The 72,089-nt window shown below is 40.8% G+C and overlaps 1 protein-coding gene across 1 annotated transcript; it reads left to right on the top strand.

Annotated features, from left to right (window-relative positions):
• The first annotated feature begins 40,764 nt into the window (after positions 1 to 40,764).
• LOC139315098 (opsin-5-like) lies at positions 40,765 to 63,621 on the top strand. The gene is made up of 5 exons (XM_070941120.1): positions 40,765 to 40,837; positions 44,695 to 44,857; positions 46,304 to 46,431; positions 58,583 to 58,911; positions 63,034 to 63,621. The coding sequence occupies exons 1-5, from the start codon at positions 40,765 to 40,767 to the stop codon at positions 63,619 to 63,621; spliced, it is 1,281 nt and encodes a 426-aa protein (XP_070797221.1).
• Positions 63,622 to 72,089: the final 8,468 nt, after the last annotated feature.

Genomic DNA, 72,089 nt, shown 5'->3' with positions numbered 1-72,089 from the left:
AAACACAGTGACAAACATCTCATCCCCACTCTAGTATGGAAGGTTGGGTTTTGTTTTGTTTTTTAAATGAAGATGTTGAGAAAACTTCTGTTCGGTTTTTTTCCTGCTCTAATGTGTAGTAATCCTTACTCCATTAAGTCACCATGGATGGAAAGGAACTAAGGGCCCATTATCAGCCACCATAAATATTGCTGGGCTGCTGAATGATGAAGAGGCAGGGGACTGTCAAAATTGGCTGGCTGTGACCCACATCACAGCTTATGAAGCATTTGCTGGTATTTTCTTTAGGCAAGCTTAATGAGAATCCTGGTTTAATACGTTTTGCAAACTGTTCCTAAAGCTGTGATTCTACAATTCCCGTTAAGCTATCGTTTGCTTAATGCTGCAACTGTAAATTGAAGATGTGGGGTGGGTTCGCACCGTGCATTAAACGTATTCTTTTTTTTTTATTTATTGGGGAAACCCTGCCTATAATTTCTCAAATTCCATTTCTTGGAAATAAAAACAGCTATAGGTAAATGTTTGTAGTCTGTAGTTTGTAGTCTGTAGTTTGTAGTAAATGGTACAACCACACAGGGAGAACAGCAATTAGAGTGCTCCAAAACCATCATGTCCAAAGTCTACAAAGTGAACATAACATCTAAAAAAGACTTCCCTTGATAAGGTGGTCACAAGTCCTACAGATCCCGACTTGAAAGATTGTAAAAGGCCTGTCCTTTATTCAACAGTACTCTGGGTTTGAATGGTTCCAAACCAAATATGCTGGGGGTTTTTAAAAATCTCCCCACTTTTATCTTTATTTTAAAGCAAGTTTTAGCTCAGAACCATTCTGCACTCCTGCAACTCCCAAGTAGCAAGAACACAGGAGATCACTGCATCATGGAGATCTCTATTGCATTTGCAATTAAATTATAGTAATCATTTTCTAAATAGGCACCTAACTGTATTAATTAGTATATGAAGATAAATTTATTTTTTAGTAACAAACATGGGGTTACCCCACATTTATGATAAGAAGGAACGGGCACCCTAAAACAGAAGCTAGATGTACTGCACATATCATGTGTTGGAAGAAGTATCCATCTGGTTCAGTTCCAAGCTAAGAGTAAAATGCTGGAAACAACATGGAGGCTGATTGGAAAGAAAGTTTAATGATGAACAGAACCAACAGCAGTCCTGGGTCAGCTGAGAAAATGGAGTTGAGAGTGGGTGGGTTTTATACCTTCTTTGGGCTTTGTATTGGGCTTCCTGTTCCTGTGCAAGAACATCTCCTTTAATATTCTATTACCTGTTGTCAGATTCCTATGGGGTCATGTAGGGGTTATATAAGGGTCATAGTTGGCTCTATAGGCAAAACAGGAAACACAAATTCTAGGTGTTTGTCTGAGCTAATTTTGTCAACCTTTGGCTTATTGTTTACCTGAGCTCCCAAGTTTCTGTGACTTTGAAGTTTGGACTGCTGTGGGTGTGGTACAATGAAGGGGCTTGTGTTCTGAACGGGTATTAGGGAATTCCTATTGTGGCTAATGGCTTTCGTCCTGTGTTGGATCTTGGGCAAGGAGCTGCTTTCTAATCCTACCGTTCTACCAAGGAGTTTCGAAATATCCTGTCTTGAATGAATTTCTGCCTACAGTATTTGCTTTGCTTATGAATAGAGCTATCTAGATACTAGTCTTCCTCTTTCAATAAGTTCTTTATCTCTTAACTGCTGGCATCTGCTGTGGGTTATTTAGAAAGACTTGGGGGCTGCTTCCTGCATCTAAAAAAACCCCCATTTCTCCATTTCTCATTTAGGGAAATATAATATTCTGTCCTTTTAAATATTTCCAAAAACATTTCATTCTTCTGGGGTGGGGGTGGGAGCTTCCCACACATGCAAAGCCGCAATTTTATTCTAACCATTGAAACAAGCTAGCAAGGTCTGATTCATATGAAACTGTAATGCAGAAATCATGATTTACAAAACCGAATGTCTGGGTTCATACCTGAAGCATAATTAAACTGTATTATCTAATTACAACCAGAAGCCAGTGAACTTTTCCAGTGCATCATGAAAACATATAATACTGCAGAATAACTTACAGGGGCACTCTGCCAAATAAAATCTGCAAAACTTGCCTGTAAATCTAATTACATTATTATTATATCTCATGAGAGTTCAGCACTCTCATCCTTGAGATTTTACATAATTGTCACACAGGAGTGGAAAATTTCTTCTGTAAAATCTTGTACGTTCTCTTGGGAGACTTTGCAAGCAAGTTCCGCATGAATCTGTCTCACGATCTGGTGATTCGTGAGGTTTCTGTCCTCCGTTATACTGTATGTTTGTTTTTAATTAGATTTGTTGCTTTCATTTTGATTGGAGGATCTTTTGATATTTCAAAAGTTTTCAAATGAGCGTCTTGGAAGGGGTGCGTTGTGAAGGGCATTGGTACAAACTTTGAAGTGTGGAAGGATCAGCATGACTGTTGGAAGGTTTATCTTTGTGTGCATATATGTGTACCAGGGGTGGGTTCTACTTACCTTTACTACCGGTTCACAACGGGACCACGCCCACACACTCTTCTGCACAAGCAGAAGGTTGATGATGTCAGGGTCAGTGGGCAGAGCCTCCCGCCAGTTTTACTACCGGTTCTATAGAACCGGTGTGAACCGGGGGCAACCCACCACTGATGTGTACCAATGGTGGGTTTCAAATTTTTTTTACTACCGGTTCTGTGGGTGTGGCTTGGTGGGCATGGCATGGCTTAGTGGGCGTTGGTTTGGTGGGCATGGCAGGGGAAGGATACTGTAAAATCTCCATTCCCACCCCACTCCAGGGGAAGGATACTGCAAAATCCCCATTTCATCCCGATCATCTGGGACTTGGGAAGCAGAGGATAGATGGGGGCGGGGCCAGTCAAAATTTCCACTACCGGTTCTCCAGAACTGGTCAGAATCTGCTGAAACCCACCTCTGATGTGTACAGACAACATATATAGTGGAACTACCAGCATAATGGATGTTCATGTATATATGTAGAGAAAGCCCTCAGAAGCATTTGCACCATGCTTGTTCTTCAGACAAGAAGCTGCATCGTATACAGTATTTGAGGAGCAATAGACTACTTGGTTCATAACAATATGTTTTGGCCCAGCATTTCTTAAAATGTTTTGCGTGGCCTTACAATTTCAGGAAGGAACTGAAAGAGCCATGATGCAAAACTTTGCTTTAGATGTCAGTGTTTCTTATTATTTGACTAAAGATCCCAAAAGTTAATTTTGCCAATGAACAGGTGGATACAGAATGAGGGGCATAATACTTTCTAGTTTCTCATAACCAGGAGTAGAAGATGTACTCTTGGTACATCTAGGTCAGGGGTGTCAAACTCAAGGCCCGGGGGCCAGATCTGGGCCACGGGGTGCTTAGATCTGGCCCGTGGGACTGCCCTGGAAACAGCAAATGATCGGCCTACAGTACTTCTGCACAGGGTTGCAGGAGGCTGTCACAGCCAAAAACAGACCCCAAGAGGCCATTTTCGCTGGCAGAGTGCTCAGGCCACCACAGGCGTCTCCGACACGAGTGACGGTGATCTGGCCATGCCCACCTTGGCCACCCCCCTGCCCCCTCCGAGGTCAAACACAACCCTGATGCGGCCCTCAATGAAATTGAGTTTGACACCCCTGGTCTAGGTAAAAGGCAGGAAGAGAATGCAAAAGCAGAGATGGAGGGCCACAGAGACAATTAGTTGCTGTAAACATGGTGCGGGTACTCTCCATAGAGCAGTCTATTTTAAAAACTGCCCATTACCATGAAAGAAAAAGAAGAAGAGACCAACATTTAAACACCAGGGCTGACACACAGAGTATAAACACCAGGGCTGACACACAGAGTATGTAGGGCTGGATTCCTTGATAGTAGCTGATCTCCAGTATAGGGATGATGATTTCCAATTTGCAATAAAGCTTCTATGTGCTGAGTTCATGATGTTCTGCTGTTTGTTAGCTACAGCATGCAGTGATGGGAGTTGAGTGTCTGAAGAATCATGAATCAAGCTGTACCTGCAGGAAGCCTGACAGAAAAGGTCTCCAGTACAAATGCATTACCTCAAGGAAAGTCACAGCTCCAGAAGGGAAGGAGTTATCAGATCTTCCTAGAGTAAAAATGAAACACTAGCACTAGCAAATAGCACTTAGACTTACGTATATACTGCTTCACAGTGCTTTACAGTCCTCTCTAAGCGGTTTACAGAGTCAACATATTGCCCCCCAACATTTTACCAACCTCGGAAGGATGGAAGGTTGAGTCAACCTTGAGCCAGTCAGGATCGAACGCTTGGTAGTGGGCAGAGTTAGCCTGCAATACTGCATTCTAACACTGTGCATCCTCACCCTTGTAGACCATTTGTTTCAGTAAAGTTTTGTAGGCAGCAGAGGCCTTTAACAAGGCTTTAAGGATTATTGGCTGCTTACTGCCTTTCATAGAGGAAGAAGGGTTAGCCCAGTAGTCTAGTTATCACACCTGATAAGCCAAAACAAAGCAAAGCACATTATGGCTTACATGTTGTGGAAATGCAACAGTTATGAATAAAAGAAGGCCATTTGTGCTGCCTTATACAGGTGTTTTTTAAACTTGGCAACTTTAAGATTTGTGAACATCTATTCTCAGAATTCCCCAGGCAATATCTTAAAATTGCTAAATTTGAAAAGCACCGCTTTATATAATGTCATGGACACCTGCCCATGAAATAGTTTTCAAAAATGGGATGATCATAAGTCTGCAGATAAATATAATTCATCACTGAACTGTGCCATTTGCAGAAATGTTCTGCCAGGAGAATTTAACAGAATTTTACAGAAAATGTTAAATAGATATTTTCTGCTTTTCTCCCTATAAGTTCTCACTGAATTTAAAGAAAGAGAATTTGCTCTTGGGATTTCTTTCAAAAGAGAAGAGTATTTTGATGAGGTTCTTATAAGCAGAAGATGCAGTTCTGGAACTTATTTACTTACCAGATTGGTTAAGAGGTTTGTATGTGTGTGTTCTATCTTTACACAAATGTATACCCTTCATATCAATCCCTTCAGGAGTACAGTGTTGTGCAGAAAAGTAATCAGAAATCAAAGAACCAGAAGGCATGAGATAAGATAAAAAGAAAAAAAGCTGTGGATAAACTTGAATTTCTTCATGTTTTCTGTCTTTGGAAAGTCTTTGTACTTCCACCACATTTATATAATACTTCACACATTGCCTATTGTTCTTAAAACCTATCTACTTTTCTCTTTTTGATGACCTCATCTATCCAATCCATCTGCAGATGTCTTAGTTTTCCCTCTTCCTTCATATATTTGTTTGCAATTCTATCTGTATCGGAAATCACCCCAATGTATTTCTATTGTTTGTCACTCATTCATTCTTAAACATAACTTCTTGTTTTACTATTTCTGCAATCCTCCTTATTCTTCTTAAATTACTCATATCCACTACAGTCAACTTAATTTTGTATTTGTCCCGTGATACCCATCTGCACTTCTAAATTATAAAGTAAGTAGGTACATGCTCATATACATGGCAATTTTTATTTATTTTATAAAAATCATTCTTTACAACAAACCAAATGTTACCCAGTGCCTTTTTACCAGCATATCTTCATGTTTCTCCATGCATGTTCCCAACTTTAATAAATATTCTATCAAGGCATACAAATTTCTCTAAGTTGCTCTAGATTTTTGTTATTTATACATAACTTGCAATCATTCACTTCATTTTCTCTGCCAAACACAACTACTTTTATCCTCAATATACCGAAAATAAGACCCTGTGCTATATTTTTTTTAACCCCAAAATAAGCGCTTGGCCTTATTTTCGGGGAGGTCTTATTATTTTGGGAGGTGTGGAGCAAGATGGGGCTTTTCTTGCCGTCTTATCTGATTTCCAGCTCTGCATTTAAGTATTTTTGGGGAGGGCTTATTCTCAGGGGGAGGCTTATTTTAGCGCATGCGCTCAAAAGCCCAATTGAACATATTATCAGGGGATGTCTTATTTTTGGGGAAACAGGATATTAATTTGCAGAACTCTGCATTGGAACATGTAGTCTATTTAATATTCATTGCAAATCATTTATGTTTTCAGTAAACAACAAGGTGTCATCTGCATACAAAACACACATATATTTCAATTTCCAACCTACACACTTCTAACTTAACTCCAATCATCCATAAATACATTAAATAAACATGGGGATATCACACATCCTTATCTCATTCCCTGCTCAAAGCTGAACCATTTCCTAAGTATTACATTTTATTCCCATGGATGTTTTACTTTCATCATACATATCTTTTATCAACCAACAGCAACCAACCTTCAACTGCATGTTTACACGAAACATTCCATATTTCAAGCCTATTTACCTGATTATGTTATCATATGCTCAAATGGTGATTAACAAATGCACAATCAACTTGCATTCTTATATTTCTCAATTATTTATAAAAACCTGGTTTCCAAAAAGTAGAGTGAAGATCTGTTCTGCCCAGCATAAAAAAACCACATGGCCAAACTTTGCTCATTGTTGTATCTTATAACTTTAAAGTCAAATTTCTGCTAATCACCTCCTCAAATGCATCTAATTCTCCTGTATTTTTTGCATTCATTCTTGCTACTGTTCTTTTTAAATAGTGGAAAAACAATAAATTCTTTCAGTCACTAGGATTAAATTATAGTAAATCTTTACACACACATCAATCCATATAACTATTCCATAAGAAAATAATATCCTTATAAAATTTAACCCTTATACCATCTACACCTGCAGTCTTAATATATTACAATTTCTTTTTATTCATATTAATTGGATAATGACATTTATAACATTTGTTTTGATTCTACTCTTCAACATATCACTACAACTCTCATACAATATTCCTTCCAGCATTCCTTCACTTTAGTTTCATCCCAATTAATTTTATCCCTTTTAATTAAACAGCATTCCCTCTTCTAGAAGCTCCATGTTTAGCCTGCTCCAGTTGCTTTGAAAATCATATCTATTCCCATCATAGTTCTGCATTTTCTCTGCTTCTTTTAATCTTGATCTTTCTTGTTTTCTTTGACTACATTCTTTGCAGCTGTCTTTTTTCTCCTATTAACTTTACATCAGGGGTGTCAAACTCGATTTCATTGAAGGCCACATCAGGGTTGTGTTTGACCTCAGGGGACAGAGTGGGCATGGCCAGGGCGCAGTGGTGAAATCCAATTTTTTTTACTATCGGTTCTGTGGGCGTGGCTTGGTGGTCGTGGCAGGGGGAGGATACTGCAAAATCCCCATTCCCTCCCCACTCCTGGGGGAAGGATATTGCAAAATCTCCATTCCCACCCCACTCTGGAGCCAATCAGAGATGGTATTTGCCAGTTCTCTGAACTACTCAAAATTTCCACTACCAGTTCTCCAGAACCTGTCAGAACCTGCTGGATTTCACCCCTGCCAGGGTGGGCATGGCCAGCTCAACATGTCAGGAGTGCCTGTGGTGGTCCGAGCGCTCTGCCAGAGAAAATGGGCTCCCTAGCTCCATTTTCAGCTGTGACGGCCTCCTGCAACTCTCTGCCAGCGAAAACAGAACTCGCAAGGGCTTCCCACAGCCCGCGCGAGCTCTATTTTCACTGGCAGAGACATCTCAGACCAGTCTTTTGCTGTTTCCAGGGCAGCCCTGTGGGCCAGATCTAAGCAACACGTAGGCTGGATCCGGCCCCCGAGCCTTAAGTTTGACACCCTTGCTGTACATAATTCTCTTGTCGTTCTATTGCAGGAATCAGCTTATACAGATTTTTCTCATCATAATAATTACTTATAGTAATAATCTTTTTCATCCTTCTCCATGTATTGCTGTGTCATTCTAATAACTGTTTTCCCTCTATTCAAATTTTTTTCTGTATAATAATTCCTTGTGTCTTTTTTCTATTCCATTCTGTTTTTTTTTTTTTTTTTAATTTGATTTATATGCCGCCCTTCTCCGGAGACTCAGGGCGGCTTACAATGCGTTAAGCATTGTTTTATCGTAAAATACAGGACTTGCTTTTTTATTTATTCCACTTCTTTTCTCTGTTACTTCTATGTTCATTTTTCCTCCAAATCCACTCTTGATAACACTCAAAAATCATTTCTTCTGAAAAACCTTTCATGTGTTTATTATATTCACATATCAATATTCTCATTCATTCTTGGACCTCCAAGAAGCCCAATCACATTTGGCTGTGCTCTATCATTTTGCCTCCCACCAATACATAGCACATGCTCAGAATACTTCCTTTTGTTGTGCAATCATTGAAACAAGAGAAACAGGTGGTATAATTAAAATCCAGAAGGAGTTTTCAAGCATTTTGAGAACAAAGTAGAAAACCAGAAGAAAAAATGAGAAATTGCATAGATTTTGGCATTGTAGTTAAAATAGAGGTTAATGCTTAGCGCATTGTAAGCTGCCCTGAGTCTCCGGAGAAGGGCGGCATATAAATCAATTTTTTTAAAAAAAATTTAAAAAAATTAGAATTAATTAGAATTATTTATTTACTGGCCAAGTGTGATTGGACACCAAAGAAATTTGTCTTTGGTGCATATGCTCGCAGTGTACATAAAAAGAAAAGATTCATTCATTAAGAATCATAAGGTACAACACTTAATGACAGTCATAGGGTACAAATAGGGACTTGTAATAGGGACTTGATGTCAGGCACAAGTAACTAGGAACAGCAATTGAATTCAAAGCACTAAAAGTTTATTACATGCTACCCATACACAAGAATCTGGTCTACTAACAGTCAAACCAAATTGGCACTAGACAAGGTTCAACAAAATTCACAGGGATGGACTTGGGTCTCTTCTGACTGTGCAGCAATTCTAAACTGATGATGCATTTAACCCCACCTTCAGGCTCAGCCTGCTCATCTTCTATACTTCAGGAATTACCAGAATCTTTGTGGTTGATATAAAATAGGTGCCACAAGTGGATGCTTTCTTAACCCTACCCCAACCTAATTCAATTTTTTTAAAAAATCCATACAACTGTGCTTGTGCTGGGCTCAGCAAATCTCCCAACCCAACACTTGGAGAAGAGACAAGTCAGCTTCCTGGGAAGCCAAGAGAGTTGAAGCGCCCAGATCTTGGGGAGGCTGTGAATTGCATAGCACCAGGATAGAAATGACACATTTCTTAGGTCCCATCAAATGACTTTCTTCTAACAGAAGATTCTGTAATGGCATTGATACAAACTACATGATTCCTGCTTCATTATCTAACAAACATTAGAAACCAGTGTCTAAATATGTGGCTTTGACATGAGATTTAATCTATTTGTTTTTAATTGGAAACAATTTTTGTCACACGGGAGATAATGTGTGAAGACAGTTTGCATCTTCTGCTATTTTCCAGACATTGTTATATTTAGAATTAAGGAGAAAAAGCTAGAAATTTTCTCTCTACTATCAAATGTCACTGAGTGGGTACAGATGACTTTTGTACAGTAAAGTAATCATATTATAAAAATCTGATATATGTTGGAAACAGTTTTGAGAAAATGGAAATGTTCTGTGATTTGGTGATTATTTTCGATTACATTACAGGCAATTACAGGTAGTCCTTGATTTACAACAACTCGTTTAGCAGTTGCTCAAAGTTACAGCATTGAAAAATATGACTCATATTTCCATCCATCATAGCATCCCCATAGTCATGTGATCAAAATTCAGGTGCTTGGCAATTGGCATGTATTTGCAATGGTTGCAGTGTCTTGGGTCATCTGACTGTCATTTGTAATCTCCTCAACTGACTTTCGACAAACAAAGTCAATGCAGGAAGCCGGAATCATTTAATGAACACATGATTCACTTAGTAACCATGGCAGAAAAAAAGGCCATTAAAAAAGGAGTGATTCAGTTAACAACCACCTTAGTTAGCACTGTAAATTCTGGTCCTAATTGTACTTGTAAGTTAAGGACTACTTGTAAAACCAGGAAGATGTATAGAGAGAGAAGTATCATAAAATGTTATGAATTAATGAATCACCTCCATGTTCTCACCAAATTTGGTAAAGATGGTATGAGTTATGCTATAAAAATATAAAAATATAATATAAAAAATATAAAAATATAAAATATTTTTAGATATAAAATATTTAAAAATCTGGCGTATCCCCAACAACATTTATCTGTGGGAACACACACCTGGTCCCAACGTTAAATTGGATTTTAGGCATCACAAATACAAGGAGATGAGGAAGGTGTGTTCTTTCTCACAAGGGGCTCAAGGGTTTGGCTCTTCATTAATTCTCTTCTCTTAGGAAATGATAGTATTAAAGAACTAGGGAAGGAGGATTATGTGGACCAGTTTGCTGGTACTGGGCCAGAATTTGATAGATGCTTGCAAATTAGAAATAAATAGATATAATATAAATTCTTAGTAAGACCACACCTGGAATACTGCATCCAGTTTTGGTCACCACATTACAAAAAAGATTTTGAGACTTTGGAAAAAGTGCAGAGAAGAGCAACTAAGATGATTAAAGACCTGGAGACCAAAACATATGAGGAACTGTTGTAGGAATTGGGTATGGCTAACCTAGACAAAAGAAGGACTAAAAGTGACATAATAGTAATTTTCCAGTATTTCAGGAGCTGCCACAAAGAAGAGGGGGTCAACTTATTTTCCAAAGCACCAAAAGGCAAGACAAGAAACAATGAATAGAAACTAATCAAGGAGAGAAGCAACCTAGAACTAAGAAGAGACTTCCTAACAGTGAGGACAATTAACCAGCCTTCAGAAGTTCTGGGTGCTCCATCACTGGAGGTTTTTAAGAAGAGACTGGACAGTCACTTGTCTGAAATGGTATAGGGCAGGGATGGCTAAACTTTTCAGCATTGAGTGCTGAAACTGGAGCGTGCGCGCCAGAGCGCCACAACCCAGAAGAAAACAGCTGTCCAGGGCGCATGCGCACTGGACCAGCTGTCCGGCACATATGCACACAATGGAACCCGGAAGAGCAGCTGGCAATGGCGCATGCGTGCCACCTCTGGCACTATTGTGGTCCACCAGCAGCCTGCGGAGCTGGCAGCGGAGTCGGACAGTGAGGAGGCTGGGAAGGACCATGGGCCAGTCCTAGAGTCTGGGGAAGGCCCAGACAAGGGCTCTGTGTCGAAGGCAGAGATGGGGCCAGGGCCATCTGGGAGTGATGCGCGGACTCCGGAGCCTCCAGGGTCGGACAGCAGAGAGGCAGAGGAACAGGAGGAGCCTGTTCCTAGTGCACACATTCGTAGAGCTGCCTGAAGGCAAGAGCAGCTAAAGCAAAAGGGACAACTCAGGAGTTAGGCCAGGAGATGATTGGCCCCTCCCATAAGGCTTAAAAGAGCAGCGAAGGCTCTTGGGCTCTTTGTAGGAAAGCAATGTTGCTAAATCTGTTTCCAGTCAGCATCTCTTCTTTCTGAACTTCGTGGGGTTTTGCCAAGAAAGGCCTTTGGCCGGGTGCCAAAGAAGATAAAGGTTTGTGATAAGCCCAAAGGACTTTTTCTGAAGGACTTGTTTTGGAATTAATTTGGACTAAGCTGGGAATGAAGTAATTCTCAGCTGTTATAATAAAATAGTTTTGTCTGGGACTAATTGTGTCTTGTAATGACTAAGTGAGTCAAGGTCACAACAGGCACGTGTGCCATAGATTCGCCATCACAGGCATAGGGTCTCCTGCTAAAGCAGGGGGTTGGAGTAGAAGACATCCAAGATCCCTTCCAGCTCTATTCTGATTGATTGATCTATATTAGCATCACCATTATTCTTTACCTGTGTCTCGGACAGACCTTGGCTTTCTATGTGAGATTCCTGCAGATAGTTGAAAAAAATCCTTCCTGTACTCCCCACTCCAACTCATCCTATACAGACTTCTCCTTTGTTCAGGTCTAAGCTCTTCCATCTCCTGTAGTCTTTCCTCATAAGACCTCATTTCTAGTCCCCGGTTCACCTAATTACCATTCTCAAATTGGGGTTTCAATTTCTTGAAATCTTTCTTAAAATAAAATGCCCAGAACTGGACACAATATTTGATGTACAGCTCATTCAGTATATAATATACAGGAACTGCTGTGAGCTGGAAAGTATACTTCCATAAATAAAATCTCCTTTGTATTTGACTCCTGGGAGTTGATGGATACTTCCATGTTATTTTCCTAGCAACAAGATAGTTTATTCTTAACTTATTCTTGGCTATTTTCTCATTTTCTAGTCTAGTTCCATTACTAACAATGTCTAAATCTGCTTAGGGATTTTTTAAAAGATCAGGCTAAGTTGACTAGATATGAACATAGACGCAGCCTGAATGTTTAGCCTGTGATCCACTTCAGTTCCAAAATCACAATTGCTTTTTTTTAAGCTAGGCATCCCCTATCCTATATTTGCTCCTTCTAATTATTGTTCAACTGAATATCTTCATATTCCCTCTATTCAATTTCATCCTCTTAATTTCAGTCTGCTTCAACCTAGCAAGCTCATTTTTAATTTTGTCTCCCTCTCCGAAAGCTTCAGCTATCCCGCTGGTTTTATATTAGTTGAAAATTTGGTAAACATTCCCTTCATCAAATCTATAATGAATACGTTGAAGGGTACTACTTCCAAAAAGTGAATCCTTGGGATAGTCCACTTCAGATTGTCCTCTAATTTGTCAAGGAGATATTGCTGACCATTGATTGAACAGTTTTTTCCTGAGTTAATTCTGCTTCATAATTTCTGATTCATGATTAAGTCTGATTAATGATTTCTCCTGAGTTTTCATAAAAGTATGGCTAGACCATAAGCAATTTCCTTCAGTATGATAGAAGGAAATTAATCTGGCCCTGGATATCTGAACTCATTTAAGTCACAAGAAATCCTTCACTGTATTTTTTTATCAAGCGCCAGCTAAAGTCCTTTCCCTTCAACTAGCAGTTCATAATTGGCTGGCATAACATACATCTTCTTCTCAGAGACGCCAGAGTCAGATAAGAAATGAGTAACTAACCTTTATTATTTGTGATATTACACCGAGCAGCTGGTATTCTGTTTCTTTTCCTTCCTTTCATTTTGAAGCCACAAGAAGACCTTTTTGTAGTTGTTACTTTTGGCTCATCTCAACTCGTTCTGAGTTTTAACTTTCCTGAAACTATATATAATCCTGACCTGTTTTCTTTTAATATCTGTCTTTTTTTAAAAGAAGAATTTCCATCTATTCTGAGCTTCTTCTCCTATCATGGAATTCTTCTTAACATTGCTCTGAGTTTATCAATATCTGCTTTCTGACCTTGATTGTATGTGTATAAAAATACCCCTATTTTAGGCATGTGCATTACAAGCTAAATGTCAAGGCCTCCTAACATTTGGGGAGTAAGATCATTGATTCAGGGGGAAAAAAGTATCATTATGGGTCAGGCAATCATTATCGCCATCTGGTTCTTCAGAGCCTTTATGTTTTTCCTTTCCTTTGGAAATCACTTTTTGAGTCTGAAGTATGACTTCAGACATCACAACCATCATAAATATGAGTAAGTTATCAAATGTCTGGATTTTGATCATGTGACCATGGGGGATGCTGCAATGGTTGTGAAAAACAATTATAACTCATTTTTTTCAAGTGCCTCTGTAACTTTGAATGGTCACTAAATGAACTTTGTACACGACTACCTGTATAATGTACAGCCTCTTTTCCCCCCAGGGAAAGTAGAGCTATTTCCAAGCAGTATGCATAAAAGGCAAGTTAAGAGGGAAGGATGGAAAGTGAGCCTGGCAGGTTTTAAAGGAGGCTGTTCAGATTCTGTGTGATCAACAGCAAAGGACCATGACTTCATTTAACATCTAATTCTCACTAGAATTGCTATCCACATTAAGCAACAGAAAGATTCGGTGGAGGCAGTAGATTTCTGCATTTTCTTAGCCTCGTCCAAGACTGGTGTTTTGGACTCTTAACACTGCCTGATTATTTTGCCTGCAGAGTAAAGTAAGACTGGAAGTGCCCAGTCTCTGGCCAAGATGCCACATGTGACATAGCCAGTGGGAGACTGATGATGCCGCTTAGGAAAAGGAAAGTCAGTAGGACTGTTATGAAGTCCTGGAGCCAGAGATTTAAGACAGCCATCTCTTGTTTACTTCTATCTTTGTGGAAAAAAGTCCTCCGAGTAAGTGGCAGAAAGGACAGAGAGCTGTGGGATAAGGTAAGGGGGGGCGAGTGACAAGACATGCAGTGTGATGCTATGACACAAACTCTGTACCTTACATTCTCGATTGTGGGTGGAGACAGTAGCCAGGATGGGGGTGTGCTTGTCTGCTAAGCTGATAGACTGAGCCTGTCAAAGTTGCCAACGTTGCCTTGTTACTGGGCAGACCCAGCTTTTGGCTCAGTCTGTCAGCCTAAACAGGTGTGTGGGACTGTTCCTCTTGCTGTTTTTCTCCCTTTATTGGCATTTATCTCTTCTGATAGTTACTTAGTGTGGATTTATTGGTTTGACTCGGACTGTGACTTGGACTGCATTGGATTTCGCTTTGTTTTTCCACAAATAGTAAGATCTTCTACCCCAGTGACTGGTTTAGCTAGTTATCTGGGGTGGATATCCCTTTCCCTCATCCTTCTTTCTAACGGTTGGGGGATTTTCGGGATTTTGTGGAGCTTCGCCCTCTTGTTGGTGATATTGCTGGCCATCAAAGACCTGAGTGCCTAAATCGTCTGTGGAGTTTCACGCTCCCCATTTCAACCTCCTGGCCGCCATTTTGGATTCCTGTCAGCCGTTACTAAGTTCTGCTGTTTGCTTGTCAGTTTAGTTGACTGTTTGCTTCTTTACCTTCTGAGCCGGCTAGTGGAGCCTCGCGCTTCCCTCTGGAGCACAAATTAATTTAATGTTGATATATCTGCCTTGAATATGTATATCTAAGTTCAAAATAAACATGACTTGTGCAAGTTACATAAAATCTACAAGTTATCTTTAGCAATATTCAGCAGTAGATTCCTTTCTTAACTCAAAAGCTTCCCTCATCCCCCAGATTTGTTCCTAATCATCTACAGGAAGTCAAAAAGACCCAAATGATAATTACCCCTTGGTTTGAAGGCCAACGTCCTGCCAATATAGCAATGTGCTGCCAAGTATTGTATGGGGTCCAGTTAAAATCCATTGGCAGGAGGCATTGGCAGTTTAACACCAATTAGTGTGTTAAAATACTCTTGCTCTCTAAGCCAATTTGCTTGCCACTTGAAGTAATTAGCTCCATCTGTCTAAGTAGAGGGCTGAATCTGAACTTGACTTTAAAAAGACAGAGTCACAATAACAATCTGTGGTTATTCCATTTATGAAAGAGAATCATCAGGCACTTTGTGAAAAGAAATACTTTAGGAAATGTTCTAGGAAGTCAAGCATCTTTTTAGAAGTTTCATCAAAATCTATAATTAGGAGCATGACCTAGAGAGGTAAGTATTGCAGTGGGAATCAGGTACATATCAGATGTAATCCCAACCTGACATCTGGATGTCTGAAGGAAGCTTTCTTGGTCCTTTAATATGTTTTTTTCTATTTGTTTTCTAACCTAAAATTAGAATCAGTTTTTTTAAAAAAAACAAAAAACAAAAGCTATTCAGAACTACAACAACAAATAAATATTCTTATAGAGTCCTAGCAAATCTAAATCTTTCTTCTCTCCAGAGACGTTATTAGAATGGATGATGAGACATTACTCTGGCTTCAATGTAGAAATGAAGCTATGAAGGGAGTGCTTTGCTTTGATCTTCTGTTCTGCTTTTAACCTCTTCCCCCACCCCAAAAAAGAAAAAGAAAGAAAGAAAGAAAGAAAGAAAGAAAGAAAGAAAGAAAGAAAGAAAGAAAGAAAGAAAGAAAGAAAGAAAGAAAGAAAGAAAGAAGAAAGAAACCGGGATACTATGTAGCCAGAGTGGATTGCTATTTGAATTGGAACAATGGTGCATGACAGATATGACTGTTTTAGCCAACCTTCTTTCACAACTGTCTTGGATTATAATACAGGTCAATCAATGGGAAATGTAGTACAATGTTTTTGAGGACTTCTAGTTGGGAACCCTAAGTATGTCTTTACTCCTATCATGAACTGCCAGATGGGCTGCTAATAAATTTGATGAATGAATGAATGAATGAATGAATGAATGAATGAATGAATGAATGAATACCATTTTCCCCTTAAAAACTGTCAATTTACACAATTAGTAATAACCCACTGTTCCTCTATGCTCCCTTCTCCATGAATTAATCCTATAGAAGAGCATGTTCTCCATCGCGCTGCTTGGAGAATCCAAAGTGTGGGATCATTCACAGTGTATTAGTCGATACTGAGTGTATGTTCCTTTAAATTTTGTCTTGGTACCGCCTCCTCTGCTCGGCTGATGTCAGTTTCATTGACTCAGTCGAGCTGAAGAGAATGCTTTTTGGCTTGCTCTGTCGGATAGAATAATTAACTTCCAATGCTTTGGATTCTGGATTCCTTGCAGTTGTATTTTGGACTGATTCATTGAGATAGTGACTTCTGGACTGCCTTAATCTTTATATAAAGGGGTGGTGAGTCATCCTGGGGCCTTGAGCCTGACTTCCTAACCCCAATTTGACAGGTCAGCCACCTGTTCGGAGCTCTGTCCCAGCTGGGCCATCTCTGTTTGTAATTGCTGCCGGTGGGTGGGTTGATTCCCCGGCTTGCTGGTACAACCACCACCACCATTGCTTCTACCTTCCATTGCTGACCGGATTGGCGGCCTCAGAGTCCCTGCTACCGGCTGGAGCATACTCTGACATAACATTTGATACCGCTTAGCTTGAAGCCCCAAGTGCCTTGCTAGCGAGATCGATCTGGACTGCTAAGACTCTGTGTTTGACATTTTTAGAACAAACTACAGCGGCGTTTCCCGACCCTTTGTTCGCTTCTCAACAATTAGCTTATTAGCGGCCACATCGGCACTGAGGGGATTTTTTCCCGCTCGCCGCCATTTTGGATTGACTGATCGGGAGTCGGGCGACGGAGGAGCGGTATCTTACTCTATTCTGAGACACTTAAGCAGTGACGGCTACAGCGCGGAGGGGACTTCCCCACCTGGCGAAGCACATTATTCGGACTCACAAGCCGGCAGCTGAACGGTTGAATCACGGATTGCTGCTTCACGCCGTTTTCTCCTTCTGTAGGGACGCGCAAGCGCAGTGGGAGTTCCCTACGCCTCGCGCCATTTTAAAAGTTGACAGGGGAGACATTCCAGGAGCTGTGTCATTGTCATATTGCCAGCGGCCGCGCAGGCGCACTTCAGATCGTTTTTGAGAAGATTGCCTTGCCAGCAGATCTGCATGTACTGACTGTCAGACGGCAAATTCAATAGCTCATAGTTAACGGGCAGAAGACCTGGATGCTAGTTGGTGTGGTCAGCCCTCAACAGCTCTCCCCGCTCCTACAATTTTTTCCTTATAAAAGAGCCTTCAGAGCAATCTCTTCTTCCCGCTCTTATACTGTGGCTCCCAGCATCATCGACCTCCCCTGAGGGTCATCGCCCAGTGCCTTTAACCGGGGGTTGATACTTCACATCCTATTTCAAAAAATATATATATATTGCGATCTCCTCCCCAATGGCGGATCTTGAATTATCTTCCGACCTTGAAGAGGCAGGGAGCCCGTCTGCCACAGAACTGCTTCCGCCCAAGAAAGCGGGCAATTCTAGGTCACGATCTGGGTGGGCAGCGTCAGCTCCGCCATCATCCGCCTCACGAACTGCCAAACGCTGTTCGTCAAACAGTAGGGACGAACAACGCAGGCATCGGGCCTTGGGACGTCAATTCGGTTTGGTGCAACAAAAGGCTCTAGCCTCAGGGTTGACTGTCCCCTTACCTGCAGTTTCCGGATCATCCTCTGAATCTCCTTCCCTTCAGGGGGCGAGTCATTGTTCTGATCCTGGTGCGAAGGTTGTTCTAACTGACTCGGACAAGTGTGCTCAGGTGGTTTCACCTGCTTTGCCTCCTCAACCGCTGGCGGGGTCTACCTCTCAGTTACCTGCTGTCCGGCCAGTACCAGAGGCAACCTTTACTTCCACTGCTGCGGGTCTCCGCCCAGTGGAGGGTTTACATTCTAATCTGACCCTCGATGTTCAATCTATTGTGGCAGCAACGATTTCCAGCCTCCTTGCAACTGGATCCCTGCCTCCTGCTCCTCCTCCGGTTTCGCAGCCCGGGCCGCAGTCACTTCTGGCCACTACCAGGACTATTATCAGGATTCAGCCCACAGTGAGGACTCTAATTGGGATGACGAAGATCATAGGGAGTCTGACTTTTCTGAGGATGAGGGTCTTTTACCGGACCGACCACCGCTTACCAGGCTTTTCCGTCCATCCCTATTTAAATCCCTACTGCATAAGGCCAAAGTTTCAACAAATGGGACATTTACAAAATGCTAGCCGCAGTGGTTGCCTCCCTCAAGCAGATTCCCGTAAGACTCAACTGTTACCTGGACGACATCCTCATTCTGTCGTCATCACCCAGCCAAGCAGTGCAAGATCTCGAAAAAGTGACCACCTGCCTGCAGATGCACGGGTTCACATTGAACCTCACCAAGAGTCACCTTCACCCGACCACCCGCATAGTACACCTGGGGGCGGTCTTAGACTCACAACGGGGCATGATGTTCCTCTCTGAGGACCATCGACTCAGCATCCACGAATTGGTGACTCAGGTGTTATCGCTTCCGCTGGTACCACTGATTCTTCTATCAACACTGCTGGGAAAAATGATATCATGTATTTCTATCATCCCATGGGCGAGGTTCCATTCCCGGCGACTGCAGTGGTTCCTTCTGCCCTTCCAAAAGATACATTGCAGCAACTCCAGATCATGAGTTTGGCTACCGTCGAAAGTGTGCCGTTCCCTTCACTGGTGGACCTCGTTGACCATGCTCAATGGTTGCCTGTTCCAGGACCCGCCATGAGTGACAGTCACCACAGATGTGAGCTTGCTGGAGTGGGGCACCCATCTTCAGTCCCACATTGCACAGGGCCGCTGGTCCCAAGCGGAATTAGCCAACGACATCAACTGGCTCAAGCTTCGCGCGGCCAGGCTCGCTCTGCTTTATTTCCAGCCCCTCATGGAGGGTCAACATGTCAGGATTCTCATGGACAACGTGACGGCGAAGGCGCATGTGAATCGCGAGGGAGGAACGCGATCTGCGCCCCTGATGGATGAGATGACCAGACTACTAGCCTGGGCGGAGCAGCACACGCTGTCCTTGACGGCGGAGCATATCTCCGGCACCAACAATCTTCAAGCGGACTGGCTCAGCAGGCAGCAACTCGATCACGTGGAATGGCGCCTTCACCCATCCCTCTTCCGCAAACTGTCGGACAAATTCGGTCGCCCAGTCCTCGAGCCCGAACAACGCCCAACTCCCAAGATTTTTCTCCCGGTTCCATTGTTCCATGGCAGAAGACATCAACACCCTTCACTGTCCCTGGCCTCAGGGCCTGCTTTATGCCTTCCCTCCCCTCCTGATCATACCGAGGGTGATTCGGAAGATCCTTCTGGAGAAGATAGACGTCCTACTTGTTGCTCCGCACTGGCCTCTCAGGTCATGGTTCGCGGACCTGGTGAGCCTCTCGGTCGCCCCTCCCTGGAGGATTCCAGGGGACAGGATTTCTCTCAGCCAGGGGGTCATTCTGCATCCAGAGCCCCAATGGCTGCAGTTGACCGTCTGGCACTTGAGAGGATTCTCCTGACTAAGGACAACCTCTCGGGGGGGGGGGGGGGTGATATCTATCATCCAGGCCTCCAGGCGGCCTTCTACGACAAGGATATACAACTCTACCTGGCGTTCCTTCTGTTCCTGGGCCGACTACTGCCTCTGTTTCCGATGTCCTGGAGTTCCTGCATGCTGGCTTCGATAAGGACTTCACCCCAAGCACGCTCCACAGACATGTGGTGGCCCTGGACACAGTACTCTCCGTCGGCTATGACAGCCTCCTGTCTCACAATCCGCGTATTAGGTCTTTCCTGAGGGGTGCTTCTAACCTTCGCCCTGCCGTGGTTCACCACTACCCTACCTGGGATCTTCCGCTTGTGTTCCAGACCCTTACTTCCACTCCCTTCGAACCATTGGGATCCATCAGACTCCGTCTTCTCACGCTCAAGGTCGTCTTCCTGGTCACAATAACATCCGCATGCCAGATTTCAGAGTTAGCTGCCCTGTTGGTGAGAAACGATCTGTGCATCTTCCATTCTAATAGGGTCGTCCTTCGGATGGACTCTTCCTTTCTGCCAAAGGTCAACTCGCTATTCCATCGCTCACAAGAACTGGTCCTCCCGGATTTCTGTCCCAATCTGGGGCATCCGTTAGAAGGCCAGTGGCATACCTTGGACGTTCGGAGGGCCCTCCGTTGGTACATCAAACGAACTGCGCCATTTCACCATTCCGAAGCCCTATTTGTATCCTTCCTTCCGGCATCACTGGGCAAGGTTTCCTCTACTAACATAGGCAGATGGCTGAAGGCTTGCATTTGTAAGGCTTACACCCTGAAAGGCAAGCCCCTACCGGGAAAGATCCTGCCGCACTCTACGAGGAGTGCATCTACAACCGCAGCATGGGCTACTCAAGCCTCGATTTCTGAAATCTGCAGAGCAGCCACATGGATGACTTTGTCTCCATATATCAGGCACTATAAAATTGACTCCTTTGCTTCGGTTGACGCCGGGTGTTGCAATCCGTTACTGCTTCAGAGACCGCCCCGGATCTTTCTGTTGTCCCCCCCTAATGGAACTTGCTTGGGTATATCCCACACTTTGGATTCTCCAAGCAGCACGATGGAGAACGGACTTTGCTTACCTGAACGTCCCTTCTCGGCGTGCTGCTGGAGAATCCAACCCGCCCTGTTCAGTCTGTATTTCAGGTCCGGTGGGCTCCAGTTGCTATCTTACCATTTGGGCTCCTAATTCTCTCTTCGTGAACAAAACTGACATCAACCGAGCAGAGGAGGCAGTACCAAGACAAAATTTAAAGGAACATACACTCAGTATCGACTAATACACTGTGAATGATCCCACGCTTTGGATTCTCCAGCAGCGCACCGAGAAGGGACTTTCAGGTAAGCAAAGTCCGTTTCATTGAGAAAAAAGTTGTATGGGCATTGCTTTGTAAGCTAGAGTTCTTCAGGGCAAATATTTTCCTGCTCTGTTTTTACTTGACAGGGATACACAATTATAGAAAATGGAAAGAGAAAGGAAGAGGAAGTTGCATTTATACAGAATTTTTTATGGAAATGAATAGAGATGAAAAATCTGAATTGTTCACTGGTTTTAAGATAAACAGGAGAATAATTTAATGTCTGTGAGTCACCTAGAGTTAACCTATAGTAAGATGGGTGGCCAATAAATTAAATAAATAAATGATCTCATCATAATGAAAACTGTGGTTAGATGATCTGCATGCCTGTTCATTTTGCTACCTAGGGGTTAAACTGAGAAGTTTGCTTCTTACTTAAAAACAACTGTAGAGTAAAATGCTTTAAATAATAGTATAACTATTGACAGGTGAGTATTTTCTCTCCCTCACCCCCTCCCCAAAACTGGATTTAGACTGGAAAACATTCAAACAGAAATAATCTTCGAGCAGAAAATATGGATTGCTAGTTCTCCAAATAGAGAGGATTCCCAGTTATGAAGTAGGATCCACGCCAATTTTAAATCCAAAGGAGAATATTTATTTGGAAGCAGGCTCAGGAAGAAATATTTGTCTTGCTCACAAGCATTTGGCCAAGGAACAGCCTCTTATATGAGAATAAACATGCTTTTTACTTACCTTCATGTTCTCCTTGTCATAAAAATTGTCAAGATAAATTCAGAGAACCAATCACATATGTAATACGGGTGTGTAGCTTAGTGGTAGTAAACAAACTTTGTAAATGGAAGATGGCAGGTTCAGTCTCTGACATCTTCAACTAAAGGTTCTTGCTTTCCTAAAGAACTCTTGCAAGATAAATAAATGTTCCAAATTGGGGAAGATGTGCTAGGTGCAGCATTATCAGATGATAGATAGATAGATAGATAGATAGATAGATAGATAGATAGATGATAGATAGATAGATAGATAGATAGATAGATAGATAGATAGATAGATAGATAGATAGACTGATTGATTATTTATTGTATTTATTTATTGCATTTATATGCCATCCATCTCACAGTTCAAGGCAAATATCCAAACAGTTACTGGTTCCCATCACAGAGATACCGGATGAGAAGGTTATCTGAGAATCTCATTAGATCCAATGTAGCTGGCACACTTTGCGACTCTTCCCCTAGGCAATGTTGTCTGAAAGGACCTAAGGATCACACTTTCTCTGTGATAACACTGCTTTGTTTGAGGAGGGTCCGGAAGTATTGTGTGAGATGCTACACATCCTCTTCACGACCTGTTTTTCTTGTTAACCTTCTGGGAGGAGGCTTCGTGATATCTGAAGCAGAACTTCCAGATTCAGCCACAATTTTGTTTCATGTAGTATCGATCTTGGAAACTCTCAAGTTTCCTCTGTCCGCTATGTATTCAAGATGGACAGTGATTAATATTTATATGTAAGGGTGTAGGTATATAGCATATCTATATGTGTACACTTTTGAGAGCAGGCAACCAAATTTCATTTTTAATGTGTGCCAGTGTGCACACAATAAAAAAATGACAATAAATGTTATCCATCCATCCATATCTATCTATCTATCTATCTATCTATCTATCTATCTATCTATCTATCATCTATCTAAAATAACATCCCCCTGAAGGTTTGGACCATCTGATCCTGCAACACTTGACATGATATCTGAAAACCTGGTTTTTTCTCCTGAAGCTTTGGGGAAAATTGGATGCGCTCAGTTGATACCAAGCCTGCAAGACTAAGCCTACAAAACTAAGAAACAAATGCAGTGTAGATCAGGACTACTTTTATGGTAAAGCTACAATAACAGAATCTTGCAAGTCAAATGTACTTCTCCCCCTCCCTCATTTTATTTGTATGTGAGCTGGGGAATGTTCACATGTCTGAGATATTTTCTCAAAATAGTTTCTTGGCTGGGACTCAAGCCCCACTTATCTGATCATTGCCTTGGTAGTGGTTCTTCCTTCTGCCCTTCAAGATTGTTCCTTGTGTCCTGTACATTTGATGTGCAATATCTGCTTTTTTGGATAAGGTGTGTTTGTTGCCCCATTATGTTTTTGGCCTATCTTTTTCGGTTTTAGGTATTGCATCTGTTTTTAAACATTATACTATCTAGAGAAGGAAGGAAGGAAGGAAGGAAGGAAGGAAGGAAGGAAGGAAGGAAGGAAGGAAGGAAGGAAAGAAGGAAGGAGAATCCAGACATCATTGTTCTGCATTTATCCTATATTATCCTTAATCTTATAAGGTCAGTACCAGTGATGGGCTTATTATTAAGGCAGAATAGAGCTCAGTTGCAGGAAAAATTATGCTGGCCCATTTTTGCCTTGATTCAGGGATGGCTGAAATGCACATTATAATTTGGACCAGGGTCTCATGTTCTGCAGTGGTATGCAGGTGTAAGGTAAAGGTAAAGGTTCCCCTCACAGATATGTGCTAGTCGTTCCCGACTCTAGGGGGCGGTGTTCATCTCCATTTCAAAGCCGAAGAGCAAGTGCTGTCCGAAGACATCTCCCTAGTCATGTGGCTGGCATATGTAAACGTCAAAGGCACACGGAATGCTGTTACCTTCCCACCAAAGGTGGTCCCTATTTTTCTACTTGCATTTTTTACATGCTTTCGAATTGCTAGATTGGCAAAAGCTGGGACAAGTAACTTGGGAGCTCATCCGGTTATACGGCACTAGGGATTCGAACCGCTGAACTGCTGACCTTTCATTCGGCAAGTAATTTCAAGCTAATTGTGAAACCAGCTTCCCCCAACTCACTGAACTTTCGTTCCTTAAAAAAAATAAATAAAGGGATTTTCCCCCCTCCACAAACACACACACTTGTTATCAGCAAGGGAAAGGAGTGCTTCGTGGGGTGAGAAGACATTCCACATGTTCCACTCCATTACCCCCTATTAACTTTCTAAGCACCCTGGAACCTTTGCATAAAATACCAAGAAAACTAATTAGGGCAATAAAGCATGATGATTTTTGTCAGGCAGTCAGAGGAAGTGAGCAACCCTTTCTGATTTTCTCCTTACTCTGTGTGTGTGTGTGTGTGTGTGTGTGTGTGTGTGTGTACACATTAGCAAGTTGCAAGACTTTGTAATGAGAAATTACTTTGCAGTCAACAACAGAAAGGAAATGCTTGAAGCCAGAAAGGAGTAAAGTGTTTTGCAGAAGAATGGTACATATACAGTTTAGACTGGTATATATATTTCCCCTTCCTTTTCCTAGGCCAGTGATGGCTAACCTTTTTGCCATCGCATGCCAAAAGTGGGGGGAGTGCAGGGTGATCACGCGCATGCAAGCCCACACCCATAATTCTATGTGCCCTGCCCTCCCCCCACACGCATGCGCTTGTGACCCCCCCCCCCAATACTCCCACCGCTTTTGGCATGTGATGGCCCGGTGGGCCCAGTAGGCCCTTTTTTCGCTCTCCCCAGGCTTCAGAGGTTTTCTAGGACCCTGAGGAGGGCAAAAACAGCCTTCCCCACTCCCCTGCAGGCCCTCCAGAGGCCGGAAACAGCCCATTTCCTGTCTTCCGGTGGGCTCAAAAGGCCTGAAAATCAGCTGGCCAGCTTGCACATGCATGCTGGAGCTGAGCCAAGGGCAACGCTTGTGTGCCCACTAATATGGCTCTGCGTGCCATAGGTGGCATGCGTGCCATAGGTTTGCCATCATGGTCCTAGGCTCTCAGGCAGAGATATATATGGGTAGTCCTTGACTTACAACAGTTCATTTAGTGTCTGTTCAACGTTACAACAGTACTGAAAAATGTGACCTATGACCATTTTTCACAGTTACAACTTTTGCAGATCATGTGACCAAAATTCAGTGCTTGGCAACTGGTTCATAGTTATGATCATTGCTGTATCCCAGGGTCACAGGATCCCCTTTTGCGACCTTCTGACAAGCAAAGTCAATGGGGAAGCCAGATTCATTTAATAACCAAGTTACTAACTGGACAACCGCGGTGATTCTCTTAACAGCTGTGGCAAGAAAGATCATAAAATGGGCAAAATTCACTTAACAAATATCTCACTTAATAACAGAAATCTTGGGCTCAATTGTGGTCATAAGTCGAGGACTACCTGTAAATGTTATATCATGTGCCCTTTCTATTGAGTTTACCAAGGCTTCTAGCTCTTCTCCCAGTGGGTAGGAATTTCTCTATTTTTACACAGTGTATATCCTGAATGGTATTTTTATTTATCTTGGCCATCAGGAGGCAGTATACAACTGGTTCTATTTGGAACTTGCATAGCTGATTCTATAGAGGGCATTATTCAGATCCTGGTGCCCAGCAATATTTCAACAACAATATTGCAACAACAGGTGGAAGCTGTGGCCAGGGTGGCCTTGGCAGCTTCAGCCTTGCCTAATTTAGTGCTCTTGAAATATGATTGACTACAATTTCCATTCTCCCTAAAACATGCCGACTGTCAGATAACAAAGGTTGTAATCGATATATTTGGGGAAAGTTAGTCTAATACCCGCCCCAAACTATTATGTGCTTAGATCAAGGAGAATAGTAGGTTGAAGATAATTGAATTATGTTCATGATGAAATCAAGAAGTATGCTTCAGGCAAACCTGTCTTTTGGTCAGGGCAGGTTCTATAAGCTTTGTTGCTTTTGCAATTAAGTTGTTCAGTTGTAATGAGACTGAAACCTATTTCTCACTTGGAGAATTGCAACCACTTCAGATTGTGGCTGGGGGCTCACAAGATTGTACTTACTTTAGTGGAATAAAAACAATATATTTGAGGCAGTTTACAAACACCAATAAAGCAATATAAAGCAAAAGGGTATGTTATAATTCTGATGATCTAAAGCTTTCCTCTGTTAAGAGGATTCATAAAACGTAGCATATGGAAAGACAGACATCTTTTTAGGGGTGAAATGAGTGTAGAAGTTGAAGTAAGTAGGTTCAAAATATGCCCCCCCCCCACTTTTACTCTATAGAAGAATGATTAAGAAATTCAGAGACATATCTGCTTTCCAGATCAATTCAGTTTCTTTGTAGGGAAGATTGTGCATAACAGAATATCTGTTTTCATTGTAGAAATATATTATTTCGTAGCCTATAGCTAACCCTATAAATACAATTTGACGCCAGGAAGAAATAGTATTTGGTTTTTCTTCAAAACCTTAGTATTCTATCATATCTATACCTTGGGAGGGGCATTCACATTTTGATGTATTTTATTTCTTTTCACATTAGTTTGCTTCAAATGGAGCAAATGCACAAAACATATCTGCCTGGAAATTCACATTTGTGTTGAAATCAGAGTAGCTTGCTGTGCATCACATGCAGATACATATCCCCCCAAAACAAAAGAGGAATTGATTTTAATTCCTTTAAAACTGATTTATAGAACTTTTAGAAATAATTACTTCTATAGTGAAGAGGATTATTTATTTTTTATTATATCCCGGATATATTTTTCTATAAACAATTTAAGGCAGTGAACATATCTAATACTTTTTCCTCCTCCTATTTTCTCCACAACAATAACCTTCTGAGGTAGATGCTGAGACTCTAGAAAGAGTGCAGAGAAGAGCAACAAAGATGATTAGGAGATTGGAGACTAAAACATATAAAGAATGGTTGCAGGAACTGGGTATGTCTAGTCTGATGAAAAGAAGGACCAGGGGAGACTTGATAGCAGTGTTCCAATATCTCAGGGGCTGCCACAAAGAAGAAGGAGTCAAGCTATTCTCCAAAGCACTTGAGGGCAGGACAAGAAGCAATGGGTGGAAATAATCAAGGAGAGAAGCAATTTAGAATTAAGGAGAAATTTCCTGACAGTTAGAACAATTAATCAGTGGAACAACTTGCCTCCAGAAGTTGTGATTGCTTCAACACTGGATGTTTTTAAGATGTTGGATAACCATTTGTCTGAAGTGGTGTAGGGTTTCCTGCCTAAGCAGGGGTTGGACTAGAAGACCTCCAAGGTCCCTTCCAACTCTGTTATTCTGTTATCAGATTGGGCTGAGATGACTGGTCCAGCTGGCTTTTGTGCCTAAGGCAGGACTAGAATTCACTGTCTCCCAGTTTCTAGTCTGGAGCCTTAACCACTAGACCAAGATGTATCTCTTATGAACTTGTTCTGTCTGCTCTTATTGGTTATAGGTGGACTATCCATCTTTAGATTTAAGCCGCACCTGAACTGAACAGTGGACAACCCTTCAAACAGAAGGCACCGCTAAATACAACACTGTTATATCCAACACACAAATATAGAACTATTGTCTGTAAAACTGGACAACTGATCTTCCTACTATAATTAAGTTAATGAAAAAGTGGTTGGATTTTATCAACTCTAAAGTATGAAAATTAGGAGCTATTGAAAAGATTAGTGGTGCTCTGAAAAATTCATGATGGTGAACACCTTTGCCACCATTCTCAGATAACTAACTGGAAAAAGTTTTTTTTTAAATACTAAAAGGAAAAGGATTTTGATCAAATCCTCATGGATGGCTGCAGAATTCAGAAAAGCATGAATGTGAATATCCCACTAACAGAAAACAAATGGTAAAACAATAACGAAGAGCACTATCAAAATATTTTCTAAGGACATTCTAAAGAACTTTTCAGACTGTGGTAGAAACAAACTAGCATACAGTTGAGGGTGAATTTTCCAACATTATGCAGCAATAGTGTGTACTTTATTCCATACTTTTACACAATAGCTTGGGGGGGGGATGCTCAGGATATTGGACTTTCTTTCTAAGGCATTTAGTTCTTGCAATGAGCTCAGTGGCATCTGTGGAAAATTGCAGGGATGCTAAAATTGTGACACCTGCATAGTAATGAAAATATTGCCATTATGTCCTTGCATCCCAAAACTTGACTCACGTACAGAAGTCATTTCACTTGTATTATGATGTCATTCTGCACTTTTGTAATTTGTTCCCTCTCACCTGTTTCCTCCAAAGGGAACACCCAGGAATATACAAGTAATGTCTCTATTCAAATACTTGGGACAGTTTTTGCTTATTTTATGAATGCAGGCAAGCATTGCCTTTAAATCCCATTGATTTCAGTTAAGTGATAGATAAAACAGGCTTATCACTGAAGAGATCACTGAAATCAGTGATACTTAACAAATGTTTAACTTTAGCTGGATCATGAGGGGAGGTTTACAAAATGTCCAAAAGTGATGCAGATTCAATCTGTTTTATTGACCTGCACGATGCACTATAAATATTTATCTCCAGGAACAGAGCATGTTTTAAATTGATGGTTTTGTAATAATGTGTGGGTGGAACTTCAGAACTAATAATATCTAATCTTTGTTTTGAAGATTGAAATATACAGCAGCTTTGATCCTTGCAAGGACAAATCTCTCTTTAGAAGATTGCCAATTCAAGTCCAGTGAAAGATAAAAAAGAGAAGAGCCCAGGCCTTGATGCTGCCCATCAGTGGTTTGGATGGCAGTCTAAACAATTACACAAGTCACCTCGACCAATTTTAACTAGTTTTTTTTCCTTCCTTTTATAATGCAACGTCTGTACACTCATGCAACACTCAATGCATTCTTTGTATTGTTTGCACTATGCAATAGTTCCCTGCAACTATTTCTTCCTGTACCTAGTTTTTCTAAACATCTTTTATGGTTTTTTAATGATTGTTTTCAGTGTGGCTTCTATGAGAAAAATAGTACAGAGTAATAGAAAAAAATATATAAACTCCAGTTGCTAATATGAATGTCTTTATACGAAGCCATCATACAATCATACTGTAAATACAGTTTGGGTTATTTTAGCTTTTCTCTATTGGTAACATCCAAAGATGCCAAAAGCCACAGCACTATCCTTCTAAGTTTGTCCCACTCCAAAATTAATTTGTCAATTATTAAAAGCTTGAAAAGATACAGAAAAATAAGCGGGGGGGGGGAGGGCAGAGCAAAATTGCTGAATAAAAGCTTAGTACATCTCTTTTGTTTGAAAACCTCACAATCCCGCCCCCCCTCCCCAAAAAAAGTTTTGTGAAAGTTGACATATTCCAGTGTTTCCCCCACCAAACATTCATTGTAGGAAGGGGTGGAAGTGGAAGATAAATACCAGAATCAGGCAGCTTGTGGATGGTGGGATGTCCAGTTGTGCTTAAAGATGTAATTTAATCTAGTCAGGGTACAGAGGTTCCAAAGCACCTGTCTGAAAAACTTGCTTCTCTTTAGATTAAGCAGGTAAAGTTTACTGCAATTAGCATAAAGTCTGCAACAGACAGCCCGAGAGTATATGTGAGCAGCAGAGGAGGCCAGAAGCTTGGCAGAACTTGGAACAAACAGTATTCATGAAAGCACAGCAGCTGAATCTGCTTAGTGGTCCTTTCTGCCCAAATCTCTTCCTCCCTCCTCCTCTCCCTTCCCTCTCTCTCTCTCCTATATGCTAATTAACATATTTTATTATTAAATGCACAAAGCCATAATTAAGTAAGATTACCACAAATTGGATGGTTCAGCCAGTTTCTATTATCTGCCGGCTGCACAGCCCAGATCTAACTGCCAGCATCCATATGAACAGTTCATCTTTTTCTTCACTGCAGTATGCTTGCAATCCCATGGTTGATTTGGTTGAAGCTGACAGCCAAGAAGGAACACTCTGCCTTTGGACAATGTTCTGTTTGAGAGTTAGAGCGGGAAGGGGGGGGGGAAGTGTTGAATGAGGCAGTCTGACCAAACCGAAGCTGACTGGCCTTTGCTTCCTTTTCTGTTTTCTGATTTATCTCCAGATGGAAAATGCCTCCAGTGCCCCAGTGTTCTTGTCAACGTTATCTGAAGGAGAAGATCTGATCTTTGGAACTCTCTATTCATTCTTTGGTAAGCTTGGGAGGAAGGGAAGCATTTTTGCAAGAAAACAATTTGGAGAGTCTTTCGCCCTGCTGGATGAGGCCAAGGACTATATTACTCCACATCTCACCCCACCATTTTTTAAAGTGATTCAAGTTAGTGATCATTGTGACAATAAATTCTATAGGTTCATTATGGTACGTCCCGGGGCAAATTATTACTGTATATTCTTGGGACTGTTCTAAATCATCTTCCCATCAACTCCCAGCATTGCAAGCATTCTTTTTTATAAAAAATATTTGGGATTTTGGAATTTGCTTCAAGAAGCATCTTATTTTTTTGCAAGTACTTGACTAGTTGGCATGGCTGGAAAATCAATCACAAGATTTTAAAATCTAGTGGATCAAGGCAACACTGCCTAAGAGAGCATCCAGAATTTAAAATTTCTTAAGAATTAAAATCCAGGCATCAGGTATTCAGTGTTTTTTACTTGTAATAAATGGATAGCAAGTTCCCTTCAGGCTACACATCTCTGTATACATCTCCATCTCAAGCAGAAATACATTATTCGGGTGTGTATTCAACGAGCAGATGGCCTGAAACCATCCCTTTTAGCTAGAATGAAACATGATTAGTATTTGTAAAAATAAAGCAAAAGTTGCTGAACAAGAGGCTGGAAACCACTGTTACCATTTCCCTTCCTCAAATTTAAACTAGAACTTGCAGGAAACACAATTATCAGGTACCATTATTGCAACAGAGGCCACATCTGTTCAGAAGTTTATCTATTTTTTGGGTACAAGTGAAAAATTAACTAAGGATGTGTTGGAAGAAATATTCTTCTGGGTTCAGTTCCAAGTGGGGAAAAAGACACTGGATTCATGGAAGTTGCTTGGAAAGAAGTTTTATTGATGAACAGGATCACATGGCTTGAGTTCCTGAACTAGATCACATGGCTTGAGTTCCTGAACTAGATCACATGGCTTGAGTTCCTGAGCAGAAAAAGGGCTGAGAGTGCCTTGGTTTTATGCCCTCTGTTGGGCTTTGAATCTGAGCTTGTATTCTGATTGGTTGTCAGACTCCCATGGGGCCATGCAGGGGCAACTCTGTGGGCTGTCCTGAGTCCCAAGCTTGCTTGAGCCTTGCTGGGTAATACAATCTCCCTAGGTGCCATGTGGTGAGCTCTGTTGCTAGATGGGTAGAGGGCTAATCCTACCTTTGTTGTATCTTGGGTGAGGGTATTTGCTTATGAATAAACCTAGCTATCTCTTTATCTCTTAAGGGTGGACATCTGCTGTGGGCTATTGAGGCTGGTGGGGGCTATTAAGAGTGAGTCTGCTTTCTGCCTAAAAACATGTTTCTCCATTTCTCATCCAGGGAAATACAATATTCTGCCTTTTTAATATTTCCTAGAATATTTCATTTTCCTAGGAGAGGATGGGTGCTAACTTCCTACAGATGGCACCAAGTTTAATTTCCTTTCTGTACCTACTTTATGATGTCACGAAGTCTGTCTGTTAATGCTTGAGATACTTATGTTCCCTGGACCATCAGAGTTATTTCATTATGAGTAGAATGTGTCTGCCAAGAATTGTATATTATCTTTTATAGTATCTCTATGGAAAATTCATTTCAGATACTTTCTGTGTTTAAAATACCTGTACATTTCTCCCCTTTGCCCTGAAATGTTTTACATATGATTACTTAAAGGGGAAAAAAACGTATTCTCTTCTCCCTTTTTAAAGAATAATTTTATTACTTGTCACAGTGATCGATCTTCCAAATGGAGTGGGAGATGCTACTCATCTCATACTACAGGCCAAGGACATGATGTTGTGAAATTTATTTCATTTTTATTGAATTTATTTTCCCACCAGTTGCTAGTGAGTTATGCTGGCTGTGGGGTCCTTGTCCATCCCACATGTCATCCCACATGTCATGTTTTAAGGGAAATACAGAAGGTAAACACTTTGTCCTGAAAGATAGCTGGTGGTAGCAATAATTACCGAGCAGTAATTATCTAAGAAAAGAAGGTTGAGACCAGGGGTGAAATCTACTTACCTTCCTTATCGGTCTGGAAGCGCACGCGCTTCTGCACTTGCGCAAAACCTTCTGCCCATGCGCAGAAGGTAAAAAAACATTACTTCCTGGTTAAAACCAGGAAGTAATGACACCCAGGTGGCGATCGCTACCGGATCACTGAACCATAGGGAAAAATTGCTACCGGATCAGGCGATCTGGTCCGATCCGGGAGCATTTCACCCCTGGTTGAGACCTCCAGTCTTTCACTCGATAGATTCATTTACTCTAGGCATGAATAATCCCAGAATATAATCATTTATAATCATCTAAATGATGCAATTAAAGTTTTTCTTTTCTTTTAAATTCACAAAAGTGTGAGTGCAGCATGTTTGAGTGCATTTTTCAGATTTCTGAGCTAGTCTGAAAAAAAGACATCCACTTTTTAAATCTACTTATTAAAGCAGCCATATCCTTTTTCCCCAGGCTCCTTAAGCATTTTCTTCCAACTCTTTTGTCAGCATTGACAAACTTAATACTTATGTGTTTAACATATTTACGGATTGCTTTCTGATCCTATTCATCCACATGCCAGCAGATCTAGCTTCAGCATAGGGCATCCTCAGGCAACGAGCAGGCTTCATCACAAATGCATTGTTCCAGGTTTTTCTTTAAACAATATTTGCCCAGTGTCTTGATCAGCAACAGGCAAGTACCTACGAGACCGTCTTTTGCCACCAATAGCCTCCCACCGACTAGTTCGTTCTCACAGGGAGGGACTACTCAGGGTACCGTCAGTCAAATTATGTCGACTGGCGACTCCCAGGGGGAGGGCCTTCTCTGTGGGGGCTCCAACCCTTTGGAATGAACTGCCCCCGGAGATACGGAATATCCCTGATCTCCGTGCTTTCCGCCGTGCCCTCAAGACCCTGATGTTCCAACAGGCGGGGCTAAACATACGAACATGTGAATGATTTTTTAAATGTTATCTAATTCTGGGTTTTATTTAATTGACCAAACTAAGTAATAATTTTAATTAGCAATTTTATGATGTTTGTGTGTCTATATTTTTCTTGACTGTACACCGCCTTGAGTCCTACAGGAGAAAGGCGGTATAGAAATATAATAAATAAATAAATAAATAAATAAATAAATAAATAAATAAATAAATAAATAAATAAATAAATAAATAAAGTAGCCTGTTGCAGTGCAGTCTGATTTATTTATTTATTTAGGAGATTTATATTGCCGCCTATTCGCACATGGCGACTCAAGGTGGCTTACAAGAATATAAAAACATCACCTAAAACAATAAAATAAATAAAAGAGAATCATATATAATAAAATAATAAAATAACTCCCCGCCCTGGCGACAACACATTGGACTAACCTGGTTTATTGGACTACTGGCCCTAGTTGCTGTTTGATAAACCTGGCTTATTGGACTGCTGGCCCTGGTTGCTGTTTGGTTAACCTGGTTTATTGGGCTACTTGCAGCCAGAGGCTTCTGGTTTAGGTTTAGGTTTATTTGATTTGTATACCGCCCTACTCCTGAAGGACTGAGGGTGGTGAACAGCCAACAATAAAATACATAAATACAAAAAATTTAAAAACCAGATAAAATCAAATTAAATCATTTTGGCCCAGACAGATTAAAACACCCCAATAATTTAAAAACAGATTAAAATTTACATATTTAAAAAGGGAAGAAATTAGGCCAAGCCCGCCTGATGGAATAAAAAGGTCTTCACAGCACGGCGGAAGGAGCGCAGATCCGGGATCCTCCGTATCTCCGGGGGGGAGCTCATTCCAGATGGTAGGTGCCCCCACAGAGAAGGCTCTCCCCCTAGGGGCCGCCAGTCGACACTGTTTGGCTGACGGCACCCGGAGGAGTCCCTCTCTATGAGAGCGTACTGGCCGGTGGGAGGCTATTGGTGGTAGTAGGCGGTCTCGTAAATAACCAGGTCCTAAGCCATGAAGGTGCATGTGAGAGCTTTGCTCCAGGACTTGTAGAGAATGTGGGAATGTTTGGGGGCATAGTTGGAGCAATAAAGGGGAGTTCTCTGGCTGTGTTGCTTTCATGCCATGCCACATCCAGTTAGAACTGCATGAGTAGAATAGCATTTCAACTGAAACTCAACACACACAAACCCAGCCTTCTGCCTTCCCAGGGACTTGTCCGTTTTAGTCTTCCAGAAGCAGCAGTAGAAATTAATCAGTGACAGTCCTGTCTGCTTCTTGGAGATGCTTAATGATGCACTGAAAAGGGGATCACTGCTGTCAGAGTAAAAAGGGATTGATGGTCCCTTGGCAAAAATAACATCTGAAATGAAGGGATCAACAGGGAGTCTGATCAGGCGAGCAATCCAGATCTCAGGGCACAAGTCAACCAGGTCCCAGATTTCTAGTGTCAATATTTTTCTTTTTTGTCTTTTAATGACCCCTTAATTCCTTACATCAGGGCAGAGTCGGGGCAGGTAAATGGAGCTGAGTGTTTACTGGCTGGATGCCCTTCCTGTTACCAATGCAGAGTTCGCAGCAGATAATTACTCATGGTGCCCAGAGAGAAATATCTGCTGCTACTTAGGATCAAACTCACAACCTCCTGATCATGAGGCCAGAGCTCCACCTCGAGGCCACTGCTCCACTTTCTAGTGTCAATATCTAACTTGGAAATATGTGGAAATATTTAATGGGGTATGCCATAAAAATTATTATGGACATCCGTCTTCGAAAAGATGTTGCTCTGGCTGCTGCTGCTGCTGCTGGTGATTATAATGATTATTTTTATTTCAACTTCACGTAGAACATCTTGGAAGTAAATTTCTTTGTATTCATAACCAGATCACTCTGATCAGGATCAGGTTGTCTATTCAATTTCTGTCTTGCTTTTAAGGAATTCTATATTCATATTCTGCAGCAAGCACAGCTGAATTCTGCAGTCTGCATACATTAATGAAACTGATGATATTTGCACAGCTTTCTTTTTTGACGTAATTTTGTATGTAATATATTACTGATCCATACTCTTCAGCTGACACAATTGAATACATAATACTGGAGATATAACTTTTCCATCCATCCCAAAAGGGTCACCCTTTCATCTTTTTTTTTTTCATCGTTACTGAGCAGTCTTTAATCTCAGTTTCAAATTCTTCCATTTACAAACTAACATATATATACTCCTACTCGGTGTAGTGCACAGTTTCCCAAACTTGGCAACATCAAGACAAATGGAATAATAATTAAAAAAAGACAAATGGACTTCAACTCCCAGAATCCCCAGCCAGCATGGCTGACTGGGGAATTTTGGGAATTAAAGTCCACATATCTTCAACTTGCCAAGGTTGGGCAACTGTAGTGTAATGGGACATGATACTGTATATATAGGGACTCAATTCAACATTAGCAAAGAAGCATATATTTCCTACTGCTCCTGAAAGAAACAGATAGCAAGCCAGCTTGAGGATCACAGTGAAATTTGCACTGCATATAGCTCTTGTTGCTCTTAATTCCACCCCATACCTCTTAACACCTCCAGCTCACTCAGCCTAATGGTAGGTTCAATCCTGGAGACCCTCAGCACTTCCAAGCACCTCTGATGGAGGATCTCAAGTGTATATTCAATAAAACTTCAAAATGTTTTTCAAAAGTGTTCCACAAATGTGTCCTAAATAGCTATCACTTTTGGCCAAAAATAGAACTGTCTGCCTTTCTGTTACCAAATTAGAATTAGAATGTGACTTTGAATATGCTGTGCTATCTGTATGAGAAAAAAAATTGGTTCCAAAGAAGAAAGTTTCTCCAACAGTCCTTGTGGTTTGTTTATTCTCCATACCCTCAAATGACTTTCTGATGACCTGCATTAATTTGTCATTGACCACCAAATCAGCCTTTAGCAACCATCTCGACATTGTGAGCCTGACTGACAAGATCCTTGCAACACTACTCCATGTTTTCAGTTTATTCAGAAATCAGCCTCAGTAAAAGACAGGTTTCCTCCTGGGAACACTTTGAATAGCAGGCAGGTATTATACTTTGTCTGCTTTACACTTTAAGAAAAGAGGAACGGACAACCTTGTTCTTGAAAGACTCTAAGGGCACAAACTCTTGATTCCATAGGACTTAAAGATGAAGGATGTCAACATGCTCATATAATGTGGAGTGCACTCTGAAACCAAAGTCCATTAACTGTGAGACAAATATGTTGATTACTGTAAGGCAGCCTTCCAGCTGTATTGGGTGCCTAAATCCCTGGCCATCAACTGGAAGGTGTGAGGATCAGAGAAGGCAGGTGACATCTCTTCAGATTTGCAGATAGACATAAAGGATATCTCAGCTGCAGAAGTGTGTACATATTGATTTCCAATGACTGCATGGAATGGCGGTTCTATGGACAGATTGAGTGATTATTGTAAGACTGTATTCAATTCTATAAGAGTGAAGGACTGATAAAGGTAGTCTGCTCCAGGCATCAGACAGACATATTGGGTTTTCTGAAAAAGTCTGGGAAATTATCCAATAATCTTCTAGGGAGGTTCCTTGCACATCTTCCTAACCTCTGGAAGATGGCAGTTGCAAGGCTATTTGGATGAGACTACCCCCAAGTCATATCTCCTTCCTCACAGATCCTGATGGACTCATTGGTTTTCTGAGGAGCCTCTGGAGACAAAGTGAATGAAAGATGCCTAGAGCATGGTGACAGTAACAGGGAAACATGTACCTTTCTCTGCCCTGATGCTGTTTGCAGATTCATGCTGAGCACCTGTCAGGGTTCCAAGTAATAGATCCATTGCAAGCAAGATTCCTCAAATAATAGCTTTATTGGAAATATCAAACTGACACATATCTGGTAAAAGCCAACCCTGGGAAGCCCCTTGGTTTTTACCTAATTAAAAGTAAAGGTTTTCCCCCTCAACCCAAACAATCAGTCACATGGTCCAATCAGGGCAACGTCTGCAGGTCTGGTGGCATCATTCCTCCTTCTTCCGAGCAAGTGTGAGAATGTCCTGGTTCTCCAGTGTAGCTGTGGAATAGTCCAGGAATGGGTTGCTACAGTCAGAACTGTCCAGAGACTGAGTCATAATTCTTTAGCCATACCCTCCTGCCTCTCTCACAGGCCCAGTTTTTTTGACTCAGTTGGCCCAAGAGAGATGTTATTTTGGAGACAGCTTGTCTTCTGCTTCATTCCTGGACTATTCTTGCTTTTAATATCAGGTTTTTCCCTTCTGATTCGGTTTTGCAATGGATAGTGTTCTCCTGGCTTGCGTAATGGCCTCCAGAGATTGCACTGGGTAGTCCAGCCTTCCTGGCAATGCTGCCAACACTTCAGGCCCCATTGTCATCGAAGCGGGCCTGATCTCTTTCACGCTCCTGACATTGAATGAGTCAGAGGTTTGCAAGTCATAAGATTTAAATGCCGCTGAGGCGTGCAGGTTGGAGGCGCCAGGAGGCATGCAGGTTGGTGGTGCCGCTTGAGCAGCGCTAGTTGGTGATTTGGTCACCAGTCCCTAGTCCTCCAGGTTGACAAATTTGGCACAACGGCACCAGTTCACAGTTTGGCTGCAGCCCCTGGTTCTCTCCAAGCGAGGAAGGGGCAATCGGTGCTGGCTACCCCTAGGTTCGCCCTAGGAACACCGCCCATCACAGCAGTCTGTATCTAGCTGCTCGTGCACGTGTGCTGGCTAATCCAGGTTCTTCCAGCACTGCCACCACCGCATTGACACCTCCTGTCTTCGGAGGGCAATTGGAGGCATAGAGTCCCTGCCCTAGATCCCTGGGCATTACCCTACTTTTAAGGAGCAGGACTGTAACATCCAGATTCCACAAGCTGATGTAAAGTCAAAGTGGAGGTTGGCATCTGCCCAGGGGTGAAATCTAAAATTTGTTACTACCGGTTCTGTGGGCATGGCTTGTGGGGGGGGGGGGGAAATGTGACTGGGTGGGCGTGGCCAACTTTTTTTTTTTTACTTTTAAAAGCATTTTTCTACAGCCTCTTCAGCTGAAGATGTTGCAGAAAAAAATGCTTTTAGGAGCCTCTGACAATCAGGCAACTCAGCTGGGATTGCCAGAGGCTTTTAAAGGCATTTATTTTTCTACAGCCTCTTTGGCCAAATTGTGGAGATCCACAATTGTGGAGATCCTCTTGGAGACATGGCTCCTTCTAGAACAGGAGGTGGATGCTGTAGCCAGGGGTCCACCAACTGCAGATTTTTCTGAACTAGGAAGCCATGATGACATTGAATCAATCATGCCCTTGTCATGCTCCACCTAGATTATTACAATACATTCTACATGGATATGTCTTGAATTTCAACTGGAAGCTTCAATTGGTCCAAAGTGCAGCAGACCACTTGCTAACCAGAGGTAGCAGATTTAGCCGTATGACAGCCATGCTATGGCCACTATACAAGTGACCAATTTGCTTCTGTATCCAATTCAAAGTGTTGATTATCAATACTCCTGCATCCGTTTGATTGCTTGTAACTTTCAGTTGACTGAAATGATACATCATAGGGCAACAATTTTTGAATCTGGAACATGAGTGGCATGAGGTTGAAATTTTGCAAAGTTGTAGCCATGTCTGTAGGAAAGCTGATAGGAAATAAGAAATCATTTCCATTCCTACAGCTGCTTTACTCTGGGCATGGGGTCATTCTCTGTTTAGGTAAAGAAATCTCTCTGAAACAATGAACAACACTAACTGGTTGTCTAGTTTTATATATGGCTTAGCTCCTGAGCGTTTACAGGATTATGAGCCATAGTGGTGCAGTGATTAGAGTGTAGTACTGCAGGCTACTTCTGCTGACTGCTGGCTGACTGCAATTTGGCAGTTCAAATCTCACCAGGCTCAAGGTTGACTCAGCCTTCCATCCTTCCATCCTTTGGGTAAAATGAGGACCCAAATTATTGGGGGCAATATGCTGACTAAGTAAACTGCTTAGAGAGGGTTGTAAAGCACTGTGAAGCAGTATATAAGTCTGTGCTATTGCTATTATCTCTCTCAGCAAGATTCAGCCTGGCCTGTGTTTTCCTTTATTAAAGAATGATGATGGTCTCTATCTCACATGAAATGAAAAGTTGTAGAGCCCAATAGGTTGCCTTCTAAGGTTTGAATGTCCCTAAGCCCGTGATCTTTAGAAAAGCTTTAGTAACTTGGTTAGGCTGCGGAATTTTATTTATGCAGTGTTTGGCTGATATTGATTTATTTCATTGGTTTTGGATGCCATCTGAATCTAAGCAAAATTAGGGATGTTAATAATGACAGGCTTCTGAAAGAGTAGAGCTTTGTGTTAAATACGTTACACATTGTTTTCTTTGCATTTTATTTATTTTGCTGGACGGCAAACTGCTTTAAGTTCAAGTTGATAGGCAATATACTGCATGAATAAAATAAATAAATATTTTGGGAAATGTCTATGGAGATTCTCAGTTATCCAGATCATGGTTGACCCAAAGGTGCTTCTTTTTTTCTCTCCAAGAGGCAACTGGACTTTCTGGTTTTTCTTTGAAGACATTACCACTTCTCATCCAAGAAGCTTCTTCAGCTCTGACTGGATGGTGGAGGATGGAAGGATTTATACTCCTTGCAAACAGCTGTTCATTTGCATTCTTTTAGCAGGTCATTAAGGTCACCTGGAGGTTTATCTGTGCCATCAGGGTCACCTGAGTGGTACAAATTGATCTGGAGCCTTCTTGGAACTGTTGAAAGAACCGTGTTGTAGTGTTGTATATTTTGGGAAACCTCACATTCTTTCCTCAGAATGGTCTGACACAGAGGTGGGTTTCAGCAGGTTCAGCAGGTTCTGCAGGTTCAGGAGGGCCGGTAGTGGAAATTTTGAGTAGTTTGGAGAACCGGTAGTAAAAATTCTGACTGGCCCCGCCCTCATCTATTCTCTGCCTCCCAAGTCCCAGCTGATCGGGAGGGAATGGAGATTTTACAGTAACCTTCCTCTGGAGTGGGGTGGGAATGGAGATTTTACAGTATCCTTCCCCTGCCAGGCCTACCAAGCCACGCCCACCAATCCATGCCACACCTACAGAACCGATAGTAAAAAAAATTGAAACCCACCACTGGTCTTTACTTCTCCATCTCTAGCTATTGTCCTCAATGAATGGGAAACCTGTGGCTTTTTGATATTGCGGAAGTATAACTGCCAGCCTCCTCAGCCAGAATATTAAATAGCTGAGGGTTTAGTTGGGCAGCCTTTGGAAGCCACTGACGATGTTTGTTGTTCAGTTTTCCCATCATAACAACATTATTAACCTACTTGCAGCTCATCCAGGATAATGTGGCTGTTATATCTCAGCTGTAAAACTCTGTCTATAGAACTTTTCAATGATCCAGGTCATGGTTTTCCCAAAGATGCTTTTCCAAAAGAAAATTACTTTCTTGGGGTTTTTTTACTTGAAAACATTTCATTTTTCATCCAAGAAGCTTCTTCGGTTCAGTTCTTTTTTAGTTCTTTAAAAAAAAAAAAAAGAACTGAAGAAGCTTCTTGGATTAGAAGCAAAACGTTTTCAAGGGGAAAAAATTGTCGTTTGCAAAAGCACCTTTGGGACATCTGAAGGAGATGGTAGAGAAGAGATATATTGAGTGGATATCTCATTTTATGCAATCCCAGATATGGTAGAACTATAGAATATCTGCTTATCAAAACTCAGCACTCTTCGTATTAGACTTTAATAAAGTTCTGAGTAAATGAATAAGGAATTAGTGTGTCCAAAAAATTATGAAGAGGAATCATGAATATGTAGATCCCATTTTTTTTCAACTGAAGTGATTTATACTCAGAACTCTAGTGCATGTTGAGTAAGAATGAGCCCCAAAGGATTTGGGCTAAGATAAAATCACTAGAGCAGCTATATTCCATCTTCGGCATGTTACTGTTATCATAATATTTAATTTGCAACCCAATCTATCAAGGAGTCATTCCGAATGCCCCAAACCTGTCCTTGGAGTAATCGGGGCCTCCTTTGTGAATTATGTAGGAAAACACTTTTTAAATGAAATTAGCCTGACTTAATGGAAAAGGAAAATCCTAGGCATTAAATTTTAATTACCAGTGTTGTCTCAAGTATGTTCAAACAAAATAACATCTTGTCTCTGTAGCTTCAGTTGCATAATATTTTTTTTCCTCTTTTTCACTTATTTTGGCATGCAATATATTATTGTATAAAATAATTCTATAGGAGAAGGGGGAGAGAGGGAGAGGGAGAGAACTTATAATTTATCTCAAACCAGTAAAATAAATCTCTGCCAGAAATGGTTGCAAATGGCTGTTTAATTAGAATGAAGCTTGCAATCAAAACCATTCAAAATAAACACTATTCTTTTCAGCATTTTTCAGTAGGGTACTGATTCTTAACAAAAGTTAACTGAATTCTACTTGAGAAATGTTGTGATTAATATAGTTTTGCCCAAAGGACTAAGCAAGACAAAACTTGTATAATTAACAGCTGTCATATTCACATTTTATGGGAATTTAAGTGCAACAGAAATAAGAGGCACCAGGTTGAGAAAGGATAAAATATGGAAATGGACACTTAAACTAGGTGTTGCAATGGCCATATGTCAAAAAGTTTGGGAAATGGGATCAAATAGGAAAAGAACATTGCTCGTTGATTGTACAGAGGCACCTTTGTGAAACATTGGCCCAGATCCTATAACAAACTTAACTATATTAAGTGAGGAGGATGTAATAAATTGTGGGAACACCATAAATGAGTTAATTGATTTAGTCAACTAATCTCCAGGAGATTAAATTTAATCTCAAAAATTTAATTTAATTAAATTTAATTTTTTATCAAAACTATTGGGGCCAGAAGCTGAACTGGGATGATCCCAAGGTTTTTTAATAACTTGTGAAAATAGATCTGGGCACGGAACAAAGTCCAAATCAGACTTGGGTACTTTAAACAAATTGTCATTTGGATTCATTTGGGTACTAGAATCAGATGACTTATCTAAATTTAGTCCCATATTAGTAGCTACTTTTGCTTTATGTAGCAATGACTTAAATAAAGCTGGTTTGAAAAGACCCTGACATGCTGGTTTTTCTGGGGTCATGTCTTCCTCATCCTCTGATAAATCAAATTCTTCTTAATCTGTGTCATCCCCACAGCTAAAATATTGCTGTTTAGGAATTGAATGAGAATGATATTGATTACTGGTAACTGCACCAGTATGACAAGGATAGCTAGTTTGTTGCAAACCTGCTTGGAAAATTTTTGAAATCGCATGTGTAACCATTGTTTGGAAATCCATTTCCTGGCCACTGCTTTGAATATCTTCCCCCCTAAGACCCGCAGCAGTTGGGGTGAAAGTGGCTTCAGGAGGACCTTGATTAAGTTGATTAACCATAGGAAAAACACCTGAAGAAATAGGCCCTTGAGGTGCAATGCCTCTAGAAATATCTATCATAAATTGACCTTGTGGTTCTCTAAACATAGGATCTTGTGACTGAATTTCTACAGTTTCCTCATTGACCTGATGATTGTCATCAATAGGTTGTTGATTATCAGACATTTCAGAATGATATATGTTAGAAGCCGATTGTGCAGCACACTTGGCTTTGACAAATTGACGCTCTAAAGCTTTATGTCTACGTGTTTCCATCTTATTCATTGCTTTAATAATGTCATCAGACAATAAATTGGCAGACTGTTGTGGCTGTGCCACATTTTTTGTTTTAGCTTGTTTTTTTCTTAATGGCTGAGGAGAATGTACTTTAGGAGGAGAAGCGACCTGTTCCAGGTCAGATGATAAATTATCGTCTGCCATATTTAATTAAAAATGTATTCAATCAGTATAATTAATTATAATAATAATAATAATAATTAATTTTTTAAAATATATAATTAATTCAAGGTATAATAATCTTTTTATCAAATAACAATTAATTGATTAACTTCCCTGAGATGAACTTCTGTCAGTTGATGTTACAAATGATGAACGAAGTATGACAGTTAAAAATGGTGCCGTTGTCAGTTGCTCGCCTCAGCAACTGTCAGTTTAACGAAGATTCCTCAAGCCAACGTTTCTGAACTGATTTGATTGCTTTATATTAGTAATAAACACTCAAGTGTATAACGAAAGAAAAACACAACTTTCAAAGACTAAGTATGCCTTGCGTAGACAGGGACTTTAAAGAGTCTCTCAATTTACTTAAAAGTAAGTAAACTCTTTCATTAGGAGTCTGAAATCCAACATCAGAAAAAAACTCCTTCGCCGCTAACAAATAAAGAAACTTCAAAGGTGTTGGCAGTTATTCACTAGCTCTAACACCGCGGCTCAAATAAACAAGGCAGCTTCCAAGCGTTACATTGTAACTTAATTAACATGTAACTTCCACATGAGCCTGAAAGATACTTTAGTAACTAACTCGCCGCTGAAAACAGGAGAGGGCTGCAATGGTGTTGGTGGTTATTCATCAGCTCTAACACCTCGGCGAGAATAAGCAAACAGTGTCCAAACCTCAGCGGATCGCTGCTGATTGATCGGCAAGGTGGCTAGCAGCCCCTTAACGCCGCAATTTAAATAGCGATCTTTTTTTTTTTAAAGCAATTGTAATGCTGTCAAGTCAGATTTCATTAACGCAGCCCTCTAATAAATTATAATAATAATTAATTTAGACAGATTATCTGTAGAACAAAAGCACTCTAGACCTGTTAAGTCGACTGAGTGAAAAAGACTGAGCATGCGCAGAAGGAGGGGGCGGAACCATACTGCAGAGGGAGATAAATATTTGACAAGCACTCAGTAAGACAAATCGAATGAGTGAAGGTTCCCAGAAGTGAGGAATGTCGGCGCAACGATGCATGAAAATGAATCATCTCTACAGCAATGTTTCTCAAACTTGGCAACTTTAAGATGTGTGGACTTCAACTCCCAGAATTCCCCAGCCAGCTCTGCTGGCCTGGGAGTTGAATTCTACACAACTTAAAGTTGCCAAGTTTGAGAAACACTTATTTGCAGGATTAAATTAATTCTACCCAAACAGTTGTGGTGGGAATATTTAATTTGTCTGCATATTTAGTCATCCAAGAAAAACAATATTGGAGAAAAAGAATGGCTGAAAAAGTAAGACTCTCCATTTTATAATCAGTATCAAATCCTTGAAATACTGAACATATGTTTTTAATACTGACTGGCTCCATTGCCCAAGTCAGCTCTGTTGCCGTCTGTGTAGCCTTGGAGATAGGCTAATATTTCCTGACACCTCATCTAACTGTTCTGATTCATGGCTTTAAGGGTTATCAGAGAAAGTAAATGGGGACTCTAGAATCCCAAAAATGTAGATTATAATTCAGCAATGATTGTGTATTGCTGGAACCAGTAGTAAGGTTTTTTGACTTGGTTAGTAACTGAGTTAAACATATTGTGTGAACAGAGCCATGTTCTTGCAAAGAAAGAAACAAAAGAAGATTCAGGCTATACAGCAATTGTCCCCATCCTATGCCTTCCAGAAGTGTTGGGATTACATCTCTCAAAATTCCAGGCCAACATAGGCAACAACGCACCAGGAAAATATCAGGTCAGGAAGAAGTACTCTAAATATGTATAAACTTTGCTATAATTAACAAAGTTTATATTATCATGACTATATAATGGTTGCAATTAGATGTCGTTGTAGATGCAATTCTTATGCAACTCATAACAGTTTATAAATATAGTGGTTGAATGTGTCATCTTCTTTTTCCAGGTTCTAAATCACAATTTTGATTTGCTTTCAGGTGTAGTGTCTCTCTTTGGAAATTCACTTCTCCTATGGGTTGCCTACCGGAAAAGAGCCCTTCTGAAGCCTGCGGAATTCTTTATTGTGAATCTTGCCATCAGTGATATAGGCATGACTTTGATCCTCTTTCCACTGGCCACACCATCCTTCTTTGCACACAGGTAGCTCCATCCATTCAGCCATTTAATTAATACAATTGGATTTCTTTCTTCCCTTCAGAAGATCAGTGTGGTTTCCATTGACTCAGATTTCTTCTTAGTACTTTTTCAACAGTGTGGTAATCAAGATTTAAATTGGTATATTATTTTGAAGCCCTCAACAATGTGTACGTGCTTTTAAAACATCAGATAGAAGGGAAAAGCGGTAGATCTAGAGCAGAGAATGATGGAGTTTAGCTGTTTCCTCCATGACCTCATTTTCAAACTATTAATAATATGGGATAATATCAAGGACTTTGGCTGCCTCAGGATAATGAGAAATGTAGTCACGTTGTATTTGGAAAGTTCCGATTTAGGGGAAACTGACTTGGTCAAATGATGTTCAAGCAGAAGTTACCAAGCTGATATCCTGGACAAATTTATTTACTTGTAAAATGTTTAAATTTTCCAAATTTGAAATTTTTTAAATGGTACAGAAAGAGCAACAGCAATAACAAAGCCAATAAATAATAAATATGCATGAGTATAAAGTTAGAATTAAATACTATATTAACACTTTCACATCACTGAAGATTCCCACCAATTGGGATTCAAAGATGTTCCAGAACAGCCATCTTTTTTTAATGGTGGGAGATGTTTGAGAGTGGTATACACAGAGAAAGCACTGTCAATCAGAAAGTAAACTATTAAGATTACACTTCTTCCCCTCCCAAACCTTCTGGGAAGGTTTTTACAGTCTTAGCCTACCTTTATTATTTTTTTCTGGGAAGGTGGATGCACTCTATTCAGGATACTGAGCTGTAATTACCCACTAATTTTATTCTCTAACAATACTTTGGCTCTACATGGACTTCATTGGCACAATTAGGAAAAGGGAATGGTGCTTTACTTTGGTAGTAAATTAATGTTTCCATTTTTCCCCAAAAGAAATATTTTTAAAAAATGAGAACTATATGCGGTAGATAATGTGGCAGTGCAGGCATTTAGGAAGCATGAATGAAGACACTGATGCCCATTGGACATACATTGAGGTCCTAGGCGCTAAAACAAGGGGACGCAATAGCTCAGTGGTTAAAGACATGGAGCTTGTCAACCGGAAAGCTGACAGCCCAGGTTCAAGACCCAAGCACAGGGTGATCGGGTTAATTTAGCTCCCATTACTTACCTAGCAATTTGAAAGCATGCAAATGTGAGTAGATAAATAGGTACCACATTGGGGGAAGGTAACATTATTCTGTGCACATTGACACATAGTCATGCTTGTCATATGACCAGGGAAATGTCTTTGGATAACGCTGACTCTCTCAGCTAAGAAACGGAGATGTGTACTGCTTCTAGAATCGGACACTACTGGACATTTTCTTAGATGCTAAAACATCTCTTTCCAATTAAAATACAGGAGACATAATTTCTTCTGGTCATTTATTTTCCCATTATCTCTTTTTCTAGGTGGCTGTTCAACCATGCCATGTGTACCTTCTATGCCTTCTGTGGAGTCCTTTTTGGTCTGTGCAGCCTCACCAGCTTGACTGCACTGAGCACAGTTTGCTGCATGAAGGTCTGTTATCCAGCTTATGGTAGGTGGGACATGCATCTTAAATGACCTTTTCCTGCTGACTGTCTTAATCGTAATCCTGTTCACCTTGATCCTTGTTCCATCGTCCCAACTCTTTCTCAGGATCGTACAATCATGGATCTCTTTTTTTAAAAAAAAAAAATGAAACATTTCATTAGATTATAGAATGAAATACAAAAATACAAAAGCAAATAATAGGACACGGTGGGGAGGAGAAAGAGAAAGAACAATGAGGAGGGGAGGGAGAAAAGGGGGGGAGAGATGACTTCCCACTTCCTGTGTTGCAATAGAATAAAGCATTAACATTGAACTTCTACTTTTCACTTTTCCATAATAATATAAACTAGCCATTTCTACAATAACGCAGTCATGGATCTCTTAGCAATATGTCCCTTTGGAAATCTTTCCATTAGACAGTCTATTCATCAAGCCTTTGAAATAGCAATAATTGGCATAAAAAAGAAGAAAACCAGCAGCTTCCAATTTTCCCTTTCCCTTTGCATATGTAGATTAGACCGCAGGCTCTTTTGCATTAACCTGTAAGTTCTAAGGATCTGACGGAAGAGGCAACTTATTTTTCACCCCTGCCAATCCCTGAGGAATTTTATAGTTTTTCTTCTCTTCCATCATCCTTGATCTCTTTCCAGCATCTAGACTAAATGCAATCACTTGTTACATCACTAGAAGAAAGTATTTAATGTTTATGATGATGAAATAAAAACCCAAACTTGCTCATATCAAAAAAATGTTTTGATGGGAGAATCACAGAATCTAAAAACTTAAAGAATTCCCTTGCAAAGGTCAGTCAGTGCTAATTTCTCTGGACAGCAATTCAGTGGAAAAATTGGCCCATGTAGCAGCTTTCATCAGTATAACTCTTCTCACATTATTCACCAACCAGAAAGCGTACCAATCACTGAAAGGGAAGGAAAAAAATTCAAAATGTACTGGACTCCTTTGGCAAGGCTTAATGCACACGTTCTTTAGGTAGGCAAACTAAGCAACATATATAATCTTTGGAATAAATGGATTGAAAGAAAAATGTAACCCAGATAGAGGAAACTGGCTTAATTTGCAGTCAAACTCTGGGAATTATGTCCAATACATTTCTTCCAAATCAAGTTGGAATAACAACATCAGACTTTAGTCAACAAATCCCTGTGTCAGCTGGCATCCATCCTATGCTACGTGCGATACAAGATTTATTTATTCTCATTAATGTACATCAATATATTTTGGATACATTTGTAACAGGAATGGAAAACCTGACTGAATCAGAACATGTTCTGTTGACTGAGTTTAAACTGAAGAGATAATATGAGATTATTAAAGAAATTAAAGAGATAATTAAAAATTCTAATATAAAATAATAAATAACAACTAAAATCTATAATAAAATCCAGTCTGTCAATTATACATGTTATGACTATACCAGTTGCAGTCCATAAACTGTGTGGCCCATTGTAGGTTCAACGCTAAAAGGGAAAGGACTAAGCAGTGCAAGGGGTTTGCCACAATTGTTATATAACATTACTATGGTGGAGAAGAAACGTATTTGCAATGAATCCCCAGTGCTGCTGCGCAGAATCTGGCCACCTGTGCTGTAGTTATGGATTGTTCATCCTTAAGCAGCCACTGAAGATAGGTAGTGTTGGAACGGCCAAGATACCTAGCAGTTATTGGCAGAATATTTTTTTCCTAATCTCCGTATAAAAGGAACATCTAAGGAGCATGTGATCCACAGTCTCCACCACTTCTGAGCCGCAGGAACAGAGTCTTTCCGTCAGTGGTATGTTCTATATACAAAAACTGCAGAGAGGTGGATAAAATGCCAAAAGCAGCATTTTTCCAGTACAACCTAAATTCTGCCCCTTTTGTGTATGTGACATGGCAACCCATTTACAAAAGTAATGGAGTTTGCAGCACAATGCTGTTTTGGTCAATTGCCGTCTCCCAGTCAAAAACAGGGTAACTGATCCACTGTTTTCTTTAAACATAAATTAAATAATCTAAATGTAAGGAATCTTGTATTTCTGTAGTCCTTGCTTGTGTTAAATAAAGTGTTTAAAACTTTGCTGGATAAAAGATATTGAAGGATCAAAAAAGTGGGCACGTGTGAAAAAAAAAAACCTAGCAGGTGTTCATTGAATAGATCATAGTTAAATCAATCATGGCTACATATAAACCATCTCTATCCTAGAAGAGGGTGTTAACTATTCTCCAAAGCACCTAAAGGCAAGACAAGAAGCAATGGATGGAAACTAACCAAGGAGAGAAGCAATATAGAACTAAGGAGAAACTTCCTAACAGTGAGAATAATTAACAAGTGGGACAGCTTACCTTGAGAAGTTGTGGGTGCTCTATCACTGGATGTTTTCAAGAAGAGATTGGACGGCCATTTGTCCAGAATTGTATAGGATCTCCTGCCTGAGGAGGGGGTTGGATTACAGATTCCAAGGTTCCTTCCAACACTGTTATTTCTGTTTCCCTTTAATACTCCAGTTCTTAACATGGTTGGATCTGATTATTACTTAGTGGGAGATCAGCAAGAAATATAAGACTTTAAGCTAGAATCGGAGAGCTAGTGATCAGTGATGAACCACTTCCTTCCAAGAAAATCCCATGGGACTTCAATATGACTTGAGGATGTTGATTTATGTCAACTGTACTTTGGAGTTCCTGGTGATTGATTTGATAAGATCAAAAGGAAAAATTACAATTTGGCACACAGGTTTTAAAGTAAATATACTGAACAAGCACAAGCACCTCTCTTTCCTGCTCTCCAACCAGAGGTGGGTTTCAGCAGGTTCTGACCAGTTCTGGAGAACCAGTAGCAGAAATTTTGAGTAGTTTGGAGAACCGGTAGCAAAAACTCTGACTGGCCTCACTTCCATCTATTCTCTGCCTCCCAAGTCCCAGCTGATCAGGAGGAAGTGGGGATTTTGCAGTAACCTTCCCCTGGACTGGGGACGGAATGGACATTTTGCAGTTATCCTTCCCCTGCCATGCCCACCAAGCCACACCCACAGACCCGGTAGTAAAAAATTTTGAAACACACCACTGTCTCCAACCACTCATCCTTTTATTATTGTAGACCAGCCTTTCCTTATTCTGAGCCAACTGGGAAAATCCTTGACAGACCTCAGTAAAAATGATCTACTATAGCCCAGTCACCATCAAAGATTTAGGAAATATTGGGGAGGGGGAAAAAGGTGAAACCAAATATAGCCAAATAAGCCCAGTTCCTACAGCTAACTCCAAAATTAGTTTTCTAACAAGTGAAAAATAGAGAAATGCTTGCATAACAAACATACTATATTGCTATTATGTCACTATTTATAATAGTATGCATCTTACTTTCTTTTTGAAAATCTATCATGAGGAACTTCATTTACACAGTCAAGACGGCACTTAAAGGCCCATTCTTCCAGATTACAGAGCTGCCTGGAAAAAATGGAGGAAAGAGCTGAAGACTAATTTTAGCTATTAACCATCAGCCACCAAACAGCCCCTCTCCCTTGTGCAGTTTTGGCTTATCTTCTAAGTACCGTGAAATAATTTTGTGGCCTCAATAGCTTATCTTTCCTCTAATGCACATTAGCTCGTCCCCATGAGGCAATGAGTAAAGTCAGCATATCTCAAATTGCTTAGTTTCAAAGAAATGTTATTCCTATATATGTCTGAAGACTCGAACGGTGGATAGGGAGGGAGGGTTGGAGTCTTTAAAGAATCAAAGTGTTTAAGATTTAAGAAGGAGATGAAAAGGGTAGAAAGGAATCTGGCATACACAGATTCTTAGGAAACAAATTTCAATTTATAGGAGTTTGATTTTTTTTACATAATACAAAGCCTCTGCTTTTTTTTTTTTGGTCACATTTTACATTTTGAAATATAAATGACCACTTTATGGTGGTCATTAACCAGCACAACATTTTTAAATAGAGTTCTCCTTCACACACTTTTTTAAAAAAGAGATTTGTGGTATCTCGCTCAATAGTAGTAACTGTGAGGGAACTTGGAGTCCTAGTGGACAACCATTTAAATGTGAGCCAGTAGTGTGCAGCAGCTGCCAAAAAAGCCAACACAGTTCTAGGCTGCATAAACAGAGGGATAGAATCAAGATCATGTGAAGTGTTAATACCACTTTATAATGCCTTGGTAAGGCTACACCTGGAATACTGCATTCAGTTTTGGTTGCCACAATGTAAAAAAGATGTGGAGACTCTAGAAAGAGTGCAGAGAAGAGCAACAAAGATTATTAGGGGACTGGAGGCTAAAACATATGAAGAAGGGTTGCAGGAACTGGGTATGGCTAGTTTACTGAAAAGAAGGACTAGGGGAGACATGGTAGCAGTGTTCCAATATCTCAGGGGTTGCCACAAAGAAGAGGGAGTCAAGCTATTCTCCAAAGCACCTGAGGGCAGGACAAGAAGCAATGGGTGGAAACTAATCAAGGAGAGAAGCAACTTAGAACTAAGGAGAAATTTCCTGACAGTTAGGACAATTAATCAGTGGAACAACTTGCCTCCAGAAGTTGTGAATGCTCCAACACTGCAAGTTTTTAAGAAGATGTTGGATAACCATTCGTCTGAAGTAGTGTAGGGTTTCCTGCCTAAGCAAGGGGTTGGATTAGAAGACCTCCAAGGTCCCTTCCAACTCTGTTATTCTATTTCTAATTACAAATACAATCTAGGAGTAGTTTTTCAATCTGAAAATGATAACCTTTTTTTCTTAAAAAAATTAAACGATGCAGCTGATATTGCTTCATAATTTCAATCAGTTCCTCAACTACTTTCCACATTTATTTTTGCTTCTTGTTCTGCAACTGTTTCAGCCTGGGATTTATACTTGATTAATTCTGCCACACTGTAGACTGTTCCTTAATTATGAGCAAAAGAGTATTGCTGGGGGGGGGAGTAAGGAGGGGGAGAGAGAGAGAAATGACTAATTGCCTGACCATTTGCATGCATATGAAGGGAAACCTCTCCAGTGTAAGTTCTTCATGCCAACATGACCCAGTCCAGAAAGCAGCTGTTAAAGTGTGTTTGTGCACATAACCTTATGGGGACTAGTTCTGATATCCACTGAATGCACAAACTTCATGGTGGAGCTAATCTACCTTTCTCCCTAGATTTATCTCGTACACAAACGCGTATGTGAGAGTCAATGAGTCAAAGCATCTATCTGTCAATGTGCACTTGACCAACATGGTAGATTATAGTCAATTTCTTTTTCTTATGCCATATCCGTCATCGGACATTGGCGATCATGTTGGTGAACCTATTTTTATCAACAGCGGCATGGAAAAGTGCCGTTGTGTTTTGTAATCAATTACCTTCAGTGAACGGCTGCAACCTGCAGGGGATTGATTTAAGATACCGCCAACCATCCCCGCCACCACACTATCTATGTCTATTGCCTGTTTAAAGAAACAGTGTAGAACAATTAGTAATTCTGCTTATTTTGTACTTAAAAAGGAAAGGATACAAAGGAATGAAAGGAAACATTTGCTCTTCAACACCCCCACCGAACAATGGTGAAATCCAATTTTTTTTTTTACTACTGGTTCTGTGGGCATGGCTTGGTGGGCGTGGTGTAGTTTGGTGGGCGTGGGTGTGGCAGGGGAAGGATACTGCAAAATCTCCATTCCCACCCCACTCCAGGGGGAAGGATATTGCAAAATCTTCATTCCCACCTCACTCTGGGGCCAGCCAGAGGTGGTATTTCTCAATTTCTCAGAGGTGATGTATAGACTCAAAATTTCCTCTACCGGTTCTCCAGAACCTGTCAGAACCTGCTGGATTTCACCCCTGCCCCAGAAGCTATGTTATGTAACCAGTCAAAAATCCTAGTTTGTGTATAGCCAACATGGGGTCAATTTCTAGCATGCCCATAGTTCATCCTTCTAATCTTGCACTCTTCTGATGTATCAGACTACCACTGAAGATAACTAAGGGAGTTGTATAACAAGGCGAAATAGACTTGTTCCAAACTGGCAAAGGAATAACGGCAAGTCTGCATACTCCCTGCCTATTTATGCAATTTATATGCAAAACATATACTAGAAAAGCTGTATTGGAAAAAGATGAGCATGGATTTAAAACTGGAGGAAGAAACATCAATAATCTGTGCTATGCTGATAACACCAGTCTGATTGCTGAGAATGTAGATAATCTTCAAGGCTAGTAATGAAAATCAAAGAGTATAGTGGAGGGGGAAAAGAACTACGATTAAATGTAAAGAAGGCTAAAGAAATGACAATAGATACATCAACCATCGTCAGAACTGACAACAGACATTGAGGTAGTGGATAGCTTTGCTTTTTAGGACTGATCATCAACAGCAAAGTCAAGAAATATCTCTCAGGCTAGCACCCGGTAGGATTTCAATGAAAGCCTTGGAATGATGGATCTATAGCAACAAAGAATAGAATTATTCAGCAATAGTTTTTTCTGTGACATTCTATGAATCCAAGACCTACTGTAGACTTTGAAGAAACAGGGGACAGTTGAACTTTGATGCTGGAGAAGCCATTTACCCTGGATAGCCAGGAAAACAAACTAATGAATCATTGAACAAATGAAGCCAGAATTCTCCTGGAAAGCACTATTGATGAGGCTCCAACTGTAATATTTTGGATATATCACCTAAAAATCTCCTAAAAAATCCATAATTCTTGGAAAAGCTAAAGAAAAGAAGAAGAAACTAGCATCAATGTGGATGGATTCAATTACAACAGCAATCAATGCATCATTAAGAGATCTACAAGGCCCTCCTGAGGACCAATCATTCTGGGGAGAATCTATCCATATGATCACTAAGAGTTGACACTGACTTAATGGCACTTAATCAATGGGTGGAGTTGTAGACCAATCATCTGGAAAGCATCAAATTGAGGAACGCTGCTGAAAATGATATATCTTTTTTACAATGTGATGGTTGAATTAAGGCTTTACAAGTGCGAATAGTAGCCCTAAATATAGTTACAACCCCAATATACCATGTTAAAGATACACAGGTATCCATTAAGGCAAGAAGGAGAATGCTAGAAATTTAACAAGCGAGTATTCATTCTGAGAATACAAAGGTATTTATTTATTAATTAAATTTGCTCAGAAGTTCATTTGTTCAATTGATTAAGATACTGTAGGTTAATTTCAACCAGTTTGTTAAATGTATTTTGTAACCCCTTATTTGGTGACTTTATGGTTCAATATTTTATGTTAAACAAGGAATTAATTTACTTATCAAATTACACAATCAAGTCATATATATAGGGACATGAACTGAAGAAGCTTCTTGGATGAGAAGCAAAACATGTTCAAGGAAAAAACTAAGCAAGTCCAGTTGCCTTTTGAAAAGCAACTTTGGGACAACTGGATGATTGAGAATCTCCATAGACAAAATGGTTGTTGCTTAACTGGAGTTAGACCATAACACAAATCTTGCACTATTCAAAGACTAACAGATGCATCATAGCAAATATCTGCAGATATTGTAATGTAGGCGTTAGGATGTCCAAGAATCTTCGGTGTTTCTGATATATAAGCTATGGTCCCACCTGCTTATCCCAAATTGATTCCAAACAATTTCTTTATTTCTGGCTAGCAAGTCTAAAACAGGACAGAATGAATAATGCTAACATTCTATTGTATTAGATAAATCAGCATCAATATGATATACGCTTGGCTTTATAAAGCAGGCACTGATGTGTCCACAAAATCACTCACCTTGAAGTAAACGGAAGTTACTTTTATATACAGAGAGAATACAGTCCTCAAATCCAAACCTTTTGATCAAACCTGACGTTACAGATAATGTGTCAAAAGGGCTTCTGAAAATACTGGCCAGTGCAGCTTGACATGTCTACGCAAATGTGCAATTTCATGTTTAAGGGCCGTTTATCAGAGTAGTTGCTACAGCTTCTTGCAAGAAAGCAGAGGGACAACCGTGCATGCAAATAGCGTTTTTAAAAATAATCTCCAGCAGTTCTTTGAAAAAAAGGTCATTCAGGCACTATGTAAATCTCAGAACCTAAAAAGCTGAATCTTGTCCCTTGGTGGTTGGTATATTACTTGTTCCCTGAGATCAAATTATCTGGGAAACAAAAACTCAGAATAATCATAGTTACTCTAAATAATGACACTGGTTATGATTGTAAAGGCTGAAATAGCTTCTAATAAGATAAGGCAACAACAATCCTCCCCTTCAGGGACGGGGTTCAAAAATGTAAAAACAACACTCACAACCTTGCAATCAAAGCCTGGCCCCCTCCCTTTCCTCCCCCCCCCATGCATTGCAATATTCCAATCACATGGCTGTGGCTCTGAAGACAGGGTTTATTCCCCCTCACTAGACACTTTTCCCCAATCTGTCATGTATTCCAAATTATAAACATGCTTTCTGTTGTGACCCAGGCCCAAGTAGGTAGTATTAGCAAACAGTTCCAAAACAAACAGACTTTATTAGAACAGCTGAGAATTAACTCATTCTCAGCGTAGTCCAAACTAAATTAAAACTAATTCTTCATAACACAAATTCTTCAGTCTAATCACCAACCTTGTTATAATTAGGCAAACTGCCAAAGGCTTCTCTTGGCAAAAGATGCCGACCAGAGATAAGTGCAGCAAGACAAGAACAAGTCTATCAACGTTGTTTTCTGACAAAGAGCCCAAGAGCCATTGCTGTTCTTTTAAGCCTTATGGGAGGGGCCAATCATCTCTTGGCCCTACTCCCAAGTCGTCCTCTTTGCTTTAGCTGCTCTTGCCTTCTGGCAGCTCTTCTCATACATGCACTAGGAACAGACTCCTCCTGTTCCTCTGTCTCTCTACTGTCAGCCTCTGGAGGCTCCGGAGTCCCCGATGGCCTTGGCCCCATCTCTGCCTCCGACGCAGAGCCCTCATCCAGGCCTTCCCCAGCCTCCACGACTGCCCCCTGTTCTTCCTCAGCCTCATCGCTGTCCGACTCTGCTGCCAGTTCCGCAGGCTGCTGACAGACCACAACACTTTCCAAGTCCAGAACAACATGTACAATTTAATAATAATGTTATCCATTCAGTTGTGTCTGACTCTTGGCTATTCTATGGGCCAGGTCTCTCCACATCGTCCAATCTTGCACTATTTCTTTTGAGTTTTTCTATGCTCTGACTGGTGTCAGCTTTGATAGTGATGTACAAATTATCAAATGCAAATACTTTACAAACGCTGTTCCCCTTTTATAGTCATCTCATATAGCCTTCTTAGGCAGCAGAAATATTGAGAGGTGAAATTTTAGCTTACTTTGAGCTTACTTGATTGTTTACGTGCAGATCTAGGTAACATCTTCAGTAATACCTTCAGTTTGAGGGTGAGTAGGCTTTGTTGCATTTTTACAGATAGTAGTTTCCCATTCCAGTTTTATAGACAGCAAACAACCAATCTCAGAGAGTACAAGATCCATAAGAATGATACTAACCTTTACCTCCAGTTCACGGATTGGATTGGATTGGATTGCATTGGATTGGATTGGATTGGATTGGATTGGATTGAAACATACTACTGTTTCACCGAACTCAATAGGATTCACTTCTCAGTAAACATAGATAGAATTTACAAAGTTGTTTTTGTAGGAATAAAGCAATTCAGTTTTAAGAATTAACTCAAAAGATTTTTAAAAATCAGAGAAATGATCTGATTTTAAGTTTTAATTCACTGTTGATTTTCTTTTGATGCTTCTGGATCCAAAACAAGAAGAAACAAAACTAATTTTATGATGCCTGGTTTAAAACATATAATGGGGAGCTACTATAGGAAACTGCCGCATACTGACCTATTGAATCATTTAATTGAGAATAGTCAGGACATACCACCAGGAGCTTTCCCAATCATATTGAAAGAGGGACTTTTTATGTAAAACCTGTTTTTGTCCACATGTCCCTGTGGATATAACAATAGATGCTATTTTATGAATCACAGTGAAAGGACTAAAAAAAAAAAATCAATTTTGAATGACTCATATGTGAATTTTCATCACAATTCTTACAAAGTGCAAAAGAGGTTCATAGTATGTCTTAAATAAATATGGATGTGCTTTGTTTTGGGAACTCAGTAATTCACCTGCATATCATATGTGTAAGACCTGAATCTGCTTTTAATAGTTTCCCCATTTTTAGCTTTAGCGATACATTTTGTTACATTGCTCTTTGCTTCTAGGTCTCAATTTTCTTTTGTATCTATAGAGAAGACAGCAATGGCCTTCTCTTATAACATTCACTCAATAAAAACAACCTCCATGGTGTGCATATCTAAAAATGGCTTTGTTTCCTCTATAGGGCTATAGCTTAGAGCCGTGATGGCAAACCTATGGCATGTGTGCCACAGGTGGCATGTGGAGCCATATCTGTGGGCACGCAAGCCATTGCCCTAGCTCAGCTCCAGTGCACATGTGCATACTGGCCAGCTGATTTTCAACTGGCCCCGCCCACACTGCCCTTCCCCTCCCAGGAGTCTCCATGCGGCCCATTTTGGATGCCAGGTAAGTACAGGGCTCGCGCGGAGGCTCTGGGAGGGCATTTTCGGCCTCTGGGAGGGTGGGGGAGGCCGTTTTCACCCTCCCCAGGCTCCAAGAAAGCCTCTGGAGTTTGGGGAGGGCCCAAAACGGCGAACAGGGGTCATCGCGCACACATGTGTGGGGGACGGGGCACGGGGGGGACATTGAATTATGGGTGTGGGCATGCACATGCGTGACCCCCCTGCGTGACCCTCGTTTATGGCACTCGATGGCAAAAAGGTTAGCCATCACTGGCTTAGAGGTAAAACATAAGCTGGTATTTACAATAGATCCAGGTTTTCTCTCTGATGTTTCCAGACAGAATTAGTATAGAAATAAATAGCTTATGGCAGGGGTATCACTAGGGAACGGTTCCCAAAATCAATGAAGTAGCTCTGATGGTCTCATTGAAGTGATGTACACAGAAAAAGGGGAAAGTTTTGATTGCATCATCACTGCTGCCATCTCAACTTTTATAACTACATCCTGCAGGCATCCATGGCTTATGGTTGATAGAAGATAGATTCCCATATTATTTCTATTAGAAGACCTTGTATAAATAGTCCTCAGCTTACAACCAGACATTTATCAACTATTCAGAGTTACCGCTCTCCTGAAAAAAGGGACTTATGACCCAGATTCAACGTTCCGATGGTTCCCCCCTATGGTCATGTGACCAAACTTCAGGTGCTTGGCAACGCCTGCGTTTACGGCCATTTGCAAAGTCCCACAGTCACATTACTGTTTTTTATGTCGGCTAGGTCAAAAACCGGCACTTCCAATTTTCAGCAAAATCTCATCCATTGGTTCACCTAACTGTTGCATCCACTTTACAACAGCCACATTTGCTTTATGTCATCACGTTCATTGAATAACCACCAAGAAAAACATCGTAAAACTGTTTTACAACTGTCATAAGTGTAGTGGACTATCAGTCCTTCCATCCCAAGACATTTCAGTCAGCACTGTTGAAAATATGACTTCCTCAAATTCTCACTGAGCTAAAATGTAAAAATCAACATATTTCCATTTATATTGTAGACCAGGGGTGTCAAACTCGATTTCATTGAGGGCTTCATCAGAGTTGTGTTTGACCTTGGCGGGCCAGGGTGGGCGTGGCCAGGGTGGGTGTGACCTGCTCGACATCACTCATGTCGGGAGTGCCTGTGGAGGCCCAAGCGCTCTGCTAGCGAAAACAGGCTCCCGAGCTCCATTTTTGGCTGGGACGGCTTCCTGTAACCTCTGCCAGCAAAAACAGAGCTTGGGAGCTTGCCCGTGGCCCTTGCAAGCTCTCTTTTTAGCTGCGATGGCCTCCTGCAACTCTCTGCCAGTGAAAACGGAGCTTGGGAGGGCTGTGTGAAAAGCTTCATTTTCCCTGGTAGAGGCACAGCGGGCTGGTCATCGCTCTTTCCAGGGTGGTCTGGTGGGCCAGATCTAAGCATCCTGTGGGCCGGATCTGGCCCCTGGGCCTTGAGTTTGACACCTCTGTTTTAAACTGTTAGCTTTGATTATGCTGCCCTGTCTGTTTTCTTGCTTCCATTTCAGGCAAAGAATTGTTTAAATGAATAAACAGATTGCCTTATTGGAAAAAGCTCTGATCCGTCTCCTTCACTCTCTTTCTTTAGGCAATAAATTTTCTCCGCCATATGCTGGGGTCTTGCTAGCCTGTGTCTGGATTTATGCATTCATCTTCGCAGCGGCTCCTCTGGCTGACTGGGGCAGTTATGGGCCAGAACCCTACGGGACTGCTTGCTGCATCAAATGGAAACCCTCAACCAGAGAAGCCAAATTCTACATCATGGCCCTCTTTGTCTTCTGTTACATCATTCCATGCGTCCTGATAATCATCTCCTACTCGCTCATCCTTTGGACAGTGAAAGTGTCCAGAAGAGCAGTGAAACAGCATATGTCACCCCAGAGCAAACCTAACAGTGTCCACAGCCTAATTGTCAAGGTAAGGATTGAAGCATGATGTGGATAGGTTTCTGATATCCATATGGAGGCAGTTTCTTTAGAAAATTCCTTAATTTTAGGTTTTGTATTCTGAGATATTTTCCTGCAAGAAGGGAAATAATCCCAAATGGTACCTCAGTTTACTGACAAAAACTACCAACTGAAGGATGCTATATAAGCATCAAATGGGGGAAAGAATTGTGTTAAGGTGGAAAGCCAGTCTCTCAATTCCAATTCAGGCTCTGGGCTTCTATAGCTAATCTGTATCTTCAAAAATGATGCATCGATAACGGATGCAAAATACATAATTCACATCATTTGCAAAAATGATGTCCTGATGCATACAACATAATTTCCCTCTGCAACAGATATCTGGGTTTGCTTACCGCTTGTTTCAGTTTTGGGTTATTATGGATTTGTTATGCAGGGTTCAAGATATGTATATATATTTATACATTGCTATAAATCATGTTTTCCTCAAACATAATCTAAGCAATAATTGGCTGAGTTCCCATAGCATATTTAAATCATAAAAAGTCCTCTACTTACAACCATTCATTTAGCGGCCATTAGAAATTACAACAGCCCTGAAAAAAGTGACTTACAACCATTGCAGCATTCCCACAATCACATAATGTATTTATCATGGTTCCACCGTTCTGAAGTCAGTTGATCATCATTTGCAATCTTCCCAGCTGGCTTCTGACAAGCACAATCAATAGGGGAAGTCAGATTTCCTTAACGACTGCAGTGATTCACTTAACATCCATGGAGATTCTTAGTCATCCAGGTCATAGTTGTCCCAAAGGTGCTTTTTCAAGAGGCAATTGGACTTTTTGGTTTTTCTTTGAAGATGTTTCACTTCTCATCCAAGAAGCTTCTTCAGCTCTGGCTGGATGGTGGGGAATGGGAGGATTTATACTCCTTGCAAATAGCTGGTAATTTGCACTCTTTTAGCAGGTCATTATGGTCACCTGGAGGTTTATCTGTGTCATGCTATTCAATTTTGACATAGATGCAGGGGTGAAATGTAAAATTTGTTACTACCGGTTCTGTGGGCATGGCTTGGTGGTGGTGGGGCTGTAATGTGACTGGGCGGTTGTAGAAAAAAATGCTTTTAAAAGCCTCTGACGATCCCAGATGAGCCGCACGATCATCAGAGGCTTTTTTTTTTACTTTTAAAAGCATTTTTTCGGCCAAAGAGGTTGTAGAAAAAATGCTTTTAAAAATTAAAAAAAAAAGCCTCTGATGATTGCGCGGCTCAGCTGGGAATGAGGTGGGGGGGCAGGGATTTTTCCTACCGGTTCTCCGAACCATCTGCCGCCATCGCTACCAAATCGGGCAATCCAGTCCGAACCGGGAGCATTTCATCCCTGCATAGATGGCCCCTTTAGAGGGGTTAAAGAAGCCATCTAGTATCAAAATACTAGATGCGCGAGCTGCACTGGCTCCCAGTTGTCTTCCGGGTGCGCTTCAAGGTGTTGGTTATCATCTTTAAAGCGCTCCATGGCATAGGGCCTAGCTATCTTCGAGACCGCCTGCTGCTACCAACGACCTCCCATCGACCCGTGCGCTCCCACAGAGAGGGCCTCCTCGGGGTGCCATCAGCCAGACAATGTAGGCTGGTGACCCCCAGGGAGAGAGCCTTCTCTGTGGGGGCACCTACCCTCTGGAATCAGCTCCCCCCAGAGATAAGGAGAATCCAAGACCTCAGTGCCTTCCGTCGCGCCCTTAAAACCCATTTATTTAAACAAGCCGGGCTGGCTTAAGATGAAATTTTTAACTGTTTTTTAAATGTTTTAAACGTTTTTAATTGGTAAATGAGTTTTAATTGGGCCAAATTTATATATCTTTTAATTGTTTTTAATATTTGTTCTGCATGTTTTTTAATCTGGCTGTACACCGCCCTGAGTCCTCAGGGAGAAGGGCGGTATAGAAATCCAATATAAAATAAAATAAATAAATAAATAAAATTGAACAGCCCTCTTGTTAGATCGGGTGATGGAAGAGACAGGACACGGTTCCAACAGTAACAACAGCTCTTTATTAGTAGATCCCTACCAGTAGTGGGTTGCCCCCTGTTTGCACCGGTTCTATAGAACTGGTAGTAAAACTGGTGGGAGGCTCTGCCCACTGACCCCAATGTCATCAGAACGCTTCTGTGCATGTGCAGAAGAGCGTGCGCGCGTCCCTGTTGTTAACCGGTAGTAAAGGTAAGTAGAACCCACCCCTGGTCCCTACTGCTAGTCTAAATACACCCACCACCCTTTCTTGCCAATGCTTTATTCTTCCAGAATCTCTGGGAATCCTCATAGGAAGAATCTTCAATTTGGGGGATTTTTTTAAAAAAAAAATTGCTTCCCCCACGAAAATGCCATTGGAAGACGGAGGTGGGGTGATGAATCAGGCACCAGGCACAGCAGCAGGCAAAGATAAAATGAGAGAGAGAGTTCTATTACATCAGGATGATTTGCTCATTCATGTTGCACGGCTGCCTGTCATGATTTGACAACTTAATTTAACTGTGTACACACCTTACTCTCTTGATCGGCAAGCAGTATGTCAGCAGCATATCACAGCCTGCTTATCTAAAGAGAAGAGAAACTCCAGGGCTTGTTTATCATCTGGTTGAATGCACTAACCAATTCACCAGTTGAATTAATTAACTCATTAATTACAGGCTAATTAAATATACACGCCAGCAGCATATTATTCTGAGCTGCAGTAGATAGTTTCTCTCCAGAAGTGCGATAGATACTTATTTATCTTCCAGCAGCTAGATCTCTTGAGTACAGAATGATGCTATGATGATGCTATTCAGTTGCAACACATTACTTAGCTCTGATGCAGTCCTGCTTTTATAGGAGAAGCAACTGGAAACATTGGAAGGACGCAATAGCAACCATTTCTCTACTGTTGCCAAGAAAAATATGGATATCTCCATATAATCTCCAGAAGTCAGTTTTGATTCCAGGGAGATTTTACCTTATCTTTTAAAGAAACAAAGCAAAATCTCATGCACAGGAAATGCAAGAAGCTCATTTTTTTCACATTCAATACATTACCTTGCAAAAGTAATGCCCATATAAACATTATCATACTGAACAACGGAGGGAGGGAGGGAGGGAGGGAGGGAGGGAGGGAGGGAGGGAGGAAGGAAGGAAGGAAGGAAGGAAGGAAGGAAGGAAGGAAGGAAGGAAGGAAGGAAGGAAGGGTCTGAAGTTGATAACCTTCCAATTTTTGTCACAGAAAAGGCTGTGTGGATACTAGAATTATTCCCCATTGTCTGGAATTGACTAAAGCAGACTAATGTGGTTGGACATACAACAGAGGTGGGATTCACTTATCTTCCCTACCGGTTCGCAAATGTCAGTGCGCCCACCTTCCACGCATGCTCAGCCTTCTGTGCATGCTCTTTGGTCATGCGTGCACCTTCCACGCATGCACACGGACTCCAAAACATGGCAAAATAGGATGGCATTACGTCCGGGTGAGTGAGTGGAGCCTACCACAATCACCGCTACCAGTTCACCAGAACCGTACAGAACCAGCTGAATCCTACAATTGATGTACAACATACTTGATGGTCAAGTCATCCTTTTGTTCTAGAGAAGTCTGGGAAACAGAGACATTTAGGAAGATTGTCTATTTTTAAGGAACATCTCAGTACTCTCAGTGCATAACCACACTCTATGTTGTCTCAGAAAGTCCTGAAAATTAAATTCATTTAAAACTAAAGCCTATTTGTATAACTCTGACCCTAAGATATTCAATAGAGATTGTAAGACTTCTGCACTGGTATGCCACAAAGCTCAATGTTCAACTAGATTCTACTGTATAAGCTTAACCAAAATTAAGAATGGCTGAGTTATGGATGGCTGAGTTATAGACTTGAGCCACAAATCACAATAAGCCATTGCTTGCTTAACCATGATTTTCTAAATAAATTACCATTGGCTGGGACCATTGGCTGGGACTGGGTTTATGTATTATATTAACCCAAACCAGTCAAGCCACACTCTTATCTTATTGCAATGTAGGAATCCCCTTACAGAACCTTAAAATGAAGTAAAACAAGGAGCATATTACGATTTTCCTCTTGGTTGTTCCCTCTCTTTTCCAGCTCAGTGTTTCTGTGTGCATTGGATTTCTGGCTGCTTGGACCCCCTATGCCATTGTTGCTATGTGGGCAGCATTTGGTGATGCCAGCAAAGTGCCGATCCTGGCCTTTGCCCTGTCTGCTGTCTTTGCCAAGTCCTCGGCCACCTACAACCCTCTGGTGTATCTGCTCTTCAAGCCCAACTTCCAGAAGTTCCTTTCTAAAGACCTCTCATTTTTCCAGGCAGTGTGTGCAGTCTGCTGTTGCAGCCGGTCCAGGGTCATCACCCTCCGATCCTTCCATACACCAGATGGCCGGGCTTCCATGAGATTCTCTACTGCTTTCACTGACCACCGTGGATCCTGTAGGAACTGTTCTGACACCTTTGAATGCTTCAGCAATTATCCCCGATGCTATAGGCTCACCCAGAAATCTGACACAGCCTCCAAGACTAACCCTCTTGCAATTCTGAGAAATGGAAGAGCTTGCCGGCCAAGTTTTAAGCGAACTGTGCAAGTCATGGTGCTCATGACCAAAAAAAAGACTGGAATAGGGACTATGAATGTGGCCGGAGATGTTCTGCCTTCAAACATTGTGAGAGATCTCATGTAAGCATGGTAAGAGGAAAGGGTTCAAAGGCAGGGGTAGGTCCTTTCTATCTAGGTCTACCTTCCACTATCTAAAGCTATCCAGATATTTGATTTATCATTTTCATCATGGCCAGTTAACATGGTAAAGCTGGGAAATGTTTTTTTTTTTAAATCTACCTAAAAAAATATCTTTTATCCTTACATACCATTGTTCCCAAAGTGTTCTTTGCAAATTATACATTTTTTATAGATGTAATTTTGTATCAGCAATTTTGCATCTCTAAGAAAAAAAATCAACAATGGCAAACAAAACAAAGCACAATCTAAAGGTCCTTCTAGCATTTATGACATCAGTGTATCACAAATTGCAAAATGGCTCAAATGCAGGTTTCTACCTGTTCAATCTGTACTGTACTGTGAGTTACTTCCCTAACTCAGTTTCAGTCAACCCACGCAGATGATGCTGAAGGTAGGAATAATTAATTGCACACATAACTGGAGTGCAAAAAAATAATAAGAATTCAATCAAATTAGATTGATAAGAGCTCAGAGACATAGGGCCACTTGCTTATCAGATGTGCTGTCAAAATTACATAGTAACTTGGATAAGTTTTACATCTGTTATTCAGGTGGATTCTATGGCTCCTACAGTGCTAATGTTTGCTGTAATACCTTAGCTAGATTTCCCTCTGGCCCATAATATTTTTAAAGATCAATTCATGCCAGCACAGAACCAAGCCGGTGTGTTGACTCAGATATTACTCATCTAATTTCCTACATGTTTTATTTTCTCTATTTATCCCCGCCTTTAAGGATGATTATGACAGTTTATTAATGATAAAGAACATTGATTTCTCATAAAGTATTACATGGTAGAAAGCTAAGAAATCTAAGGTGCTATTACAACAGATGTTCCATCCTGCCCTCTACAGCCTTAACATCAGTTGTGGAACTCAATCGTGAAAAGTTACTGTTTCCACAGTTCTACCTGAGGGGTAAATGACATCTTTCTACCTCACACAAGAGGCTTAAGTTGAGGGAACATCCTAAAAAAAAAAACTGCAGTTCTTTAAGCAAGTAAGCATTCAATAGTACTACTTCTGATTTAAATCCATCACTGTCTGAGAAAAGAACAACTACTCAAAACATAGTGAAGAATTTTGACCAATGGTCATTTCATGCCCAAACATGGCATTGAAAATAATGGCCTCCAAGGACACAGCATTCTCTATGGTTGGACTATAAAATCTGGGTTTTACAATGAACTCCCAAGGCATTTGGTCATCACTGTAACAACAAGAAAAGGGAGGATTGTGCTCAGAACGGAGGGACTAGATGTAAAGATTTTTTTAAAAAATAGTATTTCTCTCCATCTGAGAAGGACAATCCCATCCCTTTCAGGTTGGCACATATTAAGAACGCTAAGTGCCAGTGAAATACCAGGACTCTGTAATAAATAGCTTAAACTCACTAGAGCCTTTTTGGTGACAGCTGTTATGCAATGTTGCTCTCAAAAAAAAAAGACAAAAATAGGAGCAAATAGGACATTGGCAATGTTGTTGTGCCTGGTTAATTCCCTCCTATTTCTCAACCTCCACTTTCTAAAAGGTACAGCAGAACCAACATTTTTAATGGCATATTTTTAAAATGCAGAACAAATCTTCCTTTATTTTTTTTAAAAAAAGTATATCTTAAATAAGGAGATTGCTATATTTTTAAAAAACCAAAAATCATTTAACATCTTTAATGATTCTCCTCATAAGAAGATATAGAATACAGAAACTTGGTAGGTATACATAACAGCATTGGGACATGAACAGTAGTTATTCTGAACCATTCATGCATTTGTAGGAATTAAGGGGAAGCTTAAGAAACAAATGTCCCATACAATAATTATATATTATGTAATGTATTACATACACATGTATTATGTCTGAATTATCTAATGCCCAGTATAAGAAAATTAAGTTAATTGTTATTCATCTCATAATAGAGATTTAATTAATTTTTATAATTCCTTTCATTTCATTTAAAATATTAGACTAGGAAGGTCACTCATTTTGCCAACTGGATAGCTCTTGCATCATCATCATGGTGAAGAGCCGTGGTGGCACAGTAATTAGAAAGCAATATTGCAGGCTGACTCTTCCCAACTGTCTGGAGTTCGATCTTGACCAGCTCAAGGTTGATTCAGCCTTCCATCCTTCTGAGGTTGTTAAAATGAGAGCCCAGATTGTTGGGAGCAATATGCTGATTCTGTAAACCACTTAAGCACTATGAAGCGGTGTATAAGTCTAAGTGCTGTTGCTATCTGAGTGGTCTTTGTATTCCCAGCCTCAGACACAGATCTTCAGTGAAGGACAAGAGGAGAAAATGGGGTGCCCACAAAGCCTAATATCCTTGAGGATCACTAGGTTCACAGATGATTTTTTCTCCTAACAACAAAGGTTGAGCATTGCCATAAAAAAGGAGATGAGAGTAGAATAGCCTTTACAATTGGCCAGAATAGACAAAAGGACATGAGGGAAGAGAGACAGAGATTAAAATTATGGCCAAAAAGTAAAATAGGGTATATACAACCTGTTTTCTGAGGTTCAGAAGCCTTGACTCTCTTCATCTGTTTCCCCTCCGACTTCCAATAATCTGAAAGTTGAAATGTAGCCTAATGAACCCATTCATTTACTGGCCTCTATTCAGAGAGGTGGATAGCCAGGCAATTTCATTTCATCACATATTTCCAATTACTAAGCAATTCTGAGATAGATAGGTTTTTTTTTAAATTTGATTTATATGCCGCCCTTCTCTAGAGACTCAGGGCGGCTTACAATGCGTTAAGCAATAGCTTTCATACTTTTGTATATTTATATAAAGTCAGCTTATTGCCCCCACAAACTGGGTCCTCATTTAACCTACCTTAGAAAGGATGGAAGGCTGAGTCAACCTTGAGCCTGGTGAGATTTGAACTTACAGTAATTGCAGACAGCTATTGTTAATCACAATGCTTTTAGTCTGCTGAGCTACCAGTTGAACTAGAGATATAGGACTGCTGGTTTTAGTCAGCTGATACATCCAACATATAGTTTCTGCTTTAAAAAAACAAATATAATTACCATTTTGACACTACAGCAGAGACCAACATTTCTAATCATGGTATCATCTGCATCCAATTTGGTTCAGCACATGCCAGGACTCAGAAGAGCAAATGTTAGGATGTGAAAATACCATAAAATAGCTACAGTGTCCAGTACTTGTCTGGAGCGTACACCCAGTGTAACAATGCCAAAAAATTAATTCTCAGCCAAATTTCACGTCAGCCTATTTCTACTAAGCGCTATATGTGTTACATTCATAGTAAAAGAAATACCAACCACTCTCAATCCAACCTTGGTCAGCCTCTCTTTTCAGTGCTGGACTGCTGAAAGGTAGAAGAAGTCATAATAACCAGATGGGATTTTCACCTCCCTTCTGTAGTGAAGGTGTTTCTTATCTCTGGTCCATCATAATTTATTTTTCTCCTTAGTTATTTGTTACTGAAAAAATTTAGCAGCTGTAGCTATCTTTCCTACTGGTAACTGTCTCCCATTCTGAGTTTATCAAGGGAGAGTATCAAGGAAGCTTTTGAGGAATCCAGAGGAAATATTTATTGTCCTTGAGGGTATCTCTAAAACTGCTGGTTTTAGAGAAGAATATGGAATTGGTTTATAGCAAGGTAGAGGATTGGTCTACCCATCTAGCCTAGTGCCAATTAATCTCTAACCTGTTAATTAGAATTAAGCCTAAGAACAATGTGGGTCACAATAATTCTCCTCTGGATTTTTGCATATCTCTTTTGTCCTAAAAACCATATCAAAATTGCCTTACAGTGAGTATTCTATTACACGGTGCCACCTTTGTTGCAAAATGAATGGGCTTATTATATTACCTATTTTGAAAAAAAAATGGATCTAGATCAGGAGTCTCCAAACTTGGCAACTTTAAGACTTGTGGACTTCAACTCCCAGAATTCCCCAGCCAGCAAGTCCACAAGCATGGCTGACTGGGCAATTCTGGGAGTTGAAGTCCAAAAGTCTTAAAGTTGCCAAGTTTGGGAACCCCTGGTCTAGATGTTATTTGTCATTAAAAAATAACCTGAGAAAAAGATGGGGAAAAGCACCATCTGGTGTTCACTCCATGGTGGAGAATCAGAAGTTCATTGATACATTCAATTAGTTATAACATCTAGCTGACAGATGTGCCATTTCATATTGGCAGTTCACCCAAGACCTCTTAAAGGGAATGTGTGCAAAAGAAAAGTTTTGTCTGCATTGAATCATAAGAGGAAAAAAGAGTTTCTCATATGATCCTAACTGTACTTCTTCGCTCTATATACTTTTCACAGCAGAGGATAAATTACTTGTCTGGGCTGTTGGTCTGAGCTCCGAGTTTGACAATTTGGTTGTAAATGTTTCATCACTATTTGAGAAAACATTGTCAGTGTGCTTTGAATTGCGCTTGTCGAGCACAATTCAAAGCACACTGACAATGTCTCCTCGAATGGTGATGAAACGTTTGCAACCAAATTGCCAAGCTCGGAGCTCAGACCTATAGCCCAACTACCAACCTGAGCTATTTATATTCAAATACATTTCAAATTACTTGCCTTTCTGTATTCTATAATCTGATTTTCCCCTCATTCTGTCCAGACACAGATGCTGTTATTGTGTGTGTGAATTCCTGGAGAAAAAAGTTGGTTCTGTACCTTTTTGTTGAGCACCAAAGTCAGAGGAAAGGGAATATTTAGCCAGGGAACAAACAACTTGTCTTAAAGTAGGCCCTCCATTGCAGACTTACTGGAGGAGAGATTAAGTCTCCCTCTTATAACTAAAAATACCTGGCATCAAAAGTGCGATTTGCACACATTTTTGTGTCAAGAAGAGCTGCAGAGTCATAAAAAATCATTCAGTGGCACACCAACCTGCAATGCCTTGGAGAATTTCTGAAGCTGTTTTATGCTACATCAGACCATTGGACCATCCAACCCAGTACTGTCCACTTTGACTGGCAGCAGCTCTCCAGGTCTCAGAGAAAGATTTTTTTTTTTCTGCCACCTGAGACCGTTTTAATCAGAAACACCAGGGATCAAACCTGGGATTTTCAGCATGCAAAGCATGTAACTCTCCCACTGAATTAAGACCTCCTCAAAATGATCTGCCTTCACTTCCACTTGATTACATTCACAGTATTTATTCAGCGTGGAGTAAAACTAAGGAGAGGAAATGAAGTTTGTTAAAATAAAAACAAAAAGAAACCAAACTTCTCAGTGGGAGCCACTCCAGGAAAAAAAAAAAGAAAGAAAAACCAGACAATATCTGAAGTGCTTTCCTCTTGTATAACTGGGGCACCAAGCACAAAATCCATAAGCACGTTACTGTCGGCAAGTAATCTCCTCTGCTTCACTGAAGCATTACTCTTCATGGGGAGATAATGTCAGAGGAACAGCAACATCTAAGGAAGACAAGATGAAGGGATACAGAAAAATAACACACATATGAGCTACAATGGCTTTTGCTTCTGGGAAGAAATCTACCAGATAAAGCAACATGTGTGAAAACCTAAGATGATGGAGACCATCATCTCCTCCTCTGCTGTTTACAGCAGAGAGGTATAATTTACACCACCCGTGGAGTCCTTACCTCAACACTCCCAGGAAGGGCCGACCACGATATTATATTATTGGGCATTTGCTAGCCATTTCAGTTCTTAGCTAGGTGAATGTGCTACTGCACCCCTTCTGCAAAAGCAGCCTTTATGCAAACATATAATCCAAAATGGGGGTGGGGGAAACAAAATACAGAATGACAACATTGGATGTGCTTGATTCATTGAGAAAAGTTTCAGAATTAGGAAGGCTCTTTAAAATAACACAGGGTTAACTGATGAGGTTTGCAACTGAAGTAGGGAGCTGTTCGGTGTCACGTCATGTTGACCTCTTCGGTACTGAGAAGAATGATTGCAACTGACCCCCAACAAAAAGTCTGAATTATTGTGTGTTATCTCCAAAGCATATATCTTTGCATTAGGTAGAATTGTAAATTTCCAATCAGTTGGGAGGTATGAACAGTTGCATTCTAGAAATCAGGTTATTAGATTGGTCTACTGGGTTGCAACCGAAGTTTGCCATATGAATGCAAACTACAGACCATTGTGGTTTGAAACTTAATTGTTAAAATTTATCATATGTTATGATTAACCGCGGCCTTGATGTGTGCGTAAAAATAAGGCTAATAGCTAGGGTTGCCAACTTTTCACACAGTCAGAGCATAATCTTTTTATCTTTAACTGCAATTTGAACAGTAGATCTCAAAAAGCCATATAAAATATTTACCTCCTATGCAGTAAAGACTTATGCTGTGGGTAAGTTTGATTGTTGTTCTGTATAGATCAGGTTTACTGTTAAATAAACTGATATCAATTCCCTGGGTGCTAGGTTAGTTGGCAGCCCTAGTAATGACCCTGTTCAAATTAGTCCTTAGATGTGCACATCTCACTTGGCCATCAAACAACCTTTCCCAGAGCCACCTCTGAAGGTAACAGATCAAAAGTGAAATGTTTGCCTAGCTATGATTGCTTGATATATTCCCTTTCTGAGCTGTTCTTCTCCTCATGATATCTCTTGCGTGCTTTAGTCTCATTTAGGCTGAAAGAGGAAGACCGATAATGCAAGCACTTCATGTATTTGTGCTGGCGTCTTCATTGAATCCCTAGCTGCCATTTAGATGCTTTGTGCCTGAAATTTTCTTGTGCAGTTTCCATTGGGTAGAGTATTCTTCCTTGCTTGCTGTCCTTAAACCTAGCATGTAGCATTGAGTTGTTGGACAGTTGCTGCACTTTAGTCCAGAAGTGACCCTACTTCTGCAGTGTTTGCAAAAGCGATCGCTGTGTTATTTGAACAACGAAACGCACAAAGATCAGCGAATCGCTCAGAGGCTCGCAAAGCACTTTGGGATCCATCCAGATGGCAGGAGCTTTCTTAAATGTATAAGCATAACTTTTTAACATGGCAATACTGGTCATAGCTCTAGCAAGCATGGCAAAGCATGAGCCATGCAAAATGTGGCAGAGGCATTGGCCTGACCGGTAGTCTCAGCTAGTCCGCAATTTTAACTAGCACATGGCTTTTATGTGAGTGGGGCACATGAACAAAATGGGCCGGGACTTCCAATTTGTCTCAGATTTCCAGAATTATAATGCAAATGGGTGCACCAGTTTCTCTGATGTTATACATATAGGGTGCATGAGCATATGCAAATAAGCAAAGCCCAGAATTTGCAGAGTTGCATACACATTGCCAACTGTACTACCATAATGTGTCTTATTGGGATCCACAGAAACAACTGCATAAGGCTATATTAGCCAACCAGCCTGAGTTTACTGAAGAATAGAGTCCTAGAGGGCTCCTGATACAAAAGAATCTTGTCTAGTGCTGCAGTGCCTAAGGGTTAGAGCTGTCATCTAAACGGCCTGTATATTCAGTAAAAATTGGGCAGGAGATACTTGGCCTGGCCTGAAAATAAGTGGAACCCATAATTAACTGCTAACTGACTGTCTGTGGCAGTCAGAGCAAATAAGCTGGCAATTCTGTTTTGTGTGGATAAAGTTGGTGGGTTGCAATCCAGATGTTGACCGTGTACTTACATCCATTCCAGAATCACAAGAGTTGGGATTCTCTGCTTTTCACCTCTCTGCAGAACTCCAGGTGTTCAGGTATAGCAGCTTACCAGCTACAAGGACATACCCAACTGCTAATATGGTATGCCTGATTCGGTGGTAGATGTAAAAGTACATAGGTAATTTTCGGCTTGTGCAATCCAGCTACCCTGTGTGTGGGGCATCTTTCTCTCTGAATGTGGTTCCTTGAAATTTACCAATACTGTAGGGGAAATGTTACTTCCATGGTCCCCCGGAGCTGCTTCATAATCGCACAACAGGGAATCCATTCCAGACAGAAAAATAGGATAGATGTGAGATCCCAGAGTATTATTCAGCTCAGGACCCCAATATTCCTTATCCCAACGCTGGGTCCATATGACAAATATAAGCGCACATGCAAGTTTTTGCACAATTGGGACCTTAGACATCTAACCAGCCATCTAACCTGTTTCCCAGAGATTCCCACATAGAAGAAAGCTGGGTTAAACAAGTTGTTCTGGGCTTCAAATCTTATTGGTGCTATGTAAAGAACAAAATACTGTGAAATCTCTATAGCTAGCAAGCAAACAAACAAGAGCGAATTCCAACTGTTTGCAGGTGCTTTTTCCCCACCCTTTATAAACTGGAAATCCCAACCCAAAACCTGAATTCCTCACTCCAGACTACACCATGGCCACTGTTAAAATATCAAGGGCTACAGCTGCCAAATCTACAGCACTACCCACCCCTGCCACATGAACAAATAATCCAACCCAAACCCTGTATGAATACTGTATCTCTGCTTATGAACTCAATTGTTGT

This window comes from Pituophis catenifer, unplaced genomic scaffold (assembly GCF_029215685.1).
Source record: "Pituophis catenifer annectens isolate HBS135680 unplaced genomic scaffold, rPitCat1.0.hap2 SCAF_3, whole genome shotgun sequence".
Lineage (NCBI taxonomy): Eukaryota > Metazoa > Chordata > Lepidosauria > Squamata > Colubridae > Pituophis > Pituophis catenifer.
The sequence above is the reverse complement of the archived record's forward strand: the minus strand, read 5'-3'. Positions and strand labels throughout refer to the sequence as shown.

What these genes read in the sequence shown, in the direction of transcription:
- LOC139315098 (XM_070941120.1), top strand. Translation starts at nt 40,765, where the DNA reads ATGTTGAGTAAGAATGAGCCCCAAAGGATTTGGGCTAAGATAAAATCA. An exon ending in GCAGCTATATTCCATCTTCG is followed by an intron (nt 40,838 to 44,694) that starts GCATGTTACTGT and finishes ATTTGCTTTCAG; the next exon opens with GTGTAGTGTCTCTCTTTGGA. An exon ending in CCATCCTTCTTTGCACACAG is followed by an intron (nt 44,858 to 46,303) that starts GTAGCTCCATCC and finishes CTCTTTTTCTAG; the next exon opens with GTGGCTGTTCAACCATGCCA.